The following is a 72,089-nucleotide window of genomic DNA, read 5'->3' as shown; positions in this document are numbered from 1 at the left end:
AAACTTACTTAGGCCAATAGAAAATATAATCATGTTTGGTAATTTCAAATTTGACCAAGAAGACAGAAAAAATGCAAATCACAGCTGTTATTATACCAAGAGCCCACATAAAATTCATAGGTACTACAAATAATATCTTGTTGGGGCCTTCTAGATCTCTACTACCTCATGAATTTGGACGAAAACACCAGTGAGCAGCATGAGTGCTTTTTGTTCTTTTTTTTCAGTTTTCAAAGAGAAGATTAAAGATGGAAAATATGAAAAAAGTGCTTGTAATTAAGATGGAGATATATTAAGGGAGGAGATTTGCATAGTTAGATTAGATAGAGTTGGATTAGAATACAAATAACAGTTAAGGATGGAGACTTTTTGATGTGAGCACGGGTCTATCAAGTTGAGTTAGATGCAGGCACACCTAACATGCTTGAAGTTTTCTGGTTAGTGGTGTCCAAAGTCAAGAAATTGTCCCAAAAGTCATCGAAGGTCTTGAGAATGAAAATTGAAAACTTGTTTATCTCATTCAATTAGTGGAAAAGTCGGATGGAGCCATTAGTAGTTTTCACATTTAATGCCGGACCTATGTTGATGTTTAAGTCTTGAGTCATTATGTTATTTTTTCAGTATTTTAATGTTAATTTAGTCATTAATTAGTAGTAAAATAATCGGCCCAGTGAAGTCTCAAGTAGAACCGAATTTAGGGTTTCCTTTTCTTGCTATGTTTTGTATTTTGTTAGTCTTTCTAAAGTCGAATTAGGAAACTTGTATTTATTTCCAAATTAGATTAGTTTTAGTAGTTTAGCTTTTAGCTATAAATAGGTTTCTTCTATTCTATTGTAAGACAACTTTGAGAGATGAATTAATAAAAGTGAGTTGTTCGCCTTTTATGGAGTTTCTTGATGGACGTGAGTTTTTTTTTTAACTGTATCAAGTATTTAGCTTGAATACTTGCGGTGTTCAAAGCAAGATGATCACATCATCTTGTTCTTTCAAACCAATTACCAATCCACTAGATTTCTAGAAACGGCTTTCTTTAGATCTAGTAAGATAGTTGTTATTTCATAATTTGGTCAAGATAGATTCTGCCGCTGTCTGATCGAGTTGGTTTTTCAAGACATGTTCTTATTCGGCCAAGTTCGCATCACTTTTGGATTAGATTTGAGGCATTAAGGGTGAGTTCTTGAGAAAAAGTGAGAATATTAGAGATTCTTCAATAATCGGTATGATGTGTTTCATGAAGTTAGGATTAGATTTGAGGCATTAAGGGTGAGTTCTTGAGTAAAGTGAGAATATTAGAGATTCTTCAATAATCGAGATGCTGGGTTTCATGAAGTTCTATTTTTTTTTCATTTTTAGGTAATAAGTATTGTTTTTTCATGTTTTTCAATCAGTAGGTTACGTACTTCTCTTTTTCGCTTCTAATTTTTCTTCTCCAAAAATCACTTCAAATCTTTTGGTTAAATTTTCTTTAAATTCTTTCAATTTTTGTTGGTTCATACATATTCCTTTTTGCTTTTTCATAGTAGTAATTCTTTTTTAAATACTAAAGAAAATTTCATATACAAGTTTTTTTTTTGTTTCGTCTTTTCAAAAAGGATATTTTTTACATTATGTCACATCTTTTAACTGGGCATAAACACTATTAGTAGGAAGGAAGGGGATTACTACAATATGGTTAAACCTCAAGGTTTTATCTGCAATTTGGTTAAACCTCAAGGGAAGTAAATGTAATTAATCCAAAAAATATGGGGTTATATTAAAATCACAGTTAGTAACTTGCTTTCAAGTTACGGACGCTTCCTGTCCATAGGATGAGTTTGGCATGATTAGGTCACAAGCTTGTCCAGTTAAGTGTAGAAACAGAAAAATTGTGCATATTTCCCTTCCAAATTTTCAAAATTTGACACAAGCCCCTCGGTCGTCTGCCTGTGTTGTTGTGCTCATTGTTGATGCCACAATAAAATTCACAAAGATCACTCCAATGAGTTTTATATTACGGTATAATAGGAAAAAAATGAAGTTTTGGTTCTTAATATTTCGCTTTTGTACAATTTTAGTCTCCAAATCTTTGATAAAAAATAAATTTAGTCCTCAATATTTGATACTTGGTACAATTCTAGTGCCTAAAGTTTTACCAAAAACAAAGTTGCCCTAATGTCATTAATTTGAAGCATATTGAAGACAAGCGATGGATTTTTCAAAATATTGACAGATTAGTCATGTGCAATCACATATTTGTTCAATTAAACTTCTTAGAAAAGAAGCAAAAATAGCTATTAATCTTTGAACAACAAGAATACCTAATGTGATGGCATACTAGTAACTAATTAACTAAGAAACAAAAATGAAAAGGAAATTTATTAACCTAAAAAAATCAAGTATTATCATTTTTTGCTTTACTACAATGGCAATAGAGATTGAAAATGAGTTTTGCATCGATGAACTGTGTACTTTGACTAGTTATAGCTTTTTAAATTAAGATTTTCCTTGTTTTAGTAATTAATTAATTAGTTAACATGTAAGTTATTAGTCCTTATTCTTTAAAGTTAACTATTATTTGGCTTCTTTAATTTGAAATTACTTTAATGGACACATGACTAGACATGACTAAATTCTGTCCATAATTTTGAAAAATTATTCAAATGCTCTAAATCAGTTTTAAATTGGATACAATGGGGACTAGATTTGCTCTTGTCAAAACTTTAGGAATTAAAATTGCACATATACTAAACATTGAGTACCAGATTTACTTTTGCCAAAACTTTAAAATTTAAAACTGCGCCTAAGCTTAAACGTTGGGAACTAAAATTGCATTTTCTTTCGGGGTTAATAACACTTTGTCCCCTTGACCTTTGGGGACAATTGCACTTTACCATTCTTAACTGTGAAAAATATACACTTCAACCCTTGAAGACTAGTCAATCTTGAAAATCTTAACTCCAAAGGTAAGTTTAGGTTATAAAATACGTCATTGGCGCTTGGATATCAAATATTTCTTTATGGCTTTGAACTGATTCTTTAAATTAATTGTGGCTTCAACTCTATCATTTAATAAAGGTTGAACTTTTGAGAATGATTGATAGAATAACTAGTTTTTTCTTTTAGGTCAAATTACTAATATTCCCGCTGTAGCTAAAGGTTTTAGTCTTTAAGCATCCTAGTACGGTGTAAAAAGTCTACCTTTTGCGCCTTTATGTTGTGGGCTAAAAGTTGAGTTCTACAAAAACTTTGTTAGCATCCATTTTGAGTGTGTTTAGATAGAAGATTATTTGAAATATTATTCAGAATAATCATTATAGAATTTTTGGTGATATGATGGATGTAAAATAAAAAGATAATTAGTGAGATAAAAAGTTAGATTGAAAATTGTATTTGTGATAGAAGGGAAATAATATGTGAGATTATTTTGCAATCGAAATAATATCTGACCTTATTATATATGACCTCAAATTTGGGCTATACAACAGTGTCAAAACTATTTAAAACGAATTAGCGGTGCAGAAATTGTTAATTTTCTGCTTTTGTGAATGAAATTTAGAGTGTAAAAAAGTTTTAATTTGGAATAGAGATTTAAGTGTCAACATTGCTTGAATTAACTTCATATACAATTATTTTGGTGCCAAGCTTAATCAGTGAAGCCTAGTGTCTCGCAAAGTTGAAAGTAACAATGGTCGAGAAGGGTTTGGTCTATGGTGAAGGTTGAGATCCCGAGAGCAAGAGGTTATGGATTCAAATTCTCATATTCCTCTTACTTCTTAAATCTCACCCTTTCTTACTAAAAAGAAAGAAAAAAACTATGGTAAAAAGATTTGAACTGTCAACCTTTTGGCATTATCAGATTTCCTTTTCGGCTTATTGGTAGGCCAAACCTAAGCTAGAAAACCATATTAACCTGTCAGTTATGTAATTGCAGAAATTTATTGCCCAAACTTTTGGGGAAATATTATGTTTTTGTCCCCAAATTTCAGAAAAACAAGTGAAAAGGCTAAATGGGATAAAATAAAAGATCACGGACTAAAGATATTTTAGAAAAAAAGAGGGTCCGTTTGGATTAGCTGTTTTTGGGGTTGTTTTTCAAAAACAGCACTGTAGCATTTCGTTTTTCAAATACAAGTCCGTTTGGATTAGTTGTTTTTGGGGTTGTTTTTCAAAAACTATATGAAAAACTTTTACTGTAGATTTTTTTGGATTATTTTTAGAGGTATTTTTAAAACATATTTTTGAGTATTTTTATAATTTTTTATTTTTATATTTATATACATTTATGCATTTATAATACATTTATAAATACTTATAAATAAATATATTTATATAAAAATATATAAATGCATTATATTATATATAATACATAATATAAATATATTTATAAATGTATAAATTATAAATGAATATTATATAAATGTTTATTATAATTTAAAATTTAAAATTTTTATATATTTATATTTATATACATTTATGCATTTATAATATATTTATAAATAAATATATTTATATATTTAAATAAATATATAAATGTATTATATTATATATAATACATAATATAAATATATTTATAAATGTATAACTGTATATTATTATAAATTATAAATTATAATAAATATCATATAAATGTATAATTTATAACTTATAATTTATATATTTTTATATTTTTATACATTTATGCATTTATAATACATTTATAAATATTTATAAATGAATATATTTATATATTTATATAAAAATATATAAATGTATTATATTATATATAATAGATAATTTAAATATATTAATAAATGTATAAATGTATATTATTATAAATGTGTATAAATTATAAATGAATATTATATAAATGTATAAATTAATATATTATAAATATTTATTAATATTATGTATAAATGTATGAATATAATTAATATAAATGTATTAATATTATGTATAAATGTATAATTAATATTATGTATATTATTATAAATGTATAAATGTATTATATTATATATAATACATAATATAATGTATTTTATAAATATACATATATATATTATGTATAAATGTATAATATATAAAATATATATTATGTATATATTAAATATATAATATATAATATACAATATTTATATAAATGTATAGTTACATATTTATATTATATATAATTTATATAATATATAATATTTATATAAATATATTATAAATGTATACAAATATATTTTATATAAAATAAAATATTTATAAAATGTATAAATAAATATATAAATATATAATATTACAAATATATAATATATATAATATTAATTAATATTAATATAATTTATATATAATATACATAATTGAAATATACATATTATATATATTAATATCTATTATAAAACAAAATTGCATAAATATATTTATAAATTTATATATATATAAATAAATGTATTTATATAAAATATAATATTTATTTCAATTGATATAATATATAATATTATACATAATTGGAATAAATATATTTAAATTAATATAATATATATATCCTATATTTAATTGAAATAAACATATTAAATATGTATTTGGAGTTGTTTTTGATATATTGTTTGGATATGTGTTTTTGAAATTGTTTTTGAAATACACATTTACTGTAGCATTTGGAATGTGAAAAACAGTTTTTCAAAAACAGTCCCAAAAACAAGAATCCAAACGGACCCAAGTTTAAGGACTAAATTAGCTATTTGACAAACTTTTTCTTCCAAACTAGTTGACTATTCCCCATCAGTAATACTAAATTGGTCGAAAATTGAAATTATAGGGAACAAATGTGTTTTCAGTTAAACTTTAGAGACATAAATAGTCCAAGCCCTAAACACCCTGGGCAAATAGCAAGTTTCCCAGATATGAATGGAGATACCAAGTATCCCTCTTATGCAGAATGTGTAATGTCCTGTCTGCGCATTTCGTTTCTGCATGTAATTAATGAAATTTAGACCATATATAGCTTAATCCATAAGTTTAAAGACAAAAAATTGGAGCAGCTAAGAGGTTCCAAAACTGCAAACATTTTTATGAGACTGTAATGAAATTTGCATATAATTAGAAATAAATCTTGTATACACTGTATACACTACCATGATTAGATAAATGCCACAAAAGTGAACTTTAAATTTGAAATTCAAATTCAACATGTGTGACATTTATCCAAATATGATAGTATATATATTTATATTTATATCTATATGTATTGCAGAGGAGGTTTTAGTGGAGAGCCTCTCAATGGCTTCCAAACTCCCTATTCTTTTTTCTAGATTTTTTATTTATTTTAATACATAAAAAAGTAGTGGGTTATAATCAATCCTATCACCAGTCAAATTTAAAATTTAAAACTTTTCCACTATCTACTTCATAGACCGTTAATAGTTTATTATTTATACTTTAAGTCCTTTTTACTCTTTAATTAAAAACAAGCTAGTATAAATACCCGTGCTACGCACAGTAGATTACATTTTTTAAAAAAATTACAATCTATGGAGGAATTTATAAAGAGTAAAATATTATAATCACGGACACATGAAAATATATTTAAAAAAATGAAACTTTGTAACAATAGTTCAATATATGATACAAACATCTCTATTATTTATAAACTATCACTTTGATGAAGGTTGGATCCAGAAAAAAAAATAGAAATCTATATCATAAATTGAGCAACATAAGGGTCCAATTAAATATAATTGAATATTTAATTTGATAAGTAAATGAAATACTTACAAATATTTTGCCTTTGATTTGATAATATTATAATATTCAAAATATTATTAATACTTAGAAGTACAATAAAAATGCCAATATTTAAAGAATACATAATATCGAAATTTCTAACTTGATTCTTATAAACAATCAAAACAACAGTAATATTATAATATTGGGAATATTGTTAATACTTGAAATTACAATGAAAATGGCAATATTTAAACAATAAATAGTACCGAAACTTCTAACTTGATTCTTATAAACAATGGAAACAGCAAGAATATTATAATATTGGGAATATTATTAATAATTGAAATTACAATGAAAATGTCAATATTTAAAGAATAAATAGTACCGAAACTTCTAATTTGATACATAAGATTACTGTCCATAAGATTACATCTAGGAAATAGTTAATTTTTAGGTGCTATTGTCTCATTTGTTCTTGTAAGAAATTTTTTGCAAGAATTCATGGGCTAGAGTTAAAGATTCTTAGGATATGTTTTTTTTTTCAGGTGATTCTGTCAAACAGTATCCTCTGAGTTTGAAAATCTTATAAACTTTTGAATCCCTGAAAATGGATATCATTCAAAGCACCACCAAACTGTCTTTTATACTTCTTATGCTCAACCATCTCATTCTCATGAGCTTATATGTCAATGGCACCTTTTATAAATATTAGTATGTGATTTTGCACAAAGTTTAATTTGAAAGAATAATCAATTATGGATTTTGAAGGTTTGTCTTCTAAGGTTTCAATTCCTACATTTTTTTTACAGATATAATGAGTCAAACTTTTTGTTAGTCCTTGCAAAAAGAAAATTCCTATGACAAGTGTTCTCAATGTTGACGTTGACTTCCTGTCTTCATGATTGCATAACTAAATTTTGTAATGAGTAAGCAAAACTCTTTTGATAGCTCATATACCTACTTAATTCTATTCAAAAGGTCTTGAACAATTTCGTAATAATCATCATGTTGTTCAATAGTATGCTAACTTGTAATATGCAGAACCTTAAGTAGAGCACTTTTGCAACACTATCCCCTTTTGGAGGTCTATTGATTGAAAGTATGTGTAAATGTAAAGGGGCTTGCCGGATGGTACTGGTAGGCTTTTTGAAAACTGAGGTGTTGTCATAATCTAAATTGTCTAAGTACTTTCCTCACCTCTAATCTCTAAACTTGACCACCCAAAATAACTGAGCTCTTCAGATAATTTATGAAAAATCTAAATTGTCTAAATATTCTAATGTGTAGGCCATGGCATGTGAGCATGGCAGATATATGACCCAGCCACGGATTTTTATCTATCTACCTACCCAATTATTGTGTAATCTGCTTTTAGCTTAATGTTTTACGAACTCCATCAATTGGACTCCAGGTTATTTTAGTCAATTCTTAAGTTAAACATTACCTCAATTTAACTGGAAAGGCAAAATTTTTTGTTGTTTCCTGGAATCCTCTAGTTTATGCAGATGCATGTGAAATGGAGGTAAAATTGTTACTCATTGTCGTCTGAGTTTGGGATATTCTTGACGTCACCTTTCACCTTTCCGTTTGTAACCCAAGATTTTTAATGCACAAAATCCTTTGTGCGTAGAAATGATACATTTCTTTTGAGTATTATTACATCTAATTATAATTTCCTTTATAATGTATTGTATACACACAAATGTATTCTACATCTAGGTTTCATCCATAAGATGCCATCTAATTTATATTGAGGATTGTACTTCTAGTTTATACTACTGGGAATTGGAAGCTCCATTAAAGGTCCTTGCCGCGCATTAAATTGCAAGGCTCACGACTCTTCTTGGCTAAACTAAAGTCTGCCATTATGTTCTCTTATAACCTTCATTCTCCCATTTGGCATTTGCCCGCCAATTCCCCACTTCATCTCCTTTGTTTCCGTTATGCCCGCTATTCATAAAACAGTCACGGGACTATTTCATGAAAGAGACATTTAGGTAGACATTTCATGAAAATTTTTTTTTTCTCTAATCAAAGCTATGACCATGTTTCGGGACTAATCTGACTAATTACTAATACAATGAGAACTATATGTCTAAATGTCTAAACTCACATAAAAGCCATAGTACCATACTTTGTTGATTCAGCCAGCAAGGATTAGTAATATGTGAAGAAGGAGAATATTTAAAGAATAAATAGTACCGAAACTTCTAACTTGATTCTTATAAACTATGGAAACAACAATAAAATTATAATATTGGGAATATTATTAATAATTGAAAATACAATGAAAATGCCAATATTTAAAGAATAAATAGCACCGAAATTTCTAATTTGATAGGCGCGACGTTTGAATCGGTGTACTCGAGATTTTATCCATCGTAGTTGATGTGAGATTTCTCTTTCGTCGATGCAAAGTTGTTGGAGCTTTTCCAAATCTTGTGCGGAATCGTTGTGGTGTACGTTTCGTTTTGTTAGCAAATGTTTCCTCATTTACCCTCATTCAATCTAATTGTAGTGGGAAGGTGTGTGTGGAGTGAAATTTAATTTGAGGGCTAATAAGGATACCAACATCAAGTCGAAAGAGATCTTGCTCAATCTTATCATGGAATTGGAAGAGTTTTAATGTAAGTGAAATTCTTGATTGGAAGAGTTTTAATTGTAGTGGGAAGGTGTGTGAGGAGTGTTAGTTGGAGTAAGTAGTGTTAGTTGGAGTTAACTTTTTGTTTGAGAAAAACGTGGGGATGTAATGTGCCCATGATGTTTTTTATAAAATAAATTAAATGTAAAATGTTAGAAAAATAGAGTTGAGAGTGGGAAGGTTTGTGAAGGCTTGTTGCTAAAATTCCGTTCTCAAATTTATATAGATATAGTTGCTCATTTGTATGCTATTTAAATGCAATTTTACATTTTTATAATTAAGATATGTTTATCACTAAACTAATCCTATAACCACCCCTACAAATGAGCTTTGCAAATTGCAATCACGTTTCAAAAAAACCACCATATCACCACCATGTTTCCCACTCCAATTAAGACTCCTCCAATTTAAGAATTTCACTCTAATTAAAACTCCTTCAAAACACAGCATCCTACAGTTCATTCTTTCAACCAAATTACCCCATATGCTCATTTGTCATATTTAGGTTAATAAAAACAAGAACAACAATTCTATTGGTACGTAATTTTCATTTGATTACAATACAATTGTATATCTGACTCTGCTGTGTTTGGATTGTAAATTATTTGAGATATTTTTACTGTAGCACTTTTTGTGATGTGATGTATGTGAGATAAAAAGGTATATTGAAAATTGTAATGGTGATGTAAGCAAATATATTTGAGCAAATTATCTCCTGTCCAAACACATTTTTCTTTGGTTAACAATTCTCATAAAATATATTACATTATTACACTTAAAACAAATACAAAAACTATTGATTCTTAGTTTAATATTTATTTTAATGCATTTCTAGATCAAAGAAATGAAAACTCTACCTCTCCTTAAATTCGACAACGATCAACATCACCAGTGATTCTGCATGATCATGGTAAATAAAAACTTTCTTATACCATCAAACTAGAAAATTTTTTACATGCGCAAATTTGACATAGAACACAATTTTGACATGAATTATAAATTAATGAAAGGGGCATTTAGATGGTTATTTTTTGGAGTGTTTATAAAAAATTTTAAAACAAATATTTGTTTAAACGATTATCTTGGGAGATCATCACAAAAAATAGTTGTATTTTACCAAAGTTATGCCCAATTATTTTTCCTTCATGATTACAATCCTAATTCTTTATTTGAAAAAAACTTGAAAAGTAAGATAATGAATTCTAAATGATAAAAGGAATAGAAAGATTGGAGTATAAGGCTGGAAAGGGTAAAGATAAGGAAATAAATCCTAAATAGTAAAAGGAGTATAGGATTGGGGAGGCTAAAGTCAAGGAAGCTATAGTTGTGGGTTGGGATGAACTATCAAAATGGATTATTTATATGGGTTAAATGAATATAATTTTACGTGATTTTGGTTATTTTATCCATTTATAATCCACTGCAAGATTTTATTTATATTTTCTCCCATATTCTTTCAGCAACAAAAAAAATATATCATTGTAATCAACAAAAATAAGAACACATTGCATTAATAAATAAAGTTGTACCTAAAAAATTACATAGAAGCACCCATAGTGGTGATCATAAGGAGTTTTAATTTTGTCACTCTACAAGAATCTCAAAATAATTTACGTATGAATGCAAGAAATCAATTTATACTTAATGAGTTAATTAAAACTTTGAAAGAGGGGAGGGAGGAAGTAGGATAAAATTTAACAAAATTAAAGAACAGGAAAAGAATTTACAAAAAGTAGAATATAATTATTGAATTTTTTACTAATGAATTTGAATCTAAGGCTAATTTAATTAGGTCCAAATATGTAGTTCCAATCTATCCATTTAATAGCCACTAATTAATGAGTTTAATTGGATTACCCGTTTAAAGTTAATAAAATTGCATACCCATACTCATTCGTTGAAGAGCAAGTTGAAAAAATGGTCATTATTTACAACTATATATGGAGAGTAACAGAATATAAGGTAAATAGGGTGCGAAATTAGGTAAGAGATTACATAATTTGATAGAAGCAAGTTAGAGTGAAAGAAAGGTAGAGTTTGTAGGATGGAGAATAGTTTGAAGGAAATGAAAAGTTTGGATTAAAAAGGTGAGGAAGAGAATAATGAAAAATAGGTAAAAGTCAATAAGAAGTGACACAAAAAAAGAGAACATGGTAGGGAGGGTAACATTTTATGATTAGTATGCCTTTAGTATTTCTTTAGATATTTTTGTGACCTTTGTTCATATTTTTTAATATACGTTAAGGTTTTAGATAAAGTACATAAATACAATATAAATTAAATGCTAAAATAGTACTCTTTTGATTTTTTAAACCTTTTTTCATGTAACTAAAATAGTACTCTAATTCTTGAGGTTTCAATCTTAGTTACTAGATCAAAACCTCCTCGATATGTGAAAAAACTTATACACACATAAATAATATATATACATATATATATATATATGTATATGTATGCATGCATATATAAAAACTTACTGTTAAGGAATGTGATTAAATTTGAGGCAAATAACTCTTTTAATTTGCAAAAATTTATATTTATTACATGTTTTTATACATTTTAAATAAAAAGAAGAAGTTCAATACAAAATATCAACGAACATACTAGCCAATTTTTTCATGACTTTTTAGCTAAACAAATATAAAATTTATATTTTCATGCCTCATTTTTTTTGTTAATAAAACACATGCAAGAGACTTAATTTCCCTTTTCTTTATCTTACCTCACTTCACTTACCCCATGACACATTTTCTTGTATGACTTTCCAAACATTCAAAAAACTTTTTGAAAAAATGATTTTTAACCAGTACCTAATGGGCAATAATTAGCGTGCCTAAATTACGCCTAACTTACTATGTAATTAAGTGCACACAATCACATGTATTATATGTGATGTATTTAGACACTTTCCTACATTAGTTACACTTTTCTAAAAACTAATACATGAGGCTCTTAAATGAGCACCCACTAACCAAAACCTTTGAGAAAGAATAGTATTTCATTCATGTATCTTTAAGACCCTATTTTCGGGGAAATGATGGATTAAGTGATTTAGGGGGAGGGAGTACAAGTGAAAGGTTCTGTTTTAGTCAACTCATTTGGTTTAGTACTGAGTTGTTGCTTGTTTGGGTTTTTAGTCGTTTGTCTCATTTATTTAGTTAATAATTTCGGCCCTCTAGTTTGGGCCGTTGATTTGAGTCCAGTCCAATGAATAGGATAAGTGACATAATCTCAGCTCCATTCAGATTCATTTAGTAGTTTGTTTGGCTATGATAGCCATCCCTTTTCTCTGTAAGAATGATTCGAATTTTCCAACAATCATTGAGAGTTTTCTCTTGGCTTATTGTGAGCTTCTTTTAAGTGCTTAGAATTTGTCTCAAGTGTTCAACGACTTATCAATCAAGAGTCACAATTGATTGTGGCATTTTCTACCAAACCAAGGTTCTCGTGTTTCTTTAGTTGTCGGGTTGAGATTATATCAATGTTTACAACTAAGGGGATTCGTAAGGTTAAAGTTATTCCTCTGCTCAAATTTAGATATAGTTCGGTCTAAATCTGGGGCTTCTGTGACCACAGGTTTCATCCCTTGACGATGTTTGTAGCATATACTAGACAAACTATTAAGAAACATTAAAAAATATGTTGGTCAAAATCCCAAACAATGCTAAGTTCCTAGTTTCCTCGCCGTTCGCTACACCTTCCTCCAAGTTGAAACAACCTGCTTCATACTTTTAAGAATTCATCAGACCACAACATCAACAATTGTAGCTCCACTTCAAAAGACTCGCTAGTTTCTCTCTCTCCATAACAAATATATAGTAGCCCCTAAGGCTGGAAGGCCTATTGAAGTAGCAAAGCCAGCTAACTGAACTAACTGAACCTACCAGTCAAGCTTTTGTGTCCATCCATAAATACCCCTATACAGCAAGGAACATGCTTGGATTCAGTTAGGGTATCAGGCCAACTATTTGAGATTGAAAGGGAAAAATCAACAATTTAATAGAAAATAATAACTAACGCGAACGATGAGTAATGCACAAGAGTTAACGTTATTCAGCTTAATCACCAAGCCTACGTCCACAGAAAGAAAAATCTGTTCTTATTATGAGCTACAAGATCACAACTTGATTCTCAAACCCAATTTTTGTATAAATCTCTCATCTACTAAGAACTCTCATCCCTTTTCTTATGTGTCTTTATAGAATGCCAATCTACCTATTTGTAGAGAACATATTGGCCAAGAACCAAATAACAATTGAAAATCAATTCTAATTCATGGACTTATACATAATAGGAAATAACTTCTAGTTCCTAAACGGAATAGGAAATAACTTGGCAACTATTCCAAGTAACTAAACAATTAGAAAATTAGTTACTTCCACACAAAATAAGGATCTTGACTAAAACAATATTAAGCCAATTTCCTAACAAATCTCTATCTTGGTGAATATTTCTTTTAGCAAACACAGCAAACTATCCAAAAAACTCTATTTGCCTTTTTTTTACCACAAAATACCTTGGTGTCTAGCTACACACTCGAATCAATATGGTCTTGTTTTTAATTGATTTAATCAACAAATGAATGTGTGTAGTTAACCAAATCCAACATCTAGTTGACTCGTGAGATGTCTCAATTCACCCTCTCCCATAGTAAGATTTTTTCTCCCACCATCATTTGTAATTTAGAAGCATTTTTGGAACCCCTTTCTTGCACTACACTCCCGACCCATTGAGGTAATCAAATGGTACAAATTATGATACTTCTTCCCCATCAACAAGATCATCTCGCCATGTGTGATTTTCAAACCTCTGCCTATAGCCGAAAAATGATAGCCTTCGGAATCTAACTGGCTCAAAGAAAGTAGATTCCTTCATAACTTTGGAACGTAAGCCACACCATCCAAAGAACAAATCTCTTCATTTAGCATTTTGATTTTTACCACTCCAACACCTTTGACTTTACAAGGAGATCCATCATCCAAAGACACGAAATATGTTTTCTTTCTTTAGAGAGTATCAAAATAGTCTAACCTAGAGCAAACATATGAAACACATTCAAAATCTAAAATGCAACCATCACGAGAAGAAGTATTATTACTTTTGGAAATTGTGAGAATATCTCTACTCAATATATATCCAGCAACATCATCGTGCTCATTCTCATCATTTTTCTTTCAATGAGGGAATATCTTTTGATGTGATCAAATTTACGACAATCAAAGCACTGGATTCTACCCTTTCTCTTGGCATTTGAGCTATCTCCCTTAGATTTACAACCAAGTTTTTTCCCTCTTTTATTCTTACCTTGAGCAATTAATGTAGGTTCTTGTGTCACATCCTGGTTTGCCTTCTTTAGTTTTTCATGATCCAATAAAGATGACTACACATTCTCGAATTCTAAAGTGTCTTTCCCATACAATCGAGTCATCACAACACTTTTGTAAGAATCAGAGACTGAGGTAAGAAATAAAAGGGACTTAATTATCTTCTTCCTTAATTTCTATGCCAACTTTTTGGAGCTGATCCAAAATTCTGTTGAACGTATTCATGTGATTCATGAGGCTGCCACCCTCCTCCATCTTTAGCTTATAAAGTTGCCGCTTCAAATGCAATTTATTGGATAAGATTTTAGCTAGATCAAGCTTTTCCAATTTTTTTTCAGAGGTCTGCTGTAGAATCTTTCTCATCTATCACATTGTTTATGATGTTGTCCATAACATAGAGTCGTATTGTGCTCGCATACCTTGTGTCCAATTCTTCAAACTCATCATTCTTCATACTCTCTAGCTTCTTGTTCTTACTATTCAATACTTTTGCCAAATCTTGTTGAACTAGAACATGTTTCACTCTTCTTTGCCAAAAGTTGAAATTTATAGTTCCATTAAATGGTTGAATCGAAAACTGTATAGTTTTAAACGCCATGGTATACCACCAATTACTCAATCTCAAATAATTAACCAGAGCCCCAACGAAACTCTGATACCACTTGTTAGGGTATCAAGCCAAGTATTTGAGATAGAAAAGGAAAAATCAACAATTTAATAGAAAATAATAACTAGCACAAATGATCAATAATGCACAAGAATTAACGTGGTTTGGTTTACACCAAACCTACATCCATGGAGAGAAAAATTTGTTCTTATTATGAGAGAAAAAAGTTAGAAGATTACAACTTGATTTCCAAACCAAACTTTTGTACAACTCTCTCAACTTTTGTCTTGTTTGTCATTGTAGAATATCAATCTACCTATTTATAAAGAATATTATTTGGCCAAAAACTAAATAATAATAGGAAATCAATTCTAATTCATAGACTTATACAGAATAGAAAATAACTTCTAATTCCTAAACAGAATAGGAAATAACTTGACAATTACTTCAAGTAAGTAAGCAATTAGGAAATTAGTTACTTCTATACAAAATAAGGATCTTGACTAAAAGAAAATAATCCAATTTCCTAATAGATTCTACACCATACATAGGCTGAAAACATATACTGCAAGAATAAATACTTAATAGATTCTACATCTTGTGGACACAAAGGACACCAAACATCAACATCAATACCCCATTTAATCAATCTATAATGCCTCTCCACCACCAGTAGTGTCTCCCTTTGTCTATACTATCCCCCCATCTCTTCTTCGAAATGTCTATGAAAAAGCCAAAAAAAATCAACAAAGAGAAAGAATGAAGAAGAGGAATGAAAATAGAAGGAATTTGCTAGTTGTGAATTGAAAATTTTTGAAGAATCTATAAGATCTAAACTGAACCAATCCCATGAAAGACTCTAGAGATTGTGCCAAACCCTTGAAATAACCATTAAGGTTTTGTGACAATTATGATTAATCAAAGAATGCAAGATAAACCTTCCTGAAAATATCTATATAATGATGATTGTCCAGTTCCAAGGCGTCAATATCGGTGACCTGAATAAATCAAAAACTTTGATTAATTTATACTAAATGTACTATCTTTATTTTAGATCTAAGGGTTTGACTTATTTCTATTGCAACACATTAGATAAAATAAAATATTTCTTTAGTTCTTCTAAGGTTTTCTTGATGCCCTTTGCATTGGGGCTCTTCACAGAATAATTTTTAAAATCATTAACTATCAAATAGAAAGAAAACCTAAAAATATCAAGACATTAATGCTACTTGTTTACCATAGTAGTAGGAAGATTGACCAATTTGGGGATTTTACTACAGTTAATCTAGCCATCACCTTCATCAAGCGTGCAAATCTAGTTGCCTTTTAATTTAGATATCTATAATTCACATCAGATCAGATAGGGGTGGCCACAGTTCAAATTTCAATCAGAAGCGGAACCGAATTTTGGAAACTGAAACCATAACTATAACTCAAGGTTCAGGTTTATGTTCACTAAAATTCCGAACTGGAACTAAAACCAGTGATTTCGGACACTTTTAAACTGTTTAAGAAAATATTTGCTATCTAAACCTATTTGGCTAGTTTAGAATTGAATATCAATAGTCAATACCTTATACCAATAATTCTAATCCTAATCCAACAATCCATTGTCCCATTGTCCAACAACCCATTCTAATATCCTATGACTAGTCTAAATCCAAAACTAATCTAATCTTATCAACAATGAGATTTTTTATTAGGGGTGGGATCTACCCCGTGCACCATTTGGCTGACCTAACCCGCACCTTGCGGGTTAGTCATTTTCTGACATTTATCTGCCCCGCATATTAGCTGGTACTAGATAACTGAGTTTCTGTTGAGATAGAATCAGGTCAACGGTACTCGTCTCGCCCCGTCCCCTCCCGTCCTGCTCCACTTATCATTTAATTTAAAAAAATAATTTATACCAATTTAATTTTCTATATTACACATTCATTTAAAATTTAATAAAGATGTTTTCTCAAAAAAAAAATCTCCCACCAAGAAACAAACATGCGAAGAGAATACAATAAAAAGAAAAAATATTTAAAAAATTCAAAATCAATGAAAACTTGAAATAAGTAGTACATTTTTTTTAAATATATATTCCACATTAATTAAACTATTTTTTTAAAAAATAAGATCATAATCTCTACAAATGAATCTTGTAAACAAACTATAGTCTCCCATATTTGTAATGCAATTTGTTTAATGAAATTACTTATTTAGCTCTAAAAACATTATTTTGTATTATGTGTATAAAAATAAATAAATAAATAAATATATATGGGATGGGTCGGGTACTTGTGAGTTTTTAATTATATGACCCTAACCCGCCTCGTATCAAAACGAGTACCTGACCCTCTTTTGATCAAGTCAAATAATATGAATTGGATATCCGAATTTTCGAATTGGATTGGATTGGATCAGGTATGGTGGATTTTTGGTTAGCAGGCATTTTTGTCTATCCTTATTTTTAACATACAATTCCATCATTTTTATTTTTTTCCTTGTGCATGATAATACAATAAACTTCCTATATATATATATATATATTTTACATTCATTGTCATATTTTCTTAGAATTAATTTTATAACAACAAGTGTTTAATAATTATAACTAAAACAACTAGAACTATAATAAAAAAATCAAAATTATAATCAGAATAAAATTAGAATCATAACTGAAGCTGAATGTTCAAGAACCGTAACCATAACCATCCCTATAAGAACCGATTTAGGTTTTACCGTTTAGAAAAATCGAAATCATTGGTTTTTAAACCAAAGCCAACGGTTCTGGAACTGTGGCCATGTCTAGGTTTAGAAATTGAGAAAAATATCAAAAATTGAGATTCGTAAGAAATTGATTAAAAAAAGGGATAGGAAATTGAGAAGGATATTGGAAATTGATTGAAACATAATATACCAAGGGTGGGACTCACAAGACTATTTTTCCTTTATCTACTTTACCATGCAATTTCTCCATTTCTCTCTTTGTTCTCTCTACCTCGCTATACTCTCTCTCTCTCTCTCTTCCTTCTTTGGTTGATTTTGAAACTAAGAAATAAGAGAGAAGATGTTAAGCGGATTATTAATAAGGAGTTAAGAAGTGTATTTGTACGGCAAATTTGTCTACTTATATGGTATATTACCAATATGCTTCGAGTACTAAAAGTAAAACAAGCCAAAAGGGTAAATAAATGCCATCACTTACTTTCCTTGAATTGATATATAATCAACTCTTTTTTACCTTTCCACCGCGATAGGTTTTCTTAAAAAGAAAAAGAATAGAAAAATATTTAATTTTGAACAAAGGAGTCTTAGTAGCCAAATGATTTCTGCATACCAGCCAAAGTACAAAAGCATGACATGGTGTATGTTTCTTGAATCACACTAGTTTATGCCAATATTGTGACCATAAGCTAAGCTTAAAGTTTGACGTATATTTTATTATGTGAGTGCCTTAAGTTTTGAATTTTTTTCTGCCAATTCGGTTCATATGGAGTAATTGGAGAATGTTGAACCTCTAGTTGGAGTAATTGGTTCATATGCTCCAATTCGGTTACCCTAGGCCCTTAAAACCTGCCATTCTATGAGTATCTTTCTTGGTCCAATGCGGTTACCCTAGCCCTTAGCACCTACCGTTCTATGAGTATCTTCCTTTTTGCCCAATTAGTTTCTTGTTGAACCTATGAGTATCTTACTTTTTGCCCAATTAGTTTCTTGTTGAACCTCTAGTCGGAGCAATTGGTTCATATACTCCAATTTGATTACCCTACCCTTTAGCACCTTGATCTCATCAGGATAGGCCTCCCTTTCTCCTAGAAGGAGATCTCTCTCCCATTGTTTAGGTTGTCAAACAAATTGCATCATGTTAGTACTACATGCAACTTTTGGCATACAAACTAATGAAACAAAAGAAAAGAGAAGCAATGTCACCAATCCATATTGATTCAAATTACAACTTCGGTATGCATTCAGTACAACCAAAAAGCAAGGCCAATCTCTACTTTGACATGATCCAGGACTCTTAAGCTCTTAGCAAAGAAAGAGCAAGTACAAATAAAAATCAAGCATAGCCAACGACAAAACTCAAAAATTAATAAAATACTTTCTCTGGAATCACAGATTATTCTTTCTGAATCTCGATGCAAGCATGAATTTCACTACCTATTATGATAGGGTGAACAAAATTTATGTTTGTGCCATAATAAACTGTCCTTTGACATTTTCCATCCAAACAAATAAGACAATGGCTAAGTACTAAACAATTATAGAATAAACCTAAAACCAAATGGATACAAGATTTGATCAAAGCTAGAAAAAAAATTAAGTCACAAAGAGCAGCCAAGCACTTTAAATAAAAAAGAAAAGCTTTCAACTAAAGAATATACAGCTGATTTCAAGCACAGACAAATTAATAATATTTTTCCTACTTTATCTTTGCTTTGCTACATAGTCATTCTAATGATTACATTCACTACATTTTTACATAGTTACCAGAGTTTATACCCAAATGGAGATCCATAGAAACCAGAACCTTAGTGAGAAAGATAAAAAATGACTCCTTAATAATGAATTTATTGGCCTTAATGTGTATTTTTTTTTGAGTTCTACTGGAATTTGACATTGAAGCAGTGACCAATTCATGTAACATGAAATCAAAATAGAAATGGGTTGATTTGACATTGAAACAAGTGGAAGACATGGGCAAGTGTCTGCAATAGCAGTTCACCTGCTCATTTCAAAGGCCACAAATTTGTGGTTTGGTATAAAGAAAGAGCATCAACAACAATTTGTAAGGAATATTTGAGTTAGAAGCATGCCACTAGTCAAATTATTAGGAAGTCACGTGGCGAAAAACAAAAGGAGGCAAAACACTAAACCTCCATTCCTTCTTATATACTTGGTAGAAGGATAAATGTAATATCCCTTACAGTGTCGGAAAGTGAGTCATTATTTGTTTTGCCTTTTTAGCCCTTCATAATTTGTAACAAATACGACCCTACAAAAGTAATTATCTTATTTAAGGTTAAGAAAGTACAAATTTATGAAAGAATTTTAATGCATAGGGTTCTTGAAATTATAACTAATTACCCCACCTAATCTCTTAAATTTAAGCATAGATATTTTAACTAGCACGTAATTGTAATTTGATAGGTATTTTTTCAAGTTATAATTATCCATACCATCTAATCGCCTAAATTTAACACACATGTTTGTCTTAGTGGATCAATTAACTGTACCCTACCTAATCTCTTAAATTTAAGCATAGATATTTTAATTAGCACGTAATTGTAAGGGTTAATTACAAATACTCCCCATAAGGTTGCACTAGTTTGCACTTTACCCCATAATGTTATTTTTTTCTCACTTTACCCCCTAAACTGTTAGTTAACTCTAACATTGTATAATGGAAATATCAAATAGATATTGATACCCCTAAGGGTTAGTTACAATAAATCCCCTTAAGTTATGGCAATTTTGCATTTTACTCTCTAATATCATTTTGCAATTTTGCAAGTTATAATTATCCATACCACCTAATCGCCTAAATTTAACACACATGGAGTTTGTTTGGATAAGAGTTTATTTGGATGATTTATTTGAGATATTTACTGTAGCACTTTTTGTGATGTGATGTATGTGAGATAAAAAGGTGATTGGGAAGATAAAAAGGTGATTGGGATTTGTGAAAACAACTTTTGCAAACCATGTTATTTGGCTTGTCCAAACAAACTCATGTTTGTCTTAGTGGATCAATTAACTGTACCCCACCTAATCTCTTAAATTTAAGCATAGATATTTTAATTAGCACATAATTGTAAGGGTTAATTACAAACACTCCCCATAAGGTTGCACTAGTTTGCACTTTACCCCCTAATGTTATTTTTTTCTCACTTTACTCCCTAAACCGTTAGTTAACTCTAACATTGTCTAATGGAAAGGGTTAATCACATTTTATCCCCTTAAAGAATATCCCATTTCTCAATTTACCCCCTAACCTTTAATTTTGCTCACTTAACCTCCTTTAGGACAAAATTGCCCTTGCATTATTTTGACTTTTCGTTTACCTTGTTTTCCTTTCTTTTATTTCTTTTTCTCTTTCTTCTCTATTTAATTCTGCCTCTTTCCCACAAAAATCTTCACCTTAATGATTGAAATTAAAAAAGAGAAATTGCAGAGATCTATTTTCTCCTTAAATGATTAAAAAAATATTCAAATCACTTTCCTAAAATACAATTTTTTTGCCTTTCAATTCTTTTAATTTTGGATTTTTCTCTTTCCTTTCTAGTTTCTCATTTTATTTCCAAGAAAATATTTTAAGATGAAATTGTGACCTGATTAATAATCATCAATTGAAATTTGTGACACGTGGCATCATACAAAAAATCAAAATTAATTTTTGATGCCTTTTAATCCTTCACCCAGAAATATGCAATTAAAAACTCAAAACAAAACTTTTGTTTGAAATGAAATTTCTATTGGGAAAGATGAAAGAGAGAAGAAAGAGAAAAAAATAAAAGAAAGGAAAACAATTTCATCTTATGATATTTTCTTGAGAATAAAATGAGAAACTAGAAAGGAAAGAGGAAAAACCAAAATTAAAAGAATTGAAAGGCTAAAAAAATTTCATTTTAGGAAAGTGATTTGAATATTTTTTTTATCATTTAAAGAGAAGAAAGATCTCTGCAATTCCTCTTTTTTAATTTCAATCATTAAGGTGAAGATTTTTGTGGGAAAGAGGAAGAATTAAATAAAGAAGAAAGAGAAAAAGAAATAAAAGAAAGGAAAACAAGGTAAATGAAAAGTCAAAATAATACAAGGGCAATTTTGTCCTAAAGGGGGTTAAGTGAGCAAAATTAAAGGTTAACAGGTAAACTGAGAAATGAGGCATTTTTTAAAGGGATAAAATGTGATTAACCCTAATGGAAATATCAAATAGATATTGATACCTCTAAGGGTTAGTTACAATAAATCCCCTTAAGGTATGGCAATTTTGCATTTTACTCTCTAACATCATTTTCTCTTAATTTGTCTATTTGTTTCTAAAACCATTAGTCAACTCTAATATTTTGTATCACTCAAAACAAATAATGTTTAAAAAATTAATATCCCAAACATAATAATGAAAAATATTATATATTTATAGATATATGTCTTGTTAAATTATTTCCATAATTATTGATTTTTAGATAAAACAAACCATGGCCACCACCAAAGACTTTAAGTCCTGGTGGAGTGGGAGATCAATGGTTCAAACCTTACCTCCCATTACTTGCCACAATACATGGTTTCCTCAAATCCATACGAGTATATAGTGCACCCGTTTGGTCCGATGGTGGTTCAATTCTCGTCGATTCCCTTATAGGGCCAGTTGACCCCCTCAGGTTAGACTAGATAGGAGTAGGAATAGAATAGATAAGTGATAAATGACAAAAAAAAAGACAAAAGAAAATATCTCTCACATGATAAGGGAAAAAATTTTAGTGCAAAACTAAACTATAAGAATATTATTAAAGGTCTATAGAAGGGTATGTTTGGATTGAAGATTATTTTAAATTTTTTTTTAGAATAATAGCACTATTTGCAATTTGATATATGTGAGATAAAAAGGTGATTGAAAATAAAAAAATGATTGAAAAATATGCTTAGATGTAATTTAAAAAAATTTTAAGAAAAATTTATCAATCTAAATAAATTTTAATAGCATCTAAGCATGGAATACTAAAGGAACAGCCCTAGAAATTATGAACTCTAAATCAACCATGTTTCTGTTTTTTTAGTATTACCAAGAAAAAAAAAGTATACTTCCTGCAAAGAAAACACCTAATTACCAAAAGAAAAGTTTAACTATATGTATATTTCCAAAGAGAAACTGAAAATATCCTGATCATTTTAGACTTTAAAATATTTTCAGATTTTAATTTTTTAGTAACAATTTTTGTTTACTTTTTCCCATTATTAAGTTAAATTAGCAAGATATTCTTCTCAATCTAAAAAAAAGTGCAATTATGGAATCAAATTTAATGAGGACCATATATATAAAAATATTATTTTATTATTATGTTTGAAATATTGATTTTTTAGATATTATTTATGCTGGGTGTTATCAAATATTAGAGTTCACAAATGATTTTAATAACAAACAAATTGATAAAAAATGATATTAGGGAATAAAATGCAAAACAAACTATATTTTAAAGGGATTTACCATAGTTAACTTTTAGGGTATAAATGCCTTTTTGATACCACTATTATACAATATTAGAGTTGACTAATGGTTTAGAGGATAAAGCGAGAAAAAAATAACATTAGAGGACAAAGTGCAAAAGTGGTTATACTTAGGGGGAGGTATTGTGATTAGGTATTTTTCAAATTATAGTTATCCACACCACCTAATCACCTAAATTTAACGCATAGTCGTGTGTCTCTCAGTGGATCAAGAATTTTTCTACAATCACAATTGGTAGTGTAGATACTATCACAACAAATGTAGATATTAGAACAATAAATGTAATCACAAACACATCATTTTAAAACATCACAAAATTTTGAACTCATTGGAATTTTGTGCCAAAAATTTATATAGTATTTTTACATTTATTGTGGTAGTGTCTACAGTAGCACAACACTAGTGGCATTAGACATTACCAATTACACATTAGATTTATAACTAAATCATATATTTTATATAAAAATAGTGTAGATCATTAATTAAGTACAAAAGCAAAAACCAAGAAACTAGGGGAATACTTTCACCATGTTCCCTATTCTTTAATAGGTGCATTTTACCATCCTAAACATGGAAAAGTACTACAGTCTGCCCCTTCCTCATTAAATAGCACTAACTCTTTAATTTGGGAGTAATCAAATGTGACTACCCCATACTTAAAGGGGGTCAAAATGTGATTACCATGTTCTAAAATTCCTTGGGTAACAGTTCATTGACCAAAACCCATAAACCAAAATAATAAATTGAAAACGAAAATTTTCCTAAGCAGGAAAAAAAAAAAAATGGAAACGAAAGAGAAGACTTGGAAACGGCCCCTCTTTCTGAGTGGGTGTTAATGGCGACGGAGCTCTCGTTATAATTAGATCGCCTCTTCTTTCCCATTTCCGTCCCCGATTTCAATAAATTTATTTAAAATTCCTCTCTCTCGGGTATCCGCTTTCTTCTCTCATCTCATGGATTTTAGACTGTCGCATGTATTGAATTGTTTTCTATATCATGATCGGTGAATTAAAATTGTACTGATTATTGATTGGAACAAGGGTTTTTGTCAATGTACTTTTTTCTCCTTATTTTTTTTTTTAATTTGGATCTGTTATTATTATTAGGGACAGTTTTTTGAAGATTGGTAAGAACGTTGGGTTTCTTTTTTTAACTTCTTACATACATTTTCATGGAATATACCTTCTGTTTGATTGAAATACTTTTGGTTTGTAGTTTTTGATTGTTCACTTTTTATTTTCTCATTCTGGGGTAATTTTTAGCTTGTCCTGGTAGAAAATGCAAGCTGGATTGCGTTTAAAAATTATGTGCTTAGTGAACTTAATCAAATTTTGATTTAATCCGTCTAATTGTAGTAGGATGTTTCTTTGCGATAATGTGGTCATGTGGTACATGTTACACATAAATACAGTCCTAGGTTATGTTCAAGCATGTAATGCGCGTATATAACAGATCATCAAGAAGAACTTGAAATATTTGCACGGCCATTTCAGCTGTTGGTGATAGGAGAAAGTATAAATGTTAAAGATATGACAGATTTGTGCACTAACTGGAATGAGTTTGATGATATTTAGTCAAAGCTGAGTGAAGATTCTTGTGCAATGTTTAGTAATTTTAATGTAATGATGAAGGTTTGTTATTTACGAACAAGGTATATGTGCTTTTTGAAGCTTGTTACTCATGTTATGATCTGATTTGTAGGTGAAATGCCTATTACGTATGGTAGATTTTTAGAGGCATTGTGATGATTGATACAGCTTTAATAGCAGAGAAGTTAAAAGAGTTTGGGTATCAACAGAGATATTTAGAGAGGAAGATAGGTTGGCTGATGTCTTTTGACAGAGACATAAGGCAATGGAAATGTGGAAAAGCAGGTGTGGTGAATCTACAAAAAGTGAGTTCTATTGTGCGCGACATCGGGGAACCTTGTCTTCATCAATCATCCATAAAGGTTGTTATAACTGTAAGATTCTTAAATCTTTCTTACTTTTCCTTCTCTCTCTTTTGTCTTCTTGTGTTGTTTTGTTTTGTTCTTTTTTTTGGTTGTTTCTTTTTAAGCCAAAAGCACCTATATCCTCCCTCCATTTTCATTGGCCTGTTTGAATATGTACATTGGGAGAAGTGTGTTATTGTCAGCATATTTGCCCTTAGGCTAATTTCTTGGAGTCAATATTATAGTTGGCTGATTTATTTCCTTGTGTTGACGACATGTTAACAAGCTGTTAGACTGAAATTTCTTTTGTATCTCATGACTAAAACTTCAGTTGAATAAAAGAAAGATGACTGTTGTGAACTGAGTCATCTGCTGTTCCATTTTCGTCAATGGAATCTGGTCTGTATAGGGACTCATATGGTGGTAGATTAGATAAGACTCCAGGAAACATGCAACTTGTATTGCTAAACTGATATTGGGTATTAGTCTTTCACAATTAACACAGTCAGTTATCAAGATTGTAGTGGAAATTCATGTTGATCCTGACTGGTTGGCTGACTTAGAGGTCTGTCCTGATACTTGGGGATGTCTGAATAGGATAGATTTTCAAAGAAATCAATTGCTTGGTATATTTTTTGACATTACCAAAAGGATGCAGTTCTTGATCTTGCATCTGGGGTTCCTCCAGTGATGCATTTGGGACAAAGTTCACTCTTTTTTTGGATAGGTTGTTTATATGTGTTGATAAGGGGAATGTTGAAAATTCTATTTGTGTTTTACTTAAGCTGGTGGTTTAGCTTTGCTGGTTGACTTTTCATCTCAGAAGAAGGGGGATGCAAGTTCGTATTCAACATTGGACTAAAGAAGATATGCTGGATGTTAGTTTCTAATGAATTTCTGTGATTCACTGAAAAAGAAATGAAAAGTTATTAGAAAGGATATATCTTGGAAAACATTAACGGATTTAACAGGTGGCTTAGATGAAAGTTGCACTGCTACATTTCAAAGTTTCCTATTCAAGAAATTTAAGTGCAATAAAAAGAGAAGGATGATTCCTTGAAGAATTTGAATGAAAGCACAAGTATCTCCCAGAGCCTTATTGTCAGAGATGGTGCGACAAGAAGACAGATTCCAAAAAGCGTATGCTTAGGACTTCTGATGTTTGTATCTGCAGAGTGTAGCTCCCTTTCGGATTAGACTTTCTCGTAATTGTAGCAGCTTGATGTTTACACCAGTTCACCCTTGTTCCACCATCAACTAAGGATTTGTTCCTTGCAGGATTACAAATATCATGTGCTTTGAGGTAGTACAGTCTCTGATAGGGAGGGTTTCTTATTTGTTTGATGATGATAAAACCATTTTCGCTAAGTTAGAGCTTGTATGTTTGTCACCTAGTGTATCTTCTACGGGGAACTTTGCTTGGTGTTCTTGGCTTAGCTTCTCTTGCTGTGCACTTTGCACTGTAGATTCATACTCTGGACAACTTTCTCCATATAGTTTGTTTTTCATAATTATTTGACAAAGTTGGAATTTGCTACTCTCATATTGAAATGGTATAGGAGACAATGGAATATGTAACATTTACTTTTAGCGATTGGTTCTTGTTCTGTTTTTGATAGTAGTTTAGAAGCATAAATTTAATTAATTCCCTCCCTCCCTCCCTCTTTCTTTCTCTGGATACAAAAGATGTAAATGTTTTTTGAGGTTGGAGTTGGAAAAAATCTGATTTGATTTAACAAATGTATGCATTCAATTTTTGTACTGCATGGTAATTCATGCCTTATTTTTTGATAATTTCTCTGACCATTGTCTTAATCTTTTGCAGATAAACAAAATGCTCAAGCCTGATAAGTGGCAGGCAACTTTCGATGGAGATGGAAAAGTTTCTGGTTTTCAGAAAGTTCTGAAATTGATTATTTTGGGGGTAAGACTTGTATCATAATTTTGTCTTCTACATCGGATCTCTTATTGTTGACTTGGCTTAGGTATGTCTTTATGAAATACACTTTCATTTCTGCACCACACTATATGCTTTCACTTGTCTAACTATTACCGTAATACTTTTTTAAATTAAATCAAAAGAAAAGTTGAAAAATAGTAAAACATGCATAATTCTGGTAGGGCCGATCCCTCATTATTTCTCAAACCTGAACTTGTTATTAGTCCCAACTTCTTAGTGCGTTATCATATATTTGATGCGTGCTTTTTTCTGTTGTTTTTTTTTATTACAATCAGACATTCAATTTAGTGGATTTTCTCTGATGGAGAACTCTATCTGCATTCATATTGAGATCAGTTTTCCTTAGTTCTTACAAAAACTAGAATAGCATAGAGTAAACCACATAAGTTTTGTAGTAATTTGTGCCACTCATTCAAAATCTAGATGCGGTTATGGAACTAATGGTGAGCTTTCTCGGATCAATGTAGAAAATGGTGTCATAAAAAATTATAAAATCTTTCAAGAAATTCCTGTAATTTTACCATCAACCATTGACTAGGAACAATGCAGATATTTCTAGCATCGGTATATCTGAGGCTAGGCACTAAACAGCAGTCTAAGACATGTGACGGAGGGTTCTGCAGTCACCAGGATGGCCTTGTTGCATTCCAAGGATTTGCTACAACAAGTGATCCTGTGGAACTGTTTCTGTGTATGTTAACCAAGCTGTTTTCTCCAGTGATGATTGTGTTGAACAGTTTGCTCCCGAAAACAACAGCTTTGAAAATGTATGTGTAGTTACCTCTTGCAGTTTAACAGATATATTAGTCTGTACATTTGGTGGCTTGAATGCCAAAACTTTTTGTGAGACTATCTGGGTGCTGTTCATTTTCAGCATCCAGAATCTAGTTTATAGGAGGTCTTGTTAGGCATAGTTGCTGGGTGGATTTTTATTTCAGATAAAAGATGCAGCCTTTTCTTTAATTACTTTGGAGGAGACAGTGGATGGGGCACATTAGCATTGATAATGCTAATTCTGGAATTAAGAGATAGAGCTTCCTGCTGCATTGCCCAACAAGTTAATTATTTGGGAACTTTGAATCTCTCTACTGGTTCTCCTGGGAGACTGAACTCTTTCTGTTGATTCCCGTCTTATGTAGGCTGGATCGTTTCAGATGACACGAGGTTCGTAAACTTATTACCGATTTGGCTGTTACCCAATGGCATCAGTAATTTAAAAAGATTTTAGTAGGAAATGGCTGGTGACAAATGCCTTTTGATTCTGACCGCTTTTGCTTTGACTTTTGTTTTGCTCCATTCAAGTGAAGTCAAAGAGGTAAATGTTGGAGCTAATTACCACTAACCTGAGAAAAAAGTAAAACGTTGGTGCAGACAATGGAGTATTTGTCAGTTATTTGGTTACGTATCTATGGAAGGAAATAACTAACTGCATAATTAGGGCAACTGGAGTACATGGTTTAAGTTTATTTATACAGATTCGTGGCATGTTTGTGCTGAGAGGCTTGACACAAATGTTATGTCTCAAGCTGCAAAGACACGTACGCTTAGAAGAGTTTCACTTAAGTTCGCCCCTCTCCTGCTCCTCTTTTCACAAAGTTCTAGCAACCCGACTCTCTATCTTTTCTATATTTTTTGCATTAGCAAAGAGAGTTTAATAAACAGTTGAAGCTGAAGCTTCAAAATGCCTATGCTGTGCCTAGCTGATGCTCATGATAGCAACTAATCCTGTATTTACAGCCTAAACTTTCCTATATCAGTTAGAATTGTGGTTTTCCTCCTTGCTCTTGAGCCATGAACCTATTTCTGTGACTTAGTAAGCTAATTGGCAGCAGAGACTTTCTATCCTGAAAATGGTTTACTCACTGTATTGAATTTTTCTTCTTTATCTTTTTTCTAATCGTCATAGTTCCCAATGATCTACTCTCTTTCTCTCTCTAATGATCTATACTCTTGTTTATGTATGTATGTGGGATTGTCCCTACAATTATTTTATCTCAATGTGCTTGTCTTCTCTCTTTACCAATTGGGATGTCTATTCATATGGTTTATTTCTACCAAGTAGTATGTTCTGCAGATGGTTATATTCTCCCCCTTTTCTTCTCTGGGGTGGGGGTACTCTTTTCCCTTTTTTTTTTTACCAATTAGTTATGAAAATTTACGAGCTATAGTCATTTTGCCTTTTTAACTTATCAGGCAATTTTTGCAATGGAATAGTATGAGATTAGACTCGCCATACTGTGCATTTTGCGTATAGAAGGACTGCATCCATTTTAACAGAAAATTTATTGCGCCCTTCTTTTTTTAATAAATATTTTAAAATTTCTCGTAAAAGTGTATATACCAGATATAAAATCACAAATGAACAAGCATGAATGTCAAATAAATTTCTATGACTCCAACATTAAGGTCCACACTCTTGGGGGCGGCAGCCGGGGGGGGGCCTATCTCCGGCATCTGCTTCCATGTTTTTGTCACATCTGGAGCACTTGAATTTGTGACTTGATTGTTCGTGTTTTGTCAAACATCAAACAGCTGTTCATTTTTCACTTGCTACACTTCCCATTCACCAATTCTTTTCTTTCGCACTCTTACACAGTCATGTTCTAAATTTTGCTGCTTGAGTGTGCATTTTCACAACTAATTTCTGATTCAAACTGAATGTAATATAGAAAATTGTTCGTTGGAATTGTCTATCAAGTAGTGACAGGGTTGTCTTTTCTATCTTTGGGAGTTCTTTTTTCTGCAGGACTTGGAAATTTCCTCCATTAGTTGTACTAAAAAACTTGATCTTCTACTGTTAAGATCCTTATTTTTGTGCATGACAGGGTGTGGATCCGTCTATAAGGCCTGAAGTATGGGAGTTTCTGTTGGGTTGTTATGCTTTGAGTAGTACGGCTGAATACCGTAGGCAGTTGAGAACTGCCAGGAGGTACTTCACTCTTGTTTTATCACGTCTTGTGTTTTCAGTTCAGCTACTCTGTCTGCATAGCCAGTCTGTTTATTTTACAATACTGAAGGAAGTTGTGGACTTATTTAAGTCCATGAATGTCAAAACATTAACTATTTGAAGTTACACTTTGCTTGCATCTATTAATTGAAAGAGCACAAATATAGTTGGAGAATGTGTCTTAAGCTGAGAAGGATCTGTTTTTGGAGTTTTTTCTGACTCTGAAGAGCTAAGCTTCAAGCAGATATCTACTCAAATGTTGCTGACGGGGATTTAGAGTTGGAACTGAAGTCAGAAAAGTTAAATTTTGTAATCCTTGTTCCTGAGAATAGTGAACTGATACTGAACTGCTTTAGATACAGTTTTGCATGGTTGAAATTTTGAATCAAATTTTCGTCAAGTTATAGTGTTATACATTTGTTGTCCTTTCTGCTTGTACTTTTCCGTTTATGGTGTACCTTAATGTTTATGTTATTGACTTCAGACAACTTCAAGTGGAGCACAAGGACTTGTAACAGTGCTTACTTTTTTTTAAGCAGCTATATTATTGTCTGCCATGTAAATTGGAAATGTTCTTAGTTTTGGACGTGCAGATGCTCCTAAATTTATAAAAGTCAAGGACTTCATTTCTAGTTCAGCAGTTACCTGAATTTGCTAGCTTATGCTCTAAAGTTCCTATCCTTCAAAATTTGTTATTGCTCATGCTTGATGTGATTCAACGGCAAGGTTGACTGTATGAAATGAATAGGAGATTGTTATTTGGGACTAATGCGATTATTTGTAGGATGAAATATTATTTGATATTCAGCCCTCAATCATGGCTGCATGTTCTTTTTGCAGTCATTTTGTTCCAAGAGTTTTATATCACTAGACAATGCATTGTATTCTGTGCTGTAAACATCATTTTTTTCTCAAAACTTACTTCTCTTAGATATTCAATTGTGGAAGTGTTCTAAGTTTTTTGATACGACAGTTCTTATCCTCTTTAATCTGTCCTACAGGTCCACCCTTTACTGCAATATATTCTCTTAAACTAGAAGAATGGAAATAGTGCACTTGCCTAGTCATTTCAAGGAGCCTATTTCATGTAAAACTAATTCCATAAATAATAGAGACATCCACTGCTCATGATAGATTTTTGTGATTTTATTTTTTTACATCTTGATACTTGAGAAGAAAAGGAACAGAAGTAGTCTTTTCTTGTGATTAAGGGGTTTATAAACAAATCTTTAAAGAGTCTCTTTAATGGTTTTGAAAACTTCTTTGACTGCCTATAGTATAATTCAAATTATCTCAAAGAAGGCCCATAGCCAACTATTTAAGGTCAGCTGACATGATTTTGTTTCTACACTGTCTTGTTGAAGTCTAATTTTGTCCATGTCTACAAAGTACTAAATCAGCTAAAATCAAAATGGACTTACTAGCCAATAATTTCTTTACAGCTCTCATCTCAGCCATTTTCTTACAAAGGGCAATCCCTTTTGCCACATGTTGCTTGTCTAATCCAATTATCCCAGTAACCATTTTAAGATATGGATTCTTTTGTTATTTGCCTTCTAAATCTTGATTAGAGACTCATTGATGTTTTGTTTTTGGATTTTGTGATTTGTGCGATGCTAAACTGAGTAAATTTATGAAAATGAATTGTAGGGAGCGTTACACAGAACTTATTAAGCAATGTCAAGCGATGCACTCAAGCATAGGAACTGGTTCCCTTGCCTACGTCGTTGGATCCAAGGTCATGGATATGAGAACCAGTTCCAAAGATGAAGGGAAAAGAGAAGCTGAAGTCCAAAGTAGACAAGCCTCTGATGTTGATACTAACAAGCCAGACAGTTACACTAATGGGAATACTAATTGTACAGATACATCACATGCATATAAAAGGGAAAGTTCTAGTGATTCTGGTGACCTTTTAAGTGTAAGAGGGAGCTTAATTGGTGCAGCATATGACTCTTCCTGTTTCCTGCCTGCCTCACCTATTTCTGTTCATTATAAGTGCAGTTCCCCAAATCCTGTGAAAGAAACATTTGGATCAAATTTTCAAGCTGAGAATTATTTTGATTTCCCTCCCTTACCTGTAACAGATTTGTTTGAGAAACGGAAAAAGGATAAGAAAGGATGCAGGTCATTTGATGGAGGACTTTCCACCCGCCGTAGATTGAGATTTGGAGATGAGCACATGCATAGTTTTCGAATTAGTAACAATGCAGATCTAGTTGTTGAATCAAACCATTCTGCACCTGATGATATTTTACGTTGTTCAAGCTCTGAAAGTGATGTTTGTTGGGATGGGCATAATCCTGTTTCATGGTCTGAGAATCTAGTATATGAAACTGAGATGCTTAACAAACTTAAGATATCTGATGCACCAGAAACTTCACCTATAAATGCAGCCACATCTCAAGCGGGGACTGTTAGTGAAGACAGAGTGTCTGAATGGCTTTGGACACTGCATCGGATAGGTAAATGACCAATCTAGGCTGATTGTAGTCTAATAACCCTCTGTACTTTCCAAACTTTTGTGTTTATGGTAGTCTAATAACCCTTTATGGTTTTAGTTGTTGATGTAGTTCGAACAGATAGTCATCTTGAATTTTATGAGGATACAAAAAATTTGGCACGAATGTCTGATATTCTTGCTGTTTATGCATGGGTTGATCCTAGAACTGGATATTGCCAAGGTTTGTGCCACTCTCCCTTTGGCAGCTTTCTTTGCAATTGTGGCAGTCACAGTTCTCATAAGTTTTCATAGTCTACTCAACATTTAATGTTTCAACTCTTGTTGAAATTTTATGGTAGGTATGAGCGATTTGCTGTCTCCTTTTGTTGTCCTCTTCGAGGATAATGCTGATGCTTTTTGGTGCTTCGAGATGCTTCTAAGGAGAATGGTACTTCTAAATAAGCCTTTCAGTTTGCAGTAGTCTTTTTCTGTTTGGTTTGTCCCTGCTTACAAAGAGCTTTTACTCCGTCAGCGTGAAAACTTCCAAATGGAAGGCCCAACAGGTGTCATGAAACAGTTGCAAGGACTGTGGCACATCTTGGAGCTTACAGATAAAGAAATGTTTTCCCACCTATCCCTGATAGGTGCTGAGAGCCTGCATTTTGCTTTCCGGATGCTACTGGTACTTTTCCGGCGGGAGTTGTCTTTCAATGAGGCTCTGTCAATGTGGGAGGTTTGTGTTTAGTCATTCTTTTGGCAGTATATTGATTGGCCATGTTGCACATATCTCTAACTAATTAATTAATTGAGCTTAAAGTTTACGTTATTGTGTCAATTTAATGAACTTTCTGTGCAAGACAAGCAATCAGGTGATTTTCATGTGTATCTCTTTTTATGTTGCTTAGCTTATATTATGGGTCCCTAGCCTGGTGAATTCTTTCCCAGAAATGATATTCTTTTAGCTTGTAATAGCTTTGGCTGTATAGTGACTGCATTCTTTTGCTGTTATATGGAAGAGGAGGAACTTAGACCAATTGTTTACTGGTTTTGTGCTTGGCCAAAGAATCATGATTAAAGTGTAAATGAACTAGTGTTCTCCTGCTTCTTTCTTTCTATCTGGATTTTTTTTTTTAATTTTAACCTTAATACTTGAGTTGTCTGGATCCCCACTTTTTGGATTCTGATGGAGTGAGATCCTTGTGCTTCTTGCCAGCCTATGTTTTACTAGAATACCATTCAACATGAAAATGAAGAAATAGAAAAGCAATTGAAAATTTATCTACTTTTACTGAAAAATATGTAGGTAATGGTAGCAGCAGAACGTATCTTTGAATCACCAATCATTGCAACAAATTTTCTGGATGTCTCAGGCTACAAAAAATATGCTTTTTCCTGAACTTATATGGAAATGTGGCAGAGATTTTGGGACACCTGTAGATTTAGTTTGTAAATGCTGGATCAGTTGGATGATCACCTAAATAGTTTTCTTTTTCTGATTATTTCTTTTCTGCAATTGTTCTGTAATGCCATCTTTCCTTTTATAGTTGGTATTTGCCAACGTTCCCTTCAAAACTAAAGGGAAAAAAAAAAAGAAAAATTTCTATTATTTTATCAATTTTTCCTGAAGAAAAAGATACTCCCGCCATTCCATTGAAAGTGTCAAACCTTCCATTTTGGGATGTCCCAAAAACATTGTCATGTTAGAAAAGTCAAAGCACCTTTTTGTCTCTGTTTCCAATATAGCCATTCTTTCTAATCATATACATATTACCATTCATATTTAAATTTTGAATTTGTAGCGGTAAAATTGAAAAGAGAAGCACAAACATCACAATCAAACCACTATTCTTGAAAAGTTGGAGTCCCCAAACATGACTAAATAAATGGGACGGAGGGAGTAGTACTTAATAGTAGGTTATATTGTTCCAGGATGAGCATCTTGAGTATAGGACTGAACTGTGACGGATGATTACCTGATAATTGTGTGATGTTTGGCAAATGTGTGATTTATTTTTAATATTCATTGAATGTTGCGTTATGTGCTGTAATAGCAATAACCTGTCTGAGCTTATTGATTGGTGTGAGCAGCCTTTTATGAGAACTGTGTTTGGTAGTATTTCTATTGCTGGAAAAGATTGGTTGCAACAGTAAGCAAAGGATCAAATGATTGAATCCGGGTCTTTTGGATGCAATGGTAAGCAAAGGATTAGATGATTGAATCCTGGTCTTTTAAACTGGCAACTAAATCTTTTCTAGCAATAGAAATATTACCAAACACAGTTCTCATACCAATCAATAAGTTCAGAAGGTTATTGCTATTACAGCACATAACGCAACATCCAATGAATGTTAAAAACAAATCACACATTTGCAAAACATCACACAATTATCAAGTAATCATCCATCACAGTTCAATCCTATACTCAAGATGCTCATTCTGGAACAATATAACCTACTATTAAGTACTATCTTTTTCTTCAGGAAAAATTAATAAAATAATAGAAAATTTTCTTTTTGTTTCCCTTTAGTTTTGAAGGGAACGTTGGCAAATACCAAACTATAAAAGGAAAGATGGCATTACTGAATAATTGCAGAAAAGAAATAATCAGAAAAAGAAAACTACTTAGATGATAATCAAATTGATCTAGCATTCACATACTAAATCTACAGGTGTCCCAAAATCTCTGTCACACTTCCATATAAGTCCAGGAAAAAGCATACTTTTTGTAGCCTGAGACATCCAGAAAATTTGTTGCAATGATTGGTGATTCAAAGATACTTTCTGCTGCCACCATTACCTACATATTTTTCAGTAGAAGTAGATAAATTTTCAATTGCTTTTCCTATTTCTTCATTTTCATGTTGAACAGTATTCTGGTAAAACACAGGCTAGCAAGAAGTAGAGGGATCTCACTCCATCAAAGTCCATAAAGTGGTGATCCAGACAACTCAAGTATTACGGTTAAAATTAAAAAAAAAATCCACAGAAAGAAAGAAGCAGGAGAACACTAGTTCATTTGCACTTTAATCATGATTCTTTGGCCAAGCACAAAACCAAACACAGTTTAAATCTTTTCCAGCAATAGAAATACTACCAAACACAGTTCTCATAAAGGCTGTTCACACCAATCAATAAGCTCAGAATGTTATTGCTATTACAGCACATAACGCAACATTCAATGAATGTTTAAAACAAATCACACATTTGCAAAGCATCACACAATTATCAGGTAACTATGCTCATTTTTTGGTAGATCAAGTAGACCCATGGAAGTTTGATGTTTTTCTTTTTTTTTTTTTCCAACAAACGTTAACAGCTTTATAGATAGTAAACTTGATATTACAAAAAATTACAAAAAGGGGACACTGCCCTCATTTCCTTTCTTGCTAATTCTAGCAGCCATATTGGGAAATCACATTCCCATTCTATGTCCTGGACTAGCTGTACTGCAAATTGAGCCTGTTCATGGCTGCATCTATTTTCTGCTCTCTGCACAAAAGAAAAGCTACAGCTTTGAAACCATTGCCTTAACTCCTGAATATCTTCCAAAATAGTTGCAATGTTGTAGTTATTTACATTGCATGTGTTGATTTGATCCGCCACTGATTGCAGTTTGTGTAGACCTCTATTTTGGTCCACCTTGCATCTTTGGCCATCACAAATGCATTTCTTATAACTAATGCTTCCACTAAGTTTGATGTTTTTCTTGCTTTTAGATTCTTGTTACATTGCTTATCAATTCTGATGATCATTTGAGCTCAATGGCTTGTTTTGATTCCTTTTCTTCTTCTTGGGTCTTATTTCATGCTTCTGGATTCAAGATAAATTAGAGATGTGAATTCTTCAAAATTATAGTCCCTGCAGTGTAAATCTGTTTAGTTCAGTGCTGCAGTAATCTACTTTCTTCTGCATATATCAATTCATTTTTCTGGCGTACACATTGAATATGCTCCTGCATTAAGATCACTTGTGTCCCTTGCAGATGATGTGGGCCGCTGATTTTGATGAATCTTTGTCTTGCCATCTGGATGACAATTGCCCAGAACTATTAGTAATACAGATCCCTAGGGACTCTAGAGCAGAAATGGAACAAGAAAGCATTGACAATAGTCCTAGTTGTTTAAAGGGTGGTGCATCATCCAAAAAGGGACACCTAGAACACTCCGTATCTGACAACACAGGCATAAAGTCAGCATCAGCTCATCCCCTTTGTGGTTTGGCAAAAACATTTTGGTCCAGAAATGACCGCTTGCATGTTGGTACTGCATTATCAACAATGGGAAATGGCGATGATGAATTACCTGTTTTCTGTGTGGCAGCAATTCTTATCATGAACCGTCAGAAAATTATTCGAGAAACACATTCCATAGATGATCTAATAAAGGCAGGTGGATTACATTTATGCTTATGAGTAACTTGAAGGCCTTGCAGATTTCACCATCCTTGCATACTTCTCTATTCCTTCTGCACAAAGCTGTGGAGTGCATTGGATTCCCTTTCAAGAGGAATCCTTGATAGGATTATGTTGTTTTGTTCAAGATGTTCGTTTCTGTCTGGATTTTAAATCCTAATCTTTTCCTTGAATTACCGTTCTTTCTTTGATTGATAGCAGAAGTAGTTGGGTCATGTTTATTTCTGGGGTTTCAGTTTTATGGATGGCCTACATCTTTGAAATGTTCATGGTTCCCAAAATCTAGCTTTTTGATGCTTGCTCCTTTAATTTTTTTTTTTACAAAAAAAAAATTTTCAGCTACCTGTCTAATCTTCCCAACAATGTTCAAACCATTCACTTCATTACTATCAGTGTAATATCACGCTGCTTTGAGTATTTTTATGAAGAGTATTGTATCATTTACCATGTCACACTGCCTAAATCTTTTGAAGTGGAATTGATGGCCTGTGCATACCGCCCCAACATATTTTCTTCTTCTTGAGTTCCTTTCTGACAAATCTGTACTGTATTGGATAATAATAAGTTACTCATCTTCATTGAATTGCAGATATTTAACGACAATTTGTTAAAGATCAGGGTCAAGAGATGCATACGTACGGCTATCAAACTACGAAAGAAGTACTTTTACAAAGTTGGTTCAACTAATCTTCTCCATTCTAATCTTTAGATTACTTTTTGAGCGATGATTCAGTGCTCTGCTAGCTACTAAATGAGTTTATTGCTTTGCATAACATTCTTGTACCAGTGCTGTCATATTTTACAAAGTTGGTTCAGCTAATCTTCTTCACTTGAATCTTTAGCTTACTTCAAGTGATGATTCTGCTAGCTAATAAATCGGTTCGTTGTGCTGCATAACATTCTTGTACTAGTGCTGTCATATTATTTCGATTGTTTCTTCACTTGAGGTAAATGCTGATTATGCCAAAGTATGTGTATGTTGATGTCCTTGTCAAATCAGCTTATTGCTTTGTGATTGATCAAATGGGAACTTGAGGTGATATATCTTTTGTTTGAGTTGAATAAAAATTTGGTGTATTTTGTTGCAAGTATTTAATCATGCATCTGTCATGTTTTTTGATAAGCTTCTGTACCTTGTGAAACAGCTGATCAAGAGCAGGAGCCCTGCAGCTCAGAGCGTTGACTAGGGTTTTTCCTTCATTATCACATAACTTGATGACAATACAGTAGCACTTTGAATTGATGCTGGTTATACAAGATTCCAGTCCGTGGTTTGGCAATTGCTTTGCAAATAAGTTTTATCTTTAAGGAGTTTAAGCAAATTGCTCGTGATGTTTGGAGATTATTTGTCTGCTCAAACCCTAAAACTATTCCACCACAGTACAAAGGTATTTCTGCTGCTTCATCATTCTTTCTCAAACTTGGGAACAATCTGCTTGCTTCTGATTTTTTTTTCTTTTGGCCCCCTTCTTTAGCTTGTTATCGCATGTTAAAGATTGGCCAATGCAAGTGTAGCTTCTCTTGACGTGGAATTCCTCTGATTACTTTGAATAGAATGGAGTATTTTTTTTCAGTTATTGGGTCCAAAATCCTGTAAGAATTTCTATTTCTGGTGTCAACTGATAAGATTTATATTGGATTTACATCTTTCATGTTATTCGTTTCAAGGAGAGAACTTCTTGGGCTTTATTCAACATTTGTGTTGGTTTTCAAGTTAAATAGAAGGCTTTGCATTTTAAGCGGCTTTGGTTATGAGCCTTACGCTCTTACGCTTCTTGGAGTGTAGAGGTTATGAGTTCTCTTTTAGAGTCTTGACAGATTTCCATCGGTATATCTGATATATTTTTTCCTCAAAAAAAAAGAGAGAGAGAGAGAGAGAGAGAGAGAGAGAGAGGGAGGGAGGGAGAAATGTTTAGGTTGTCTATAAGGTAAAAATTTCAATTTGTCTACTTTTAAAAAATTGTGACACTATAGAGTCTCCAAACCCTGGGTTGTATAAAACATTACCTTTGGACTGAGTAGGCTTTATTTATCTTTTAAAGAAGTCCCAAGATTTAAAGAAGGTTGTTGGACCTAGTTGGTTGATAGACTCATGTATACTGATCTAGTGAACTTTGAGAATAGTTGGTAATATGCATATGCAACATGACTGTTTAAGTAGGCTTTCTGACATTGGTAAATAATTGCTTTTGGTTTCTGTTCTGCTTAGGCATCTGGTTGCAAGCATTTCTTTGGGGTGTGTTTGGATCATTGGATTTGAATTCAATTAAGGATTTCAAATGAATGGATTTTAGATTAATTGATTTGAAATACCCACTAGTTCTAGTACATTGTTTGGGTGCTGCATTTGGATTGAAGGACTTTATGAAAGATTTGGAATGCTCTCAAATTCCTTGAAATTGTTTGAATGGCTGAGCAGATATTGAGGTTTGCAATTCACCAATTTTTTAAATTCATTTAAGTACTAAAATAATTGGGGATTACAAATCCAAATACCTCCCAAGTCATCCACACAACTTCGGGGGATTTGAAGGGATTTCCAATCTTTTTGTCAATTTTTTCAATACAAATGCAGCCTAAGATAAAGAGCATTTTGAGTTGATAAAAAAGGTTGGGGTTGAAAATTTTAAAATTAGAAAATTTGGGGATTAATGTAAAATTTTTCATTTTTCCTTTCTTCTCTTGCCTACGTCAAACCTAATAGCCTTCCTGATGCCTCGTCTCCAAAATATACAGCGACGGAACCACAATTTTTGCCATCGTCACTCCTCTCACAGACAAACTCCTACACAGTGTTCTCAGACCACATCAAAAATTGGTCACTAGTGCTTGAGATTTCTTTTTCTGGCACCTCCATGGGCAATGGCGGCAGCGGCTGCCCAAGGTGGCACCCAAATTCCTGCCTCTTGAATTCATACACAAAGATAAAGGTGTTGGAGGAGGTGTTTAAATTAATCTAATTTGGGTGAATTTCAAAAATCTTGATTTTAACTCTTGAAATTCTTCCTTTTTATTAATGAATTTGAAATCCAAATCTCTTTCAAGTCATACAGACAAGCATGAGGATGTGGATGAAGGATTTGAAACCCAAATCCATTTGGAATACTTGGTGTATTTTCTGAAATACATGGTTAAATTAGTATAAGTTGAAAACCAACCTGTGATGTTCTGCCTTGAGAGTTTAATTATTACAAGTTGAAAACCAACCTGTGATGTTCTGCCTTGAGAGTTTTACATCTGATGTACTTTACATGCAATTTGCTGTGGTCTTTGAATGAGAAACTTGGTAAATAGTCATTTTGTAGCCGCAATAATTGAGCATTTTGCCTTATCTGGATCTCCCAGCTTGTTGAACCAACAGATGGAAACGTGATACTAACAGACCATTAGTTATCACCGGGGCTGGAGTACAACATACAATCACATAAATTTAATTGCCATTTTCACATTCTACCTTGCTGATGAAGGATGAAGATGCAACTGGCACATCTTTCTTTTCTTTTGTGGATTGTGTAGTTTCTGAATTTGACAAAAAATTCTTAATTGATTGTAATTAGGTAGTAGAAAACGGAAGATGACAAAAGACAGAATTGTAACACCTGATAAATCATTTAATTTCCAGGAGAACAAAAGAATTCAACAAACTGCATACATGATATTTAATGCTTTCATCTAATAAATATCTTCTCATTCTATACTTTCATCTATTAAATATCATCTTTGGGTCTGTCTAACAATCTCCATTTTTCCTGTCTGGAGTAGTTTGCTACACTTGCAAAAACAATTGCAGTGTATTGTATTAAGAAAATTTAAGGAATTGTATACAAATTTGTAATATGCTCCAATTTCATCTCAATTTTTTCGAAATTTGTAAATGAGACTGCTTTTGAGCAACTATGTAAATCATGAAGATAGAACAAAGTTAAAAAAGTAAAAATAAAAACTATTTGAATCATTTCTTGGCATTTGATGGCATAAGAACTTTTGCATTCTCTAGTCATTATTGTTTTTAATGGTCTGCGGGTAAGCTATAGTGATTACTTATGAAGCTTCTAATTCTCTGAATCTTTCTGTTCAGGACACTAAAGTGGAAATCTTCCTTCGCTTTGTTTGGGGCTGTCCACGAGTACTTCTTGCAGGTTAGGAGTAACCAAAGTCTTTTTTCTTTTACACATGTTTATAGACTTTGGATTGACATCTCAGGATACAGCTTACCGACCGAACTTATAGACTTTATATGCGATTATTTATTAGAACATATCATCTTAGAAATTCTTGATAGCGATATTTTTTGGATATCATTGTACTTTTAATTTTTTTATTGCTTGGATGTTCTTCTTCATCTTGTTTAATGCACTTGTACAAAAATGACAAATAGTACCTATGAACTTATAATGGATCTGCCTACATGATGCTGGGATTATTTCCATTTGTGAAACGGCAATTTCAACATATATCCCTCTTCTTCCCGGTCAAAATTTATGGCCTCCTATCCTGTTTATTTGATTAAGCCAATTCTCTGGAGAACTGTTCAATCATTTAGCAATAGTTACCCCACAATACCTGCTGATCAACTCCAAGAACAGATTGATATGATCCGATCATTTTGTAGTAGCTGTTTGTAAAGTGTAAACCTCTACCGCTAGCCATTGCAGGGTTTAAATAGACAAGGGGATCTCCATTGCCATTTGGTGTATTGGGAGGGCATTGCTGTCTCAGACCTTTCAGTAAGGATTTATCCGTGCTGAGAAGTGGTTTACCTATGTTCGTAAAATTGTAAAGGTGATTGCTTATGAATTAGCAGTGCGTTCTTCCATCATACGTGCTCCTCCAGTGTCAGTGCAAAGAGAATAAAATCAATCTAATTACACTTGTTGTAAAAGAAGATGCACGGTGATCCTTTCATAATGAATTCGGTACAAGAATCAGATCTGCAGGACCAACATTTTAATCTGAATTTTTTCAGACATTCAGATGTTTTGAGTGTTTGATAAAAGAAAAATTCATTTGTTGAACTTGTGTGTATTTTTTTTAGCACAAGAATCCTAACTGAATGATTAATTCTGATAAGAATAAATAGAAATACTTCAACTACCTTATCTTATCTATTAAATCTGTCATTATTTATTAATTATATTCAAAATTCTTATATAATTAAATAACCTAATATTTTCTATATAATGATTTTTTATTTCTCTTTTCTTCCTTTTGAATGATTTTCACTTATTCTCCATACTCCTCATATAATATAATTCATCTTGTATATTAATTTGATTTAAAAATAAATGTTGTCATTTTCATACCGAACATTTTTAGCTAATTAAATCATAGGTTCTATTTCTTTTTTGGATGAAAAGATATAAGGGTAAAATTGTGAAATTTAATTTATTAAGCATTCAGTTATGAATGTTTATCAAACAGTAAAAATAGATTTATTATTAAAATTCAGACATTCATAAAATTTTTTTCAGTACTTAAAATTTAGCAAATTAATTGTTTCAGTATTCAGATTTCAGAATTTAGATTCAGTTTTATTAAACGGATCTTTAGTCTTATTCATCCAAACCCTAAGAGTGGCATACCTCACTAATAGGGGTGGCCACAATTCAAGTTTGAGCAAGAACCGGACCAGAATTAATCTGGTGGTTTATTGAATCGGAATCGAATATTAAAATTGGAATAGAAATCATAACTGTAATTAAGGTTTAGGTTTGATAAAAATTTGAACCGGAACTAGTGGTTTACAACCCGTTCAAATGGTCTAAAAAACATTTGCTACTTGAACATATTTGATCAATTAAGAATTCAATATCAATAGTTAGTATCTAGTACTAACAATTCCAATCCTAACCTAACAACTCACTGTTCCATTCTATTAACAAGTCTATATCCCATAATTAATTTAAATTCAAGATAAATCTAACCTAATCAACAATGAGATATTTTTTCATAAAATTTGCATCATTTTTTCTTTTTCCTTACTCATGATAATACAATAAAGTTCCTTTTAGTTTTTATATTCATTGTCATTTTTTTTAGAATCTATTTTATAATAATAAGTTTTTAAACATAATTAAAGTTCTTTTTAGTTTTTATATTCATTGTCATTTTTTTTAGAATCTATTTTATAATAATAAATTTTTAAACATAATTAAAAGAACTGAAACTGTAACCAGAATTGGAGGTTCAAGAACACTAACTATAATCGTGCATATAAGGTCAATTTGGGTTTCACTTTTCAAAAGAATTGGAACCGATGATTCTGAAATCATGGTCATGTCTACTCGCCAGTGTCCCGGAGGTTGAAAATGAAGGGTAGTCTGTCTGGACAGTTCTAGTCCATCTCTTCTCCTATAGAACATGAGACATAGAGCTGGCAATTATACTCAAAATCCAACCACCACCCAACCCACTCACTAATTTGAGAGGTTAGGTTGGGTAAGTTGGGTATTAGGTAAATTTTGGGTTGGGTAATAAAAATCCATATATATTTTGGGTGGTTTGGGTATTTGTGTTGGGCACCCATTACCCAACTTAAGTTAAAAAACAAATAAACAAATTAAAATCAAGAAAAAAAAAAAAAGACCGGCGTTGTTGGATCAAGCAAAACATCCGCTGGGCAAGTTGTCCAAAATCTGCCAAATTAGCTATTCAAGACACTCACAGAACTCCAGAAGCTGTTACGGTCCAAATTCATTACATGGTCGCTGGGCTTCATTTGGCTAATTTGTCGGGAATAGCTAATAGTTCATGAATTTGGCAGATTTCTTAGAAATATGTCTGGACCAGGTAATGCTAAATCAAGTAACAAGACTTAGAAAATTGTATATTGGTATGCCATTTTTCATGCTATATCCAACTTGAACCAAAATTGTTTCAGTCTCTTAGTTTGGACCAAAGCTATACCCAGTTTGAAAATCCTTAATTGTATAAAAAATAATGAGTTCATCCAAATAGTTTAAATAGTTAGTATGTGTGTGTATTTGTAAAAGTATATTAGTGTGTATTGTAATGTGTTTGTATGTGTAAGAATAAGGTATTTCAAAAGAGCTTAAGAAGTGAGTGTGTGTTTGTGTTTATGAGTGTTTTAGTGTATAAAATTATGTGTATCTATGTGAAAATGTGTTTATGTGTGTGAATTTTTTTTTTTTTTGTATGCGAAAATGTATTTGAGAGAGTTTATGTATCAAAATCTATTAATTAATATATTGGGTCATATTTGAGCCATGGGTTTGAGATGACCCAATATGACCCAACCCAAAATTAACCCACTCTAAAGTTGGGTGGGTTGGGTGTAACCCATTTAAATGAAAATCCAACATTAACCCGCCCAAAATCCGCCAAACCTGCCCAATTGCCAGGTATAATGAGACATGAAGGTGCACCTTCTCGTCTATTGCGCTGCATGCATCCTGTTAGTCTAGATGTAGATTGTTTTCAACATTAATTTCAACATTAATTAAATTCTTATTGATGATTACACTGTTGATCTGTAAGTGTGTATGGCATTAACCACCAGCTCTTGCCTTGGTGGGCAGGGGAAGAGAATTAAAGCCCTCCCTTGTTGCTTGGTTAAGGGATCGATTCCTTGGCCAACCAATTGGGGTAGGAGGGAATTGGGCGAATTTCTCTGTATATTATGAAAAGAAGAAAAAAATCACAAAAGTGGGGTTATTTGGGATTGGGTCCTAAGTTAAGGGTCGTTGCAAATGGCAAAGGACGTTTTAAAAAAATTGATTTAAATTTCATTTTTTTTCCTGTCGAGGGAGTAAAAGGAGCGATTATTTTTCTATTTTTTTTAAAGTCTTCACCGCACCTCAAATGGGCAGCAAAGCGAATTATTCTTTTAAATATCTCAAATAGGTGGATGTCAGATGAGTGTGCCGATTTGAGGTGGATGTCAGATACTCCCTCCGTCCCAAAATAAGGGACGTTTTTGGGGATTCTAACTTATTATGCACAGTTCAATCAATTTGAATGTGAGACTTTTTTTTCCAATCGTGCCCCTTTGACCAATATCAAATCTTAATTGCTGTCTATGGTGATGTGAAAAGAATCTGTGGGTCCATGTAAAATGTAAGCTCTTTTTCATGCTGTTGCCAAGCACGCGCCTATTTATGGCCATCAAAATTTTTGGTGCTGTCCACGCACCTTTTTTTTGGATGTCTATTTATTGCTTTTGTGGGTTCCATCATACTTGTTTTTTATTTTATCAATGTCTCTTTTGAGGCTACAAATGGAATGTTAGAGAAAAAAATTGTAGTGTGACTCAAATTTTGGGACATGAAAAAAGGTGAACTGTGACAATAACAATGGGACGGAGGGAGTATATTTTTTGGGTTCGTGGAATAATTTCAAACATTTGTTTTTTTTATGAAAACTACACTTCAAGTTGGACGATACGATGTCGCAAGTGGCAACTGACCAATTGCAATTTGCAACTACATCAATCAAAAGTTCAATAGGGTGATACATAAACACCGCACCAGCCCACCACCTAGTCCAAACATCTCTAAACAACTACACTCGCTGTTGTATAAAGCAACAAACATAACAACTACACAGTAATAAAACTACATAAACAAACGCACATCCTAGAATGTTGATTGAGATGTTGATTCCTATTTCAAGGAATATTAATTATTTTCAAAATTAGGAAAGAAATCTCATTTGATGTGATATATAGGCTAGAATTTTGATTGAGATACATAGCTAATGTACACGTATGTACAAATGAAACGAAGCAAATCCCAAATATAAGAACTTCTGTCAAGCAGCCTGTTCCCCATTCCAATTTTCATTCTTTACCACACACGACAAAGAGAGAAGTTCTGTAGGCTCCAACCGATACTTGAACCCTCTAAGATGGTGCCCAAGTAGCATGCACCTTAACATAGATCAAAAAAGGTAGATATTAGCGTCTAAAGCCAAAGAACCACATTGGATATGAGCTAACAAAATAGTAGTCATCAAGTTAGATATAACCAATAAGCTTAAGGGCTACATTTGGCAGATTAGAGGATTAGAAAAGCTTGCATGCTCAAACAAAGAACCAAGAACACCCTCTTAGATTTTCCATTTTTTAAAGGCTTAGCCACACCTCAAACTGGCAACAAAGCAAATTTAAGAAATTATTTTAAAAAAATTTTGTGGCGAAGGAAAAAAATTGCCACACATGGGTGTGCAGCTTGTCAAAAAAATTTTCAAACAACCGCAGATTCCATTTGCGGGGATTTTTTAGCTATTGATCAACCCGATCAACAATTCACCACTTTTGCTACAAATTTAATGCGCGAATTTTAAAACAAATTCCTCAAATAAATTTCGTTCACTGCAAATTTTGTGTGTGGCAATAGAATTTAAAATTTTGTTCTGAAATGCACGTGGGCTGCTGTACTCTTCTGCCACGTGGTCGAAGGCCACGGGCTGCTTTTGCAAAGTGGCTCCCACACAGATGAACAAGGCAAAAAAGGACCGGGTAGAGGACACCACTATTACAATTTTGAATTCAACATTCAAAATTGAAATTCGAAATTATCCCGCCAGGGGTGCGATTGCTAACACGTGTCCCTGGTTTGATTGCGAGGATTGCGACATGTGTCATGAGAAGAGTCGGATAAATGCAACTGAAAGTGGAGACTTTCAGCCTTCCTTGTGCAACATGCTTAGAAGATTGGTCGATACGCTGTATTTTGAGAGCTATAAGTTAATTCGCAAGAGTGCGAGTACGGCATCAGAAGAAATGGCAAACATGAGGAACATACCAAAAAATTTCAGGGTCATGAGGAACTGCGGCATGGGGCACATCATGCTCTTGGGGATGTATTTCACTCTTCGCATGAGGAGTGTTCGATTCATCGCAGAATTAGATCGGCTGTTCGGGGTAGTGGAGGAGATGAAGGGATTCCTGATAGAGTCAGGGGATGATGCGGAGAATTCGTGCTCTTCTGGAAGCAATTGAGCCTGGTACTGGTATGTGGACGTACTTCGGTGGAAGAAGTGGATCTCACACACGTATAAAATACGTAGGTGTGCAATGTAGGATACAGCGTAGTAGTGACACATTTGTACATAGGTATGGATTTAATGCAGTAGTGCCACGTGTAATTAATACGCAATATGAAAATAAAAATATGTCAATCCATTTCATCTTGGATTAAAATACTTACAAATTCGAAATTTACTTCTTTGCAGTTAATCAGACACGTGGCAAGAAATTACATGCTAATTTTAGATGAATCAGACTTATGACACCGTAATTATATAATTAGCTCATGATAAGAGCCTTGACCATATTATTCATTCTACTAGGATCCGCGTCCTTCAAGAACCAAGGAGTCTTGATCAGGAGTCGTGCCCACATTTTGGTGAGGAGGAGTCTCTTGTAGAGGTTGTAATTTACCCGAATTGACACCGACTAAGTGGTGGAGTGGCTTGGAACATGGTGAATGGAGGGAATCCTTCTTGAACTCTCAGGAATAACTTCCTTGTTTCATCAATGTTGAGAACGTGGTGCCGCTTATTACATTCATTGAGGTGGAACAAGCAGTAGCCACACTGTGAGGACCCAAAATTTTTGTACCTTTCAGTTTGGCTTACTTGCTTGTATATATATAGCAAATGATAACGGACAGTTGTACCTTATTGCTTCTTTTAATTGATTGCCTAACATTTTGTGGCACGAGATATTTATGGCAAGAAAGAGATTTTAATACAAAAGATTTCAAACCCTAGCTTTGACCAAGAAAAAAAAAGGTTTTATTCATTTTTGCTCACTTTTAGATGTTTGCAAGTTGTGTTGTGACCCGATAGTTAGTTACATATTTTCTTTGATTTCATTTACTTGCCTTGAATTCTTGGTTGTTTTATTAATTGAATCATGATTTTAAACTATTTCTTATTTTACTTTGTGCATTTTTCATGTGATACATGTTAAGTCTCATAGTGCATAATACTAGTGTGACAACTAGTGAAGTGTGTATCATAAATTGGAGGATTAGAAGGAGTTTTGTGTAAGAAAAAAAATTATGTGACAAGAGTTGGTACAAGCTAATTGGAGCTTTTGGATGTTAGGAAGCTAAATGGATAGATATTACTTCTTTTCTTGCCAAATGTCCATCATCCATGGAAAGTTGACTAAGACCAAGTCTTTATATGACCAACCAAGTTTTATATCATCCAAATCATCTTCTTTTTTTGCTTGTCTTGGCCAAAAACTTGAGGAGAGAAAAGGAGAGAAAACCTCCAAGTTCAAGCCTTGATTCTTGTCCAATTAGTGAGGGAAAACAAGAGAAAACTCAAATCTACTCCGACAAATCTTGCATCAAGTTTGGAAGTGAGCTTGTGGTGAAGTTATTTGAGGAAGAAACCTCTTGTCTTGCATCTTATCTTGGGGTTTTGAGGCATCATACTAAAAAACTCCTCTTTTTCTTCTTAGTTTGCAATTTAATCCACATATGACTTGATATTGGAGGATTTCATGGAAGATTTCATGGTTTTGCTAGGTTTTGGTGAAGTTGTTGCTAGGGTATGGTCAATTTCCAGTTCAATGTTCAATTTTTAGCCTTGAGATGAATTTCCCAACTTTGATATGGCTTTTATAGCTTTGATATGAGGTTTCTAACCTTGATATGAATTCTCTAGGTTCAATATGTGATTTTTTAGCTTTAATAGGAGATTTATAGCCTTGAGATACAATTTCCAGTTTTGAGAGGCAAAATTCCAGCCTTGGTAGAAAATTTTCCAGTTTAGGTATATGTTGATTATAGCTAATTTTGTGGCTAAAATAAGTATTCTATGTATGCTATACCCTGTGAACTTGATTTGGGGCTGCCTTGTGGTGAGAATGAAGCCTTAAAAATGGCTGGAAATTAGGGAAAATAAGGGGAAGTGCTGCTAAAAAGTTTTCCTCCAGGAGACTTTGAGCAGTTTTGGGAAATCTGTTATATCTTGGTCTAGAAAAATTCAAATTGAGTTCTGTTTATTGCATTTGAAACTAGATTCATAACTCTTTTAACCGTGTAAAAATCAGGGGTTGGTTCAACTCTTATAAATACCAGCAAATTTACAAACTTTCTTTAAAAACCATGACTGTTCTGTTTTGCACATGAAACAGCAGTGATTTTGAACTGAAAATTTGGCTAACCTATGAGTTGAATTTCATGAAGATGTCTTCTAAAGTCTATTAATACTTCGAGTCTATTTTCTAATAGTGTAAGTTTTGTGATTTTTCGACCCACGGAACTCAAGTTATGCTTTTTCAAAAATGTCGCCAAAGCCGAGAATTTTATCAAATTAATTGAGTGGAACCTGGAAAACTTTGAGAAAACTTTTCTAGGTCTTAAACTTTAATTGGTGTGATTTTGGATGGTTTTGTGGCCTTAAACAAGTGTTTTCTTTTCATACTAATAACTTACTTGAATCATAGCTCTAAAATGCACTTGAATATTCTTCGATTGGCTTTCAAGTTTCTCTTTGAGTTTTGTGTTTCAAGAGGCCGAATTTAGATAGGCGTATGGCTTATGACTAAGGCTAAAGTGAGCACCTTATTAACCTAAGTTTTGAATGATCGGACCATAACATCTTGTCTTGGTTACTTTTAGGGTTTAATGGTAGGAACGCGTATGACTTGGAGTTGAACTTTTAGCTTTGGTCTACTTTAAAAGATGAGTGTTCCTTGCATGTATATGCTTTAAATGACAATGTGAAATGTTGTGAATGTTGCTAGAATGTTAAATGCATTCCAATGATTGCTAAATGAATTTTTTATGGGCAAATGTATACTTTATCGCACTCAACCCAAGCAAAAGTGAATTTTCAATGATTGAATGCTACTTGTGCATGAATATAAGCCTTTTGGCTGAATTGGGCCCTTGCCCTTCGTTGCAGTCGACTTGAGCTAGAAATGGACTCAATCGGGTGGCTGGTGACTCTGGAACAATGTTTGGTATACTCAAGTATTACCACAAAATCTAATGGAGAACTGGCTAGTGAATTCAATATAATGAAATCAATGAATGAATGACATGAACACTGAAGGAGTTTTCACTTACAAATGTTTTCTAATGTCGGAGGGATAAGGAAAATGGTTGGCGAATGAATGAATGACTTGAATGAATGGTTCCAAGTGAGCATGTATGCTTTCAATGAATGAATGATTGATTCTTGAATGACTGCTTATTACTGTGCCAAGTGTGCAAACTGCTAAGTGTAAATGTTCCTGTGTTTGCTTGTTTGGGAACCTCACTGAGTTTTTAGCTCATTCCATTAGTTTGTTTTCCTACAGGGATAGAGGATGGAGCAAGTAGCCATGAACTAGTGCATATAATCTCTCGTACTTGTACTTTTGTAGATAAGATCTATTTGGAATCTTTAGAAATGTAATCCTATGTTTTACTCTGATTGTAAATTAAATTTGAATGGTTGGTTGGGAATGGAACTTTTATGTTAATTTCGAGGCTTGAACGGTTATTTCAAGAGCATTAGTGAGTGAGTCCTTGCGAGAGTTGGGCAGGTGGTCCGCCAAACTCTTGGGTACGCCCTAGAGCGAAATGGGGTCGTCACACACACGGCAACCTAATTCTCCTGGTTCATCTCTTCCTCTTGAATAGGTGGTGCTTGATCTTGATTTTTGGGGACGAACAGGGGCTCTTAGAGGAAATAGAATGTGGCATTCTGCTTGATGCAGGTGAGGAGATCATTGCAATGTGGTGCGCTTAAGTAGTCATAGCAGAAGGAATTGGAACAAGAATTGCATAGCATGATTGTGAAAATTATGGATATTTAAAATTGAAAACCAATATGGTTGGACCTTCTGTTATGATGATAATGGGCCTGATGCGAGACCCCTGTACACTTTAATTGGGCCAGTAGGTCAAGAAGTTGAGAACATTTTCGATAAGAATAGATTGGATCTGATGCGAGGCCCAGATACATTTTAATTGACCAAGTGGATCAAAAAGTTGAGAACTTTTTCGAACAAGATACGAGACCTAGATACATTTTAATTGGTGCAATGGATGGATTGGGTTTGGTGTGAGGACCATATAGCATTTGATTGGCCCATCTGATAAAAAAATTAGGAATATATTGTTCCTTAGTATAAGTGGCCCATATATTGATAACCCTAATTCACTGCAAGCATTTCGATTCACTTATCTTCCCCGATAAGCATAGCGGTACACAACTTTTTTGATTTGTCAGATGAGAATTTGCTCCGACCTTATGGCCGAAAGCATCCATAATTTAGATATTGTCCTCTGGTGAGTCATAATCTATTAGGATGGACGATTTACTTCGTACTTGAATATTGTGATTGAATCTCTATTACAGAGATTATGAATGGGCGAAAATTGTTGGAACACAATTTTCCTGACTTACCTGCAAATTGAAGTAGGAAGTGGAAAGAGTTGGTATTTCCATTGAATTATTCCAGTGTCCTTGCATTTGATGAAGATAAGATGACTAAGAATGAAGTGTTTTGTATTTTTTGGTGAAATCTTGAGGATTCAGTGAAACGATGTTGACGACACACAGTGCGGAGCTCTACCCAGATAAAATCACCCAATCCAACTTGATGACATCACCCAACTCATTGCAAGGTATCTATTGTATTGGGTAGACTGGGTTGAATACACATGGCATAATGGTAGTGGCTATGTAATGGGCCTCTTTAAGGCCCTTTTTCCGAGCGTCTTATAATATTACAAAGATGCTTGGGGTGGACATGTGGACGGTCGGAAGGCCTCCACGTGTCATTTATCCCTCTGATAGACGGTCCGGATTTTCTCGAGTGTCATATTCTTTTGTCACGTGGGCTGCCATACTTTTTTACCACGCGCGAACCTAATTCTCCTAGTTTGTCTCTCCTTCTTGAACAAGTGGTGCCTGACCTTGATTTCTGGGGATGAATAGGGACTCTTCAAGGAAATAGAATGCATAAGGAATTCGTAGTTAGGAATTATATGTCAAAATATGGCGATTTTGTGGAATAGGACAACTTCCAGACGGATGGTAGTAGCAGATTCTCTATTGAAAAAATGGGAGAGGTGTATGCTGCTGCTCTTACCAAGGATGATAAGGGAATGGTACTTGATGTCATCAAGAAGGGCGATCATCGGTCCTTCATTATTCACTATGACAAATTGTCGAGTAATTTGGACAAAATATTTCAGAAGCCACCAAAACCATGCATGGCCCTTTTTCCTCAGGCCTAACGCGTTCCCAATTTCTTGATCGAATGGGCCATTCGAAATATAATTGGGCCTGCCACCATGCCCCATAGGCCCATGTCCATAATAATAGAAGGCCTAAGTCGAACTGTAAAACGTACTGGGTTAGAAGTCTGAATCCTCAGACGCATAATTGCTATGCAGGCCATATTGACCTAGTTCATCACCATGACAATATCTGGTATAATGTGATCGATGACGTTAACCCTCAATTTCTCAAACATTGGAAGGAATTCACAGGGGCCCAACGAGATTGGTCATACGATTGTAAATATACTAAACTTAGGAAAATAAAAAGGGGAATTCCGACAATCATACTCTGCAATCCTGATTCCAATTTCTCCTACAACAACTACTTAGTGCACCGAATCATAATGATCTCCTTAGCTGGACCAAGCAGAATGTCGCATTCTACTTCCTCAAAGAGCCCCTGTTCGCCCCAAGAAATTAAGATCAGACACTACCTGTCTAAGAGAAAGAGATGAACCAGGAGAATTAGCTTCGCGTGTAGCTCCTGCCTGCTCTACCACAATGGATGCAATAAGGGATACCACGTTCTTAGCATTGATGCAACAAGGAAGTTATTCCTGAGAGTTCAGGAAGGATCCCCTCTGTTTCATCACGTCCAGGCCACTTTGATCACTTGGTCGGTGTCAATTCGGACAAATTATAACCTCCGCAAGAGGTTACGCCTCACCAAAATGTAAGCGTGGCTCTTGATCAGGGCTCCCTAGTTCTTGAAGGATGTGGATCCCACTATCATGAATAATAAGGCCAGGGCTCTTTTCATGAGCCAATTATATAATTACGGTGTCATAAGTCCGATTCATCTAGAATTAGCGTATAATTTCTTGTCACGTGTCTGGATTAAATGCAAGGAAGCAGATTTCAAATTTCTACATATTTTATTCCACATGGATTGACGTATTTTTATTTTCATATTGTATATTCATTACACGTGGTACTGTTGCATTAAATTACTACCTACGTACAAATATATCACTACTACACAGTATCATACATTGCACGCCTACGTATTTCATACGTATGTGGCCTCCTCTTCTACCGAAACATGTCTATGTGTTAGTACCAGATTCAATTGCTCCCAAAGGAACACGAATCCTCCGCATCATCCCCTGACTTCGTCAAGGTCCTCTTCATCTCTTCCACTGCCCTGAGTGACCTTTGCAATTCTAATATGAATCGAACACTCCCTATGCGAAGAGCGATGTACGTCCCCAGGAGCACGACATGTTCCATGCCGCTGTGCCTCGCGACCCTGAAGAATCCAGTCATGTCCCTCATATTTGCCATTTCTTCTGATGCTGCACCTGCGAATTAACTTATAGACCTTCAAAACACAGCGTATCGACCGATCTTCTAGAAAATGAGCATGTTGTGCAAGAAAGGCTGAAAGTCTCCGATTTCAGTTGCATTTATCCGACTCTTCTCATGACACATGTTTCAATTCTTGCCAATCAAACCAGGGACACGTATCAGCAATCGCATCCCAGACGGGATAATTTAGAATTTCAATTTTGAATGTTGAATTCAAAATTGCAGCAGTGGTATTGTCTACCTAGTTCTTTTTCTGCCCTATTCATTCATGTAGGCGCCACTTTGCAAAAGTGGCCTGTGGAACGCGTTCTGTTTTTGATCAAGTGCTACGCAATGCATCAATCATTGATGCACTTTAAATCATTGATTGATGCACTTTAAATTATAGCCGTTCATTGTATTGAGTTGAGTAAATATCAATCGTCCATTCTTCGAATGAATGATAACGTGGCCCCCCATCTACCATCCACGTGTCTACCCCTATCCACCGTCCACAGCTTTCACCTCATATTAGATTTGTGGCTAAATTAAAATATTCAATCCAAAATCTTAACTTAAAAAATTCTTAAACTGTTGAAAAAAAATTCAAAAATAAATCGGATTTTTTGTGAGCCAATTTTCTTAGGTGTGGTGACCCTTATTTTAGACACAAATCCAACAAAATACTACATTTGAGATTTTTTCATATATCAATATTATTCCGAGAAATTTGCCAAGGGAATTGGGGTGGGGGGAGGGGAAAAAAGTGTGTATGGGATTTTCATTTTTGTGTATGCGACCATCAATTGCCTACAACTATTGTGAGCCAGTCACAAAGATGACAAAGTTGCACTTATTATGCAACAGGTGCTGGTGATTTCTATTGGACCAATAATAATTGCTTCTCACGAATAAAATATTTGGAAATTTTAAATAAAACCACAAAAACATCTAAATGTTAGGGATAATAAATCTGAAAGTGGACACTGTAAATTGAGTGTTTTAATAACAAATAGGATTTGTATTTACTATTAACTATTTTAAATGTTGGTGTTTATCCAAAATATCCCTTCCTCGCCGCTTGCCGCCTACCATGGGCAACCTCTCAACTCATTGTTGGAATGTATCCAATACATACCACTTCTTCTTGCACCACCACTAATCACTCACAATTGGTAGCCTCCAAACCTGCCGTCGATACCCACTATTTCCACCAATGCACTATTTGATACTTTCTAAATATTTGTTTTTAAAATTTGCGGGTGTTTTAGAAAGATGGTGTTTTAAATAAACTTTCTTTTTAAATAGACACTAATCACCCACCATTGTTAGCCTCCCAACCTCCCACCAATACCTACTTCTGTCACCCAGTACATTATTTGATGTACTTTTTAAATATTTTTTTTAATTTCTGGATGGTTTTAGAGTGTTACTATAGATGCTGTTTTAAATAAAATTTTTGAACTAATAAACTTTTTTTTTTTAAAAAAAAAAAGACCGTCCAAACAGACATACATTAACCTCTTAATATTACCAAAATTAAAAGTCTTTCATGTTACGTCTCAAAGTAAATTTTATTTATGCAAAGCCTTTAAAAAAGATTGCTTAACTACTTAGCAATTATGTAAATTTTTGTAAATTGTTGCCCGTGAATTGGTCTATTCTAAACCACTCAGCAATTTTGCCAATTAAATTACAAAATTTCTCTAATCAAATCAATAATGTAAATATTTGATGACAAGACAAATATAGATTTTATGTAATAAATATGTATCAAGTAGACGACTGCACATTGCATAGGTGACAGTGTACAACAGATAGAACTCAAACTCCTATTCCAATAAGCAACTGCACGCAATTATATACCTCTAGTAGCCTGCTGCACGAGTAATTAAACAGGTTGCACTCAAGAATTCATGGTCTATTTTGCTGGAAATCCACCTAGAATTAACCTTTCTTTATCGCACAACTAATTGGAGGATCATTATGAAAAATCATGTTTTTGGTACCAAGCTAAATTGTCTAAAAGTGAAAACATGAAAACAAGAGTTGATGTTCCATTTCTTTATTACAACCCTAACTTCACATTCAAGAGTGGATACTGGTAGAGAGAGAGAGAGAGTGTGTGTGTGTGAAATAGGTATAGAATTTATCCTGGAATCTAGTACTTGGACCTTGTTCGGACACTATTTGACCTTACTTCTGACAACCTCATTCATCAATCTTAATTCTCTTAGCAATAATAACTCGAAGTGTTTTCAGACTTTGGCTCTTAGTGTGAACAATCTAGATGAATTAATTCCTTTTTTTTTTTGTTCTTTTCTTTTCTTTTTTCCTTTCATTTTTGTGTATAGCTAAGTAAACAATCCAAAAGACACACTACAATTAGCTTCAAATCCTTAGTCGCAGAGGTTTCGAGGCTAACAATTTTTGACGATTTATAAACCATTAGACCTAGATGGCTTTATGGGAAGGTAAATAGATTAAAAAAAACTCTATCTACTGATGATTTATAATACTCCACGTTGTAGTGTGACTACACAAATAGTAAAACTCGGTCTAATGTCACGTATATAATGTGATTGTGGATTGCTGGATTAAATGTTTGATTACAACAAGAAAGAGGAAGCAAGGTCAATCTTGGCAAAGATTTATCCTGGCGAGGAAGTTGAGGCAGAAATGAAGGCTCTGGAATGCTCCATTGAAGCTGAAATAGCTGAACAAGAGTCCATAGGTGATGACACATTCTCAAAGCTTGAGGGTACGTGGGGTAATGTTTTGGTGCGTAGGGGACTGTATGCTGGCATCACTATTCCAAGTAGCTCAGCAATTTGTCGTGATGTACTACAGCCCTACGGCCCCTACCATAGTTCAACTTGCTGGATTTGCTTTGAATTCGACAGCTATGGCACTTTCTCTCATCACAAGTTGCTTCGGTGCCCTTTTGTTGACAAATTTGGAAGGAGGAGATTGATGATAGTCTCTATGTTTGGGATCATAGCTTGCCTAGTGGTCTTATCCGACCTATTTTCACAAGCTTCATCTCATTCCCCACTCGTCGATCACTCTGAATCAGTCAATTTGGTGTCAATGATACCTGTCCCAGCTTCACGAAAGTCTCAAATCCATCGCCTTGGAATTGCATGACATGCTTGAGGGCATCTTCTGATTGTGCATTTTGTGCAAATGGAGCTAGCCGAGTAAGTTGCTCTTAAATTTTATCACTTAGGTACATAAGCTTGTTTTTTGTTCTGTTTCATTATTAGAAGCACTGAGGACTAGTGGTATACTAATACCAAGTTACCAACTGCTCATAAAAATGCAATAGACCTATAATTAAGCCCTGATGTCGATGCAAGTCCTACTCCTACCATTGTCTTCAATCCACAGAACTGAGTATATATGCATCACAGCATTTGACTGTTTCCTTTGATTCCTAGTTATCGATTAGCTTCATCCGAAAGCATGCTTGGTGGCAGGTGATGCAATGAAAGGTGCATGCCCTGCAGAACGTCGAGCATGGCACACTGAAGGCTCGTTCGAGCAAACTCGGATATTTTGCAGTTCTACTCCTAGGATTGCACATTTTATTTTAGGGCACTATTAGTCCTTCAACTAATAAGTGTGTAAACGTAGTTCTCCCATTAATAAAAATGTATAGTTGTAGTCCTTCCATCCAATTTGGCTGTTAAGATGAACGGAAGCACATCACAGATTGCTCACATGACATTTATTTTTGGGATAATTACAAAACTTTCCTAGAGGTTTCTAGCAATTTCACTGAACTCCCCTAAGGTTTGGAAAATTACAATTACTTCTCTTGATTTGATAGTTTTAGTAACAAAACCTTAAAATAATATTGATTTGGTCAAATTTTTAAATGAATACCCAAAAATACCCTTGTGTAATGAGTTTTAATTTACTTTCCTGTACAATTATAAAATTATCTAGTATAATTATAATAAAAATGTGCCAAATTTTTCATGTTCATACCTACTATTTGATAAACAACTATAATAATAATTTTATCACTATGATAGGATACTTTTGATGGTATTTTATTATGAATTTAAATTTATAAGATAAAAAGAAAATGTTGAAATAATCATTTAGAGTTTATGAATTTTTCAATTAGTTGGATTATCATAATTTAATAGTGATTTTGGGCTATTTCCTTTTGATTTATTCTTAATTTTAATACCAAAAATAGAAATAAAGATCAACAAAAATATTGGATTGCATATAAAGTTAACACATCAAAAAAATCACTAGTTAGACATTTGGCTACAATAGAAACTAGAGATAATAGTGGTAATTCTACAGTTTTATTGGCAAAAAATTAAAAAAAAAAGGAATAAGAGGGAAAAAGAATGAAAAAGTAATTTTAAAAGTCGTTCTAAGTATAAACATATCAAACAAGGAAATTTTATTAAAATATTTAAAGGTAGTATAGTCATTTTAAATGATAAGGGAGGTATGTATAATTTTTAAAATCTCAAGAGAGCTAAATGAAATTGTTAAAAACCTCAAGGGAGGTTTTTGAAATTATGCTATTATTTTTTGTATCATTTTTGTATCATCCCATTCATCTTAACAGCCAAATTAGACCGAAGGACTATGACTACATATTTTTATTAATTGAAGGACTACATTTACACACTTATTAGTTGGAAAATTAAAAGTACACAAAGTTGAAAGTTCAAGGATCACTGCAATTTTTTGCCCTATATTTTACACTCCTGGGATGGGTAGTGGGGACTGCACCTTGGATTGTCAACTCTGAGATATACCCATTAAGATACAGAGGCACAGGGGGTGGAATTGCAGCACTTTCTAATCGGGTTTCTGATCTGCTAGTGAGTGAGACGTTCTTGACATTGACAGAAGCACTTGGTTCCGGGGGCACCTTTCCTTCTGTTTGCTGTGGTCTCCTTTCTTGGACTTGTGGCCATTTTCTTCCTCATACCCGAAACCAAAGGTTTGCAATTGGAGGAGGCGGAGAACATGCTAGAGGGATACAAACCAAGTTTATGTTGCTGCAAAGTGAAGACAGAGGAAAACATCATCAAGAAAAGAGTTGATGACAGTGAAAAATGAGAGTCCAATTTCCAACTCTTTGTAGGGCGCAGATTATTCTGGCTAGCCGAAGGAGCTCGCATTCAGTTAATGTGTTAAACTTCTGTATCCACCGCTCAAATTTTCACTCTTACCAACCTAGATGTCAATTCGAGCAACATACTGGCAATCTGCCCCATAAAAAAGGAACAAAAAAGACTGGCAATTTGGATACTTCTTTTTATGTTTTCTATCTTTGGAATGTAAGAGCGAGAAGAATATAACATATGATTGATTGATTTCTAAGAAAAACTTCCAAAAAATAATTTGAGTGCCAACTGTCAAGATAATTGGTTTGTGTATGAAGACACACCAATACTTACTATGACTAAAGCAAATAAAAGGGAAACGCAACCAATATTCACCACATGAGGAAAAAGACAGTGCAAGAAAATATATTCGTTAAACAACACAGCAAATAACTGCCTGCCCTTATACGTTGCATCTAAGTTTCTATGACTCTCAAATGTACGTGGTAAGCAACAATATGAAAAATACTACTATTTTTACGATACCCTGGACCATCTAAGTGTGAGTAGTTTATAATTAATTGGATTCTAATGAGCATCTAAGATTACAGTAGAAAGATCAAACTTGGCTCATCAACTAATCAAAATCAAATTTTAACAGCGTTTTGCGTTCGATAATATTCAAACTCGATAAAAAACTCCTTGAAACTCGATTCGTCAAATAAACAAGTCAAACTAAAACAAAATTTTAAACTCGTTAACATAATCAAACAATCTTAAACACTAAAATGTTCAGATTGACTAGTTCCATTTATACCCCTATCTAAGATAAAGAGCGTTTTGAGTTGAAAAAAAATATTGGGGGCTAAAAATTTAGAATCTAGAAAATTTAGAGGTTAACGTAAAATTTTTCATTTTCCCTTCCTTTTTCTCTCGCCTATATCAAACTTTAGCAGTTCATTATATTACTCCCTTAGGCGCTATACCTACCACACATACAAACAGTAAAAATAGGGTAGCTAAGTAACAGCATCCAAACCTAAAGGGAACTATCAACGGCTATAACGAAAGCTCAATAGAAAGCGTCTGAAATGATCTCAAGTATCACAGCAAGTTCAAAGGTAAACTAACAAAATGTGCGGCAAAGAAAATGAAAGCGTTGCCAACTAAACTACTCCTTGAGGTTAACAACCAACAGTGGCCTACGTAAATCAAATAAACCAACAAAAAGCAGATAGTTTTCTACAGGATCCATGCATTGGTGAACCAGAATCAGTATTGTTACATGAGGCTTTTTCTCAAGTTTTGTTAATAAATACAGCATTTGTATATCATCACAGATAATTAGATACATATCCACGGCATTTGTTGGAGATGCCCTCAGCATATCAACAACGGTTTAGTACTCCCTCGAGTGCTTTGCCAGCTCAGCCTGTACACAGAATTTTAAATTAAGTGAGAACAAGACCAAGATCTTACTAAAAATCATATTAAATCCCCCATCAGTGAGAAAGTAATCCGGATACAAATACTTCTAAACACAAGACAAAAATACGAGAGCAGTATAATAAACTACTAACTCCATATAGACAGGTCGAAGACCTATGTACTCATGGTGAACACAAAGCAAAAAATTACTTGGGTCCCAGGGCATATAAAATTACTCAAATTTGACCCATTGATGCAGGTATCCAGATTGTAAGCGACGTTCAGAAACTCTGATTTGCATTATAATAATCTGGAAAATGTAAGGCTAGACGATAAAATCCTCAAGGCTTAAACAGACCAGACTTGCAAAGACAAACAACTCAATATGCTATTTTATGGAAGGGGAACAAAATGCAGTCTGATTGCATGCTCATGACAGGTCAACTGAGTGGAAGATGGTCCTTCCACTGTAGTCAAAACCATATTCTTTCCTTTTTTGGAAGTGAAACTTTGTTGTAATTATGCAACTCAAAGAACTGAGCTAACATTACAAAGCTGAGGCTGGGGGAAACTAAAAGCAAAAGAACTAACTTCTGGAACACCCAAAAGACAATTCGACTACACAGTCTCATAACTAATTAGCCAAAGCATTCTCTCATTTCAGACCACGAGTACTTGAATAATCAATGCATGCACAAACTAACCACCAAAAAGGGGGAGAAACCATGGAAACAAAATAAATTTACATTATTTACTCGATAGCGCTACTCTGTTTTGCAGTAATTAAGTGGGTGAGCAGGCCAAACCCCCCACAGCCCCCCCCCCCCCCAAAAAAAAATAAAACCCCAACAGAATCCAATAAATTTTTCAAATGAGAAACTAAAGTTGTTCATTTGACTTTCAATTATTTGATAATTGTTAGAGTACCAATCCATAGTGTCCCCGATACCCCCCCCCCCCAACCCCCAAACCCCCTGCCAAAAAAAAGAAAAAGAAAAAATTCACATTCATGAACTTGACTCTAGAGCAATTTTTAAATTTAGTAGTTAATGGCCGACTAATCGGATCAATAAACATGGCATGACACTTGTTCAACCAGATCCAAGGTAGGACAGTGGTCCTCATTAGACAAGCCAGTTTCAACAAACACAAGCTGAGCTCATTAATGCTTGCAAACATATCATAGCAAAGGAGCTTTTAGGCAACTTCAGCATCATCTACCTAACTTCATTGCTCAGTAACATTTCCTCTATAACTCTTTCTATCAGTTTCCTTCAACCAATCTTTTAATTTTGTTTCTCTAAATCATATTCAAATCATGTTCTGCTTTCCAGTAAGCAGTCTGTTGTAGATTCATAAATTAAGGAAGCAATTATTATACCTCTTTTTTTTAACCAATCAAATCATATGACAAGTATGACAGATGATAATGACAAGAGTCTTGACAGCATCATATGCTACTTTGACTACAATTTAAAGACATTCCATTCAAATAATCATATCTCTAAAGAGTACTTGATATGCTTCAATTCGATGATCATATTTTGATCAATTAAAACTTAGCAAGATTCAAATAATCATATCTGTAAAGAGTACTTTATACGCTTCCATTCAATGATCCTATTTTGATCAATTAAAACATGGCAAGACTCAGATAATCATATCTGTAAAGAGCACTTGTTACACTTCAATTCAATGATCATATTTTGATCAATTAAAACTTAGCAAGATTCAAATAATCATATCCATAAAGGGTACTTGATACGCTTCAATTCAATGAACATATTTCGATTAATTAAACTTCGCAAGATTCAAAACCCGATGCTATTAAATACAAAGATATATGTAAATACACAGTATCAGACATTCTAATGATGCGAAGTTCTGCCGGCTGTCAACCAAATGTGCCAAATGTTCCCTTGCTCTCATTTGGTCTTGCAAAACTTTTTTTAACCCATTTCTACTAGTTGCAAAACATTTTGATATGCATTACTAATCTGATATTTACATTCTTAGGAAAATTGGATTCATAATTTCATATCCTGGTACACATCAGTAATCAAACAGCTCCAGCTCAAACTCCCCTTGAGTTGAGATTTAACAATAGCTTTTGTGCCCCCGAGTTGGAACTCCTATAGTATTTGCACCTCATACCATAGTGGAACTTAGGGCCAGTAATTTGCAAGCAATTGAACACTAAAACATTGGCATGACTTGACTAGTCTCCAACAGAGTTCGGGATTATTCCTTTGTTAATAACATCAAAATAACAGGACTACTGAACAACAGAGCTTTTTCCTAGATGTATAGGTAAAGTCCAACCAAAAAGTTTAATTGTAGCAAAGCAATTATCTGGAGAAATTAATTGAATGATGATTACAAAAGCCAAGTAAGCAAGACAACATACCTCAAATGCACTCTTCAGATGATCAAGCTCCTTGTCTAGATCATTAACAGCCTGGTTATACGCTTGCATTGGTGAAGATTGACTGGTTGTGTGAATCTGCAAAACATTTCACCAAAGGGCTCAACTTAAAGAACTAAGCTGCTTAAAGAAGACATTTTAAGATGTGTTTCATTTTAAGTCCCCGCAGGACCATAAGTAGTAAGGAAAATGCCATGGAAAGTTAATTGCAGTTGAACAACATAAAACTTTCTGATGCCTCAGAATGGAAAAGTAGGAATAAAGCACATCACTGAAAATCGCTGGATCCCAAGAGCTTGCACGCTCAAAGTTTTCCTATGACAAAAAGACCATAGAAGGTACCAAAATCACAGAAAATGGAGAATACACTTTATATTTAAAGAAGATTGCGGAATTATTAGGGAATACCAGATTGAATCAATATCAAATGAAAACCAGAGTGAATGAGCTGTAAGCAACAATCCAACTTGACCGAAGGTTAGAACAATAACCACAGCTTTGAAACATCCAATGTTTACAACCCCAATGCACAATAGGTTGAGGGTCTGTTTCATAACTCTAATTAATGCTTAAAATTAATTCCTTTAGAACTTTTTAAATAAAGCATGTTTGATAACAGATACGCCTTGCCACTTAATACATTAAGCACTGCTTTTTTATCTGTGTTCAAAATTTTAAGTGAAAATTTTTCATTGAATTTACTGAATGGACCACACATTATCCCTCTCACACAAAACACACTTTCACATGTGCTCTCAAAACAGTTCACTTTCCTCTCTTTCTCTTAGCACATATGCACATGCACACACACATGCACTCTCTCTCTCTCTCTCTCTCTCTCTCTCTCTCTCATACACCACTTCTCAATTGTTTCATTATTTTCTCTCTCTTACACACACTCTTTACTTTCTTTCTAATACACAAGTAAAAGTAAATTTATTTAAAGATGAAATAATCAAACTTGTGTGATATTTCAGTTCAGCACTTGAATTCAGTTAGTTATCACATAGGTATTAACTTCGAATTCATCAATTTAATACTTTCAACACTTAATTTTCGGATTTCAGACTTTAGTTTTATCAAACGAGACCTGAGACATTTTTTAAGTGACCTTTGCAAAAGTACTAAAGACAAACAAAAAAGTTTTCAAACAAGCACTTTCTTAGTTACATAAACCTCTTCTTTAATGGCGCAAGGTCTAAAAAATAACAATGACAACTCACATCAGTAAAGAGATACAAAGGAGAATGAAAGGACTACGGTCACTGAGGATAAGATAAGTTGTACAGGAACCAGTTCCAAGATAAATGTTAGTTTAAAAGTTCTAGCACAATTTTTTTTTTATCAAAGTATCTGGAAAGTCTCAAGAATCATGAATACTTTCAAAATTCAGTGTCCTATGGAGTTTGGTGTTCAATTGTTGGTAATCCTCCATCCTCAATTCTATCTCAGGCTGGGTAATTGACTTCAAATGGCAAAACAATATCTCCTGCTCCCAGGACCTTCTTTACTAAGTTGTTGCCATCTACATTTGCTTACGATTTATCCAAGCAGACACTATCCACTACCACGAGAGAGAGAGAGAGAGAGAGAGAGAGAGAGAGAGAGAGTATTCATGACAAAAACGAAGCTCTCAACCTAGCCTAAGCATGATGCAATTATTTTCCTATCGAAAGCTTGCTTTCTGCTCATCCATACTATACTATTTATAATCTACTTGCATATACATCTACAACATGATTTTTAACCCAATCAGCAATATTACCATAGACAATCAGTAGTATACTGTTAAAAGAAAAGAATAAGAGATGCCCCAGCCAGGACCAAGACTGATAATAAAAGATAATCACGTTCATTCATACATATCCCATGTCAATACTTGAACATACCCTTAATCCAAAATAAAAGCAAAGCTAATCAGTTTTATTTGTGCACCAAGAAAAAAAAAGCAATCTTATTACACATCCCAGTTTCAGTGCTTCAGGCAACTTACAGCCAAAATAGATAAGCAACACCACACAGACGAATAAGAAAATGCATCTAAAACATGAAAAAAACACTAACCCTGACTATGATTTTGTACTGAAGGGGGTGTGGAAGCTTGTAGCCAGCAAAAAGGACATCAGGGTCCCTATGCAGTTGCCTGTATGTTTATTCAATCAGAAACATTAATGAGAAATGTATCATACATTGTTAAAACAATAATTAGGAATCCTTTGTTGTTTGTTATTTTAGTTACTCTAGCGTCCTCGATCTCTACATTGGCAAGCAACTCTCTTAGAGAAAGACATCATCTATCAAACCCATGCCTCTTTCCTTTATTTGATTTCCATCATTTTGCCAAAATTGCTCAAATAACAGATTCTCTTTGCAACTTTGCATAGAAACCTCTAATGTATTCATGAGAGTAAATCTTTATAAACCATTCATAAGCATAACTTAAATATTCATAGAGACCATACTTGCATCTAGCTTAAAGACCATAACAAAAGAAGTTGCCAGACCAACCACACCAGGAAGCAGAAGGGTCTTTCTCCCCCCACAACATAGTAATAAACCCGGACATAGTGCCAACATATTTGATAGGGTTTACCAACTAGTCTTACATTTATCAGATGACTTGTCTACCACTTAAAAAGTCAGCACATAAACAAGGAACTGAACAAGTTAAGCCATGAATAACTTGCATTCCAGAGGAAAATAATGGAACTAAAACCTTAAAAAATTAGATATTCCATGTAATTTAGTATGTATCAATCTTCCCAAAAAAAAAAAGACATTGTTGAAGACATCCAGGTCAATCGACATGAAAGCAGTTGGAAGATTATTTGTGTTTTTTACAATTGCACATAACCTACTGAAAGGCATTTGCACATAACAAGAGAAACAAGGTCGGAATTCAATCATAAAAAGAACAAATGGCTCTAATTTTACCAATCAATCCAATTTATAAGCTACCCTGTGATGAGACAATCATTACCAGCCGGACAAAAATAAAAAGAGACAAAATTCAAATCAGAGAAATATATTAAAGTCAGGAGATAGACACTCGCTATACCACATGACCACCAGCTAAACACCTTCTTCCTTGAGACATTTTGCCCAGTAAGGAATATTAAAGACTGTATAGATAATCATAATCCCAAATAGCTTCTGAATATTAACCAAAGAGAAGAGACAGGAGAGAAGATGACATATTTGCAAGGTAGAGATAAAAAATATTAGAGTAAGTGGAAAGACTAATACAACGGACAACCAAGAATTCCTCATATCAAGGATCGGTGTATGATGCCAAATGTAGGTACACGCATAAACTTATGGCGTAAGTTAAAAAAGTGAAACATACAAGGAACAATTAGCAAAATGAGCACACCATTCCCCACTAATTATTACATCAGACATTTGCATTGCTTTGGTAAAAAAATTGTTCTTACAGTTATGTAACTTAATAATCCGACCATAAGAAATAATCCGAACAAATTTCACTTAATAACAGAAAATGTCAAATTACTACTTTTGATGCCATAAGATGCCGAACACGCCCATTTGACAAATTTCCTCAATATACAATTACTTTAATTCTTCAAAATAATCGGAAACAAAAACGTGGGGTTTTTCACATTAGGGTTTAACTCAAAAGCCCCAAACACACAAATACTCGGAGAATTGCTTATCAACCATACAATTTCAACAATTTAGTAATTTTAAGACAAGGGTTAACGCACAAAAACAAAACCCCCTGAAATGACAAATGCTCAAAAAAATTCAACGAAATTGGGACTTGCATGCGGAGAATGTTGCCGATGGTGTGGTCCTCTCTCTCAACAGTGAACGAAGCTGCATTGATAATCTTCGTATCCCTCTCGTACGAGACCCTATAAAATTTTTCAAAAAAAATAAATATGATGCTTAGAAGAAGGAGAGAAAGAGAATATCAGTGCAGTGTACTTTTTCACGCCTTCGGGAACCACGAAACGCTCGTAACGATCTGGGGCGTTCATTTTGGCCGGCTTGGCTTCGCTTCAAGAACAGGAGCAGAATTTCACGCCTTGGGGTAAAAGAGTCTCGGTACAGTAATGGCAGGTGACTATGAATTGAGAATGTAAAGAGAGCCCGTGAAGTGAAGTTTCTGACTCTGTGATGGAAATTTGAGGAAATTGCGCAAAACATCACTCAACTATTGAGTTGTATCACTTTTAGTCACTAAACTAATTTTTTAGCCAAAAATATCACCGAACTAATAAATCATATATATATATATATATATATATATATATATATATATATATATATATATATATATCTAATAAAGTTGTATTCTCATTCTTATCGTTTTATATTTTCTCTTTCCTACGTGACTTAATGACACAACAAATAATTTCAACACGCTTTATAAAATAACATACACTCTTCCATCTCTCTCTTATTTTGCTTTTGTTAATTTATTCCATGATATTCACTTTTTGTTAAAAAAAATAACCTACGCTCTATATGGAGTTTATCTCTCTCCTTTCATAAGCATGTAATCAATTATCAATATCTATCTAAATTTAATTTCAAATATAAAACCGTCCTTATCATCCAAGTATGACTTATAAAACTGTCCTTATAACCGTCCTTAGCATTCTATCCTATATTTGCGACCGATTATCATTCTATCATAATAATATATTTGCGCCCACTTGCTCCTCTTTTTGTTTGTGAACTTGAAGGTATAACAACAAGTTATGACTTGTATAATTTCTTTAGTATGCATGCCTTTAGTAAAATTATTTTTTATTATCATCTTTTTATATTCTTATCAATATCTCTTTATATTCTTATCAATTATTATTTCCTACCCAAAGTTACGTACTTTAAGCAACTTAAATTGAGATAAAACTACTTTTAATATTCTTATCAATACCTCTTTATATCCTTATCAATTCTTATTTTTTATGCCTACAATATCTTTTATATGATTTCAAGCATCAAATTCATGGTTAGGTATTTCTAGTGCAAGCGGCTGGCACATTAAATTATCGAATTTGTGTTTCCACTCCTCTTGATTATCAGGTACATCTTCCTTCAATACACATTTTTCTTTTTTAAAAAGACATGTTCATCTTCAATTGTAAGAATTTAGTAACATATCTTGAATTTTGTTTGTTTTGGTTTTATTTTCTATTTGTTTTGTATGAAGAGATAGGATTTAAACAAGTATTTCCATCATAAGTTTTCATATGGAAACATGATTTTTGTAGGATTTTTGCTAAGATGTTTGTTAATTGATTTTTGTGATCATATGCTAAGATGTTTGTTAATTTGCCTTTAGGTAATAAATATGGTATTAATTTTATTCTCAAAATCATTAATAAATATGGTTTGTTAATCATATTTCATTAATAAATATGGTATTAATATTAATTTGCCTTTAGTTGATTTGCTTTTACCTAATAAAATCGGGCTTGATTAGCTTGCTGTTGCTGCTGATGATAGCCATAGAAAGAGGAGAATACCATTGAATTGGACAACATTCATATGCTATAGGATGCATGTTAGATGTTTGTTAATATGACTTCGTTTCGTTTGTCCAAGGTACTGGGCTTGTAGCTGGTGCAGTGGACCCTTGCTCAGCTCATACTCCAAGAGTTGAATTTGTTATTTTCTCCAGCCTTTTTTTCCCAACCACATGTAAGTCTGTTAGTTACTTTAGTTGAATTATGTATTCTATGTTTTTCACTGCAGTTAACCATTCATATTATAAGCATTTATAATATTTAAGATCATTCTAACTAGTTAAAATGAGGTCACATAATATGTACGAGCAAGGTTTCAAGGCAAAATTGGCTAAACATTTTATGTGTGCTACAGAAGGGACGATAGCGGGTCTTTCAGTTCACAAACTTAACCAAATTTTCTCAATTTCAAACGGTCAAGGAGAAAATTTCTCTATTTCTCCACTAAAATCAAACTAATCAATAAGGAGATTCAAGTGAATGATTGAAGACAAAGATCATTAGTGAAGGATGGGTTATTGATCATGATGCACTTGGTAAAAAGGCAGTTGGAAAAGTTCATTGATTTGCATACCTATACCATAAGATATCATACAACCTACCCCTTTAGATTTGGTAAACATGTCATGAATCATGTTGTATGTATTATGAGTATAAATTAAAAAACTGTGAAGTATTTAGCCACTATATTTATTGGGTTTAGGGTTTTTTTGGTGTGATCTGGTTCACTAGAAAGGACATGAGAATTAAAAAAAAATCCCTTTTTTGTCATCATAATGGGTTGTAAAGAGTCCTACAATAATGCCTTTTCTAATAATTCATTTAGAAGTTTATAATTGTTGGCTATTGTCTAATTATGGCTGATTGACAATTGCTATTTATGTATTCTTGAAAGAAAAAACATATAAATAATGAAAAATAGTGATTAATGAGAATGGTTGTTGTCTTTTCTATTGTTGCAGTTCCTGATAAAGGTACATTTTCAATTGAACTTCGTCATGGGGTAAAACTGAGAGAAAAAAATATAAGAGTTATATGGGTGGAGAGATAGATTACTTCGACCTTTGCCATACTGATTTTATGTCGATTCATGAAATAAACCACATGGTTGAAAAAGTGTAGAGGCACATGGTACCATGTTGTATTATTATATTGACCTTAGAGGTGATTTGAATCATGGACTAATAGAAATTAAAACTGATGAACATATTAGAGAATTCTGTAGATGGATGTATGAGTACAAGTTGATAAAATCTATTATGATCATATGATACCGGAGGAATATATAAGTTGTAAAAGAAGAAAACAAGTGAAGGAATTCTCAAAGAAGAAAACTGCAGTTATAAAAGAGGAGATTGAAGATGATGGTGAAATACTTACACAATAACTAGTAGCACCTTGTGCCATCAAAGAAGGGAGCTAATAAAAAGAATGCTTGCAGTTCTAGAGTATTTGGTAAACTTATTGATGCTTTACAGTAGAAGCATGACCATGCTATTGAACAGGTAGATTCACATTAGGAAGCCACTAGAGGAGGTGACCAAGCTAACAAAACTCATAAGGTAGGTACTAGTGATATAAATGAACCTATTAGAGATGAGTTTTATATTCCAATAGAAGATGATTCAACGATGATAGAAGGGAATTTAATTACAACGAGTACTATAGAGATAAGTATATGTGTGAACATTACTGTGAGCCAAAAGTATAGAGATAAGTTGATAATGATCCAATTCCAACAAGTCAGAATGAAGAATTTGAACTACAAACTGATATACTAGCATCTGGAAATAGACAAAACAGGGATATAATTGCATCTCTAAAAATTGGAGAAGAAAAAAGTAGGAAATCTCATGCTTCATAGACTACTGGTGCAATAACTGAAGGTGCAGCATGTAGAACTGATCACAACAACCCATTGTTGGATGATCATGTTGATGTGGAACTCAACAGTGATATTGATTCAAAAATGCATATATTAAAAATATTCTAGTGAGATATACCAACTTCAATGTAAGGAATGGAAGAAATCCCTATTTTTCTGTTGGGTAGAAATTTGGAACAAAAAAAGAGTTTAGGGATGCTCTCAGAAATTATGCAATTATGAGTGGAAAATCTGTATATTTGTATACTTGTGAAGACTAGAATAAGAGCTAAATGTGTAGCTCCATGCAAGTTGTTTAGTATACTTCCCAAGTTCTTACTTTAGGTATAGAGGACTCTATTTTGAAAACAATGAATCATGTATATACTAATTGCAGCCACACTTAGAGAAACAAAAACATGCATCAAATTAGGATGCTAATAGGTATGAAGAGATAGTCAAATCCAACATGAACATGCTAGTTGAACAACTGCTATAGAATATTGATGAATAATACAATTGTGAAATCACAAGAAATAAATGGTACAAAGTGCTTACTGTGACCACCCCATCTCTCCCTAGAGTGTACCCTAGAGTTTAGTGGACTGCCTGCTCAACTCTCATTAAGACTCACTCACTCACTTCAAGGAAATAAGTTACAGCTTCAAAAGTAAAGGGAACAACAGTTCCCAAGTTTAGAATGTACATTTATACTCATTTCTTTCTCAAACATTCATACATTTCCAAATATACCAAAAGAGTCAAGTTCCAACTAACTTCCAATCCTAATCAAGTACTAGCGCGAGTACAATCACAAAAATTCAAAAACTAGACGACACTACCCTGTACCAGCCTCACGCTCGCGCTCGTATTCCCCTGTAAGAAAAACAAAACTAATAGGGTGAGTCAAAATTCAGTGAGGTTCCAAACATCATGCAAACCCAAGTAGCAAATTGACCATTGTAAAAACTTGGAATATCAAAGTAACGAGCACAAAAGTTCATAAAAATAAACAATAACACTTCAAATAACCAATCATTAGATATCCAACATTTCCAAGTAAAAGGATACGGTAAATCTTGTGAGTTAATTCCGCCATAGTTTCACTAGGTAATAGTTGACACTCCATCAACTTTCAAGTAGAGTAACCAGTCCAGTAGATCACCACTTTTACTCCAATCTCCATCCACCAATCAATCCCCTATCGGGCTCGAACTCCAAAATAAACAATAGTGGTAATATTCGAGTATACTGAATCCAATGGACCATATCCAAAGGATTACACAATAACAATAAACGATAATAAAAAAATAGTACCTATGATTCGCCAGTCTGCTCGACCAAATCCTTACCGGCTTAATTCGACTGACTAACCAATAGAGTTAGGATCCTCGACAGTATTCAAGTCATGCACATGTATATATATCAAACCATTTGTAACCAATACACAGTAATAAGTCACATTAGGACAAGTGCGATAAACTACACCATTGTCCTATCAAACAAAGTGATATATTCATTCAAATAATAAGTTCAAACATACATTTGGAAACACTCACCAATGAGTTATTTCTTTCCAAAACCAAGCTCAGGTTCAACTCCCTGGTTGGAGTCCAAATCTGCGATAACATACCGTTTACCAATTTGCAATTAAATAGGATTTCAAAATATGGAAGTTTCGCTTAAAGAAAATCAAGTAAATAGAACTCATTTAAGTAGTACTCATTTTACTTAGTAAATCCTAGAAAATTCATGCTTGCTCTTTTGGTTTCGATAAAGAAGCGTTTAAACGTTTAAAGTCGCAACTTGGCGAAAGAAACTAGAAAATTGTGTTTAAAGTGGTCGCTACTTTTTCTTTGAAAACTATACACGTTTGAACCAAATCTTCGCTTATAAGTCACCCACAAGGTCAACTTAAGCATCCCTACATAACTAAGTCCCAAATCAAACCCAAGTCACATCCCTATTTCTGTTTCACTCACTTATCACATGAAAGAAAAATCGGGCAGCGTTTTCCTTGTGTTTACAAAATTTTTCAGCCATTCAAGGCTTCATTTTCTTTCCAAATCAGCCCTAAACCAACACTACAAGT

General features: G+C 33.3%; 2 protein-coding genes and 2 pseudogenes across 5 annotated transcripts; 2 read left to right on the top strand and 2 right to left on the bottom strand.

Annotated features, from left to right (window-relative positions):
* LOC113735851 (DEAD-box ATP-dependent RNA helicase 27-like) overlaps positions 1-15,229 on the bottom strand; it is a 20,829-nt pseudogene extending 5,600 nt beyond the window's left edge.
* An 8,859-nt stretch (positions 15,230-24,088) lies between these two features.
* On the top strand, positions 24,089-41,605 carry LOC113734973 (rab GTPase-activating protein 22). 4 transcript variants are annotated; one of them, XM_027261767.2, is made up of 12 exons: positions 24,089-24,385; positions 25,158-25,407; positions 27,215-27,313; positions 30,175-30,278; positions 31,947-32,761; positions 32,858-32,980; positions 33,099-33,187; positions 33,272-33,472; positions 36,723-37,124; positions 37,741-37,824; positions 38,297-38,539; positions 41,230-41,605. In XM_027261767.2, the coding sequence occupies exons 2-11, from the start codon at positions 25,201-25,203 to the stop codon at positions 38,336-38,338; spliced, it is 2,166 nt and encodes a 721-aa protein (XP_027117568.1). In that variant the 5' UTR covers positions 24,089-24,385; positions 25,158-25,200; the 3' UTR covers positions 38,339-38,539; positions 41,230-41,605. The 4 variants fall into 4 exon arrangements, with proteins under 4 accessions (XP_027117568.1, XP_027117565.1, XP_071938673.1 ...); XM_027261764.2 differs by having other exon boundaries at positions 25,158-25,419; XM_072082572.1 differs by lacking the exon at positions 41,230-41,605 and adding an exon at positions 38,627-40,848 and having other exon boundaries at positions 25,158-25,419.
* Positions 41,606-56,299: 14,694 nt separating this feature from the next.
* LOC113735841 (inositol transporter 4-like) lies at positions 56,300-57,420 on the top strand (annotated as a pseudogene).
* A 2,546-nt stretch (positions 57,421-59,966) lies between these two features.
* Positions 59,967-66,744, bottom strand: LOC113734966 (DNA-directed RNA polymerases II, IV and V subunit 11). The gene is made up of 5 exons (XM_027261758.2): positions 66,584-66,744; positions 66,421-66,510; positions 64,700-64,778; positions 62,618-62,713; positions 59,967-60,214 (listed from the first exon to the last, which is right to left on the bottom strand). The coding sequence occupies exons 1-5, from the start codon at positions 66,634-66,636 to the stop codon at positions 60,182-60,184; spliced, it is 351 nt and encodes a 116-aa protein (XP_027117559.1). The 5' UTR covers positions 66,637-66,744; the 3' UTR covers positions 59,967-60,181.
* Between the last annotated feature and the right edge of the window lie 5,345 nt (positions 66,745-72,089).

This window comes from Coffea arabica, chromosome 3c, assembly GCF_036785885.1.
Source record: "Coffea arabica cultivar ET-39 chromosome 3c, Coffea Arabica ET-39 HiFi, whole genome shotgun sequence".
NCBI lineage: Eukaryota > Viridiplantae > Streptophyta > Magnoliopsida > Gentianales > Rubiaceae > Coffea > Coffea arabica.
The sequence above is the reverse complement of the archived record's forward strand: the minus strand, read 5'-3'. Positions and strand labels throughout refer to the sequence as shown.

Coding starts and splice junctions, on each gene's coding strand:
- LOC113734966 (XM_027261758.2), bottom strand. CDS start 66,636: ATGAACGCCCCAGATCGTTACGAGCGTTTCGTGGTTCCCGAAGGCGTG. Junction 66,511..66,583: donor GTTCCCGAAGGCGTGAAAAA/GTACACTGCACT, acceptor AAAATTTTATAG/GGTCTCGTACGAGAGGGATA. Junction 62,714..64,699: donor AGTACAAAATCATAGTCAGG/GTTAGTGTTTTT, acceptor AATGTTTTGCAG/ATTCACACAACCAGTCAATC.
- LOC113734973 (XM_027261764.2), top strand. CDS start 25,201: ATGATTGATACAGCTTTAATAGCAGAGAAGTTAAAAGAGTTTGGGTAT. Junction 27,314..30,174: donor TGAAATTGATTATTTTGGGG/GTAAGACTTGTA, acceptor TGTGCATGACAG/GGTGTGGATCCGTCTATAAG. Junction 32,981..33,098: donor TAGAACTGGATATTGCCAAG/GTTTGTGCCACT, acceptor ATTTTATGGTAG/GTATGAGCGATTTGCTGTCT.